Consider the following 59,016-nt stretch of genomic DNA (forward strand, 5'->3'; position numbering starts at 1 on the left):
GCCTCGTCAGCACCTTTCCCGCAGCGCAGCCCCACGGTGGGTCACGAGGCGGGCGCGGCCCGGTCAGCCCCGGCTAGACCAGGCATCGGCGCCACCCATCTCGCCCCTCCCCGTCCCGCTGGTTTCCCCTCCCCCTCCTTCCCTTCCTCCTCTCCGTTCTCTTTCCCCTCCCGATCCCCGGGAGGGCCGCACCGCGCCACGTACCTGGCCCCGCCCCTGCGAGCCACGCGGGGAACCCCGGTGACGTCACCACCCTTCAGCGCTCGCATTCCCGCGCTCTCCAGAAAAGACGCGAAGGTGGTGACGTGTCCGGTGCACCAGGGCGGCTGCGCAAGAGGCATTGGCAACTGAGCGTCCTGCGGCGCCGCCTGGTGGAAGCAAAGCAGCCGAGCCCCCCGGAAGCGGCGGCGCGGGCGAGAGGAGAACGTCACTTACGTCATCTGGCGGAGGCGTGGGGGCGGCTGCCGCGTGAGCAGCCCCAGCCAGGCGCGGTCGGCGCGTTTCTCTTTCTCTTCTACTCTCAGTGGAGAGGGTGGGAGCTCGATTTCATGCCGTTTATTTTACTTTGTTTTCAAACCTGTCAAGTTAATATTGTTAATTATAGAAAACTTGAGGGGAAAAGGGAAAAGATAGGTAGAAAATGATTCTTAGCACCCCCAAGCATCTTTAACCTTTCATTATGTTTACTTCCAGCCTTTTTCATGAAACAATATTGTGGTCTGACTGTATACAGTGGTATTAACTACAAAGATTCCTAAGGAGGGACAAAAAGCACCTTTCAGTTTCAAGGCTAATTTATTTATTTTTATTTTTTTTGAGACGGAGTCTCGCTCTCACCCAGGCTGGAGTGCAGTGGCGCAGTCTCGGCTCACTGCAAGCCCTGCCTCCCAGGTTCACGCCATTCTCCTGCCTCAGCCTCTCCAAGTAGCTGGGACTACAGGCGCCCGCCAACACGCCCGGCTAATTTTTTGTATTTTTAGTAGAGATGGGGTTTCACTGTCGTCTCGATCTCCTGACCTCGTGATCCGCCCGCCTCGGCTTCCCAAAATGCTGGGATTACAAGCGTGAGTCACCGCGCCCGGCCTCAAGGCTAATTTAGAGGAACAGGTAGAAGAGGAAAAGTTCAAACAATAGACAAAATGAGCGATTTGTCCACGGTAGCTAATCACTACTCACATCATCCGGAGGAAATGGGCTCAGAGTCATGCCCAAGGCCGCGCATAAGAGAGTGGGGAACTAGTTCTAAGGAACAAGGTTAGTGCCCCACCAGCTGGAGCAATTTGGTGAGAGAGTGGCACAAAGCTCACACTGGTACACGGCCCTGGCCACTAGTTGTTAAGTGCCACCCATCTCCAGCACTGCCCTCCCTATGAGTGACAGTGAAAGGTGGGAGGGACGTTACAGGACTGTATCAGGCATTAGACCTGCTACTCCAAGTGCAGTGTGCAGGCCAGCAGCATCCCTGCTGTCCAGCACTTTCCGCATCACTTGGAAGCTTGATGGAAATGCAGCATCTTGGACCACACTCTAAAGCTTCTGAATCGGGCTGCATGCGATGCCTCAGGCCTGTAATCCCAGCACTTCGGGAGGCCAAGGTGGGTGGATCACCTGAGGTCAGGAGTTCGAGACCACCCTGGCCAACATGTTGGCCCCGTCTCTACTAAACCCCGTCTCTACTAAAAATACAAAAATTAGCCTGGCATGGTGGTGGGCGCCTATAATCCCAGCTACTTGGGAGGCTGAGACAGGAGAATCGCTTGAACCTGGGAGACAGAGGGTTGCATTGAGCCGAAACTGTTCCATTGCACTCCAGCCTGGGCAACAAGAATGAAACTGTGTCTCAAAAAATTTAAAAAATAAAGCTTCTACATCAGAATATGCATTTTAACTAGGTCCCTGGGTGATTCCTGTGCACATTGAAGTTTAAGAAGTGCTGTTGTAAATAAAATAAGTCGTCCTGTTCACTTGGTACAGCAGGTGGGATGGTAGATGCGAAGGGCACTTGCAGAACTGGATGATGGGAAGAGAGGCAGCCAGGGAGCAAGGTCGGTAAGCAGGATTAAAAAAAAAAAAACCAAGGCTGGGCGTGGTGGCTTACGCCTGCAATCCCCGCACTTTGGGAGGCCGAAGTGGGCGGATCACCTGAGGTCGGGAGTGGGAGACCAGGCTGACCAACAGGGAGAAACTCCATCTCTACTAAACATACACAATTAGCCGGGCATGGGTGGCGCATGCCTGTAATCCCAGCTACTGGCGAGGCTGAGGCAGGAGAATTGCTTGAACCCGGCAGGTGGAGGTTGTGGTGAGCCGACATCATGCCATTGCACTCCAGCCTGGGCAACAAGAGCGAAACTGCGTCTCAAAAAAAAAAAAAAAAAATCCTACGAGTGTCAGAAAATATGATCTGTCACAGAGGAAAACCAGGAAATCAGACTCTGGGAGATAAAGGAAGAAGAAATAGGTGAAGCAGGTTAAGCAGATCTCTTGAGAAAATTCACTAATAGACTCAAGGGCTGCCCCCCGTGGCTGACTTTTTTGTGTTGTCTATGACTTAGAGGGTCTAGTTATTATAATTCACAGAGCTTGAGGAGAGCAGCCAGCCCCTGCCCATCCCCTCCAGCAGGGTATAGTGAGATTTCTCTGGGTTCTTCTAGCTGAAGGCATATTCTGGGCGTTTTCGGACAGGGGAGAACCAGGGATAGGAGGAGCTGGCTGAGGTTCTGACAGAACGGTGTCTGTTGGATGAGGACTGAAGTATTTATGGTGTGTGCTTGTGTATGCACATGTGGGCTGGAGGGAAGGGCAGGGCATTGGCACCAACCCAGGACAGCAGTCACTGAAAGATGGGGTGAATTTAGGTGATTGGGAATTAGTGGGCCCACAAAGCCACAGGGCTGATGACATCTGGTACCTTGAAAGTCAGGTAGCAGGCCTACAGATCTCTTGGGTGGATAGTTCTTGGAGTTAGAGTTTGGAGGTCCCCCAAGTAGCTTCTAAATATTAGCAATCTGGCTGGGCGCCGTGACTCACGCCTGTAATCCCAGCACAGTTTGGGAGGTCGAGGCAGGTGGATCACCTGAGGTCAGGAGTTCGAGACCAGCCTGGCCAACATGGAGAAACCCCATCTCTACTAAAAATACAAAAAAATTAGTCAGGCATGGTGGTGCGCGCCTGTAATCTCAGCTACTCAGGAGGCTGAGGCAAGAGAATAGCTTGAACCTGGGAGGCGGAGGTTGTAGTGAGGCGAGATTGTGCCACTGCACTCCAGCCTAGGTGACAGAGCGGGACTCTCAAAAAAAAATTTATATATATATATATATATATGCAATCTGTTTTTTATATATATATATATAAGCAATCTGTTGAGACAATAGTAGTACTGGTAGAGGCAGGGCCATAGTAGGTTAGAATCAAAGTGTTCTGGGTGGAGGAGTAGCAAGTTGTTGTTCTCATGATGACCATGATGTCAGGGGCCCCAGCCATGTTGCCTGGAGGAGGAAGAGTTAAGAAGGCATCCCTCTCAGACCTACTGATACACTCAGTCTGAGAATGATCAGTCTGTGCAGTAGACAGGAGGCCGTGTGGGTATGGAGGGTTTTAAGCTGTTCTCTCCAGAATACAAATGGTGGCTTAGCTTGGAGAAGCAGCAGCTGGGCAGTCCTTAAAGATCCTGTTGACTGATGGAGGAGGGGTGCAATGGACAGTACATGTGGGAATGTGTATGGGTGGGGAGGAGGTAGGTGGATGCGGGGTTTGAGGAGTGCTGTTGTGGGAGTATCTAGGACCAAAATGAGATCAATACTGATGTTGTCTCAGAGGTGTCTGGAGGCTGGGAGTGGGTGCAGCAGTTCTACTGGTCCTCCTAGGCCCGTGCTTGACTTGGTAGAGGGGGTGTCAAGTTAGGAAAAAAGGGGTGACTCTGAACTCCATTCCAGATTGTGATGGGCTGTGATAGTGTCCTGGAGTGGTGCTGGGGGGAAGATCTGACTGCTTGAGTAGGGTCCTCTTTGGGTGGATGATTTGCTCCACCCATGTGTTTTGTGGCGCCTGTGGTTCTTCTGAGTCAGTCAGGTATTACTAGACCAGGCATGTGCCTGTCACCCACAGGTGTGTTTTGTCAAAAAGCTGTGACCGATGTCCTCCAAGTTCTCAGGTTGAAGGATTTCTCAGAATGGCCAACCACGGTCTTTCCTTGGGTGTTCCTGCTCTTCAGGCAAGCCTCTGCCTTATCTAGTTTTTGTTTGTTTTTTTTTTTTGAGACGAGTCTCGCCTCTGTGGCCAGGGTGGAGTGCAGTGGCGCGATCTTGGCTCACTGCAACCTCTGCCTCCCAGGTTCAAGTGATTATCCTGCCTCAGTCTCCCGAGTAGCTGGGACTACAGGCGCATGCCAACACGCCTAGCTAATTTTTGGGTTTTTTTTTTTTTTTTTTTTTTGAGATGGAGTCTCGCTCTGTCACCCAGGCTGGAGTGCAGTGGCGCGATCTCGGCTCACTGCAAGCTCTGCCTCCCGGGTTCACGCCATTCTCCTGCCTCAGCCTCTCCGAGTAGCTGGGACTACAGGCGCCTGCCACCTCGCCCGGCTAATTTTTTGTATTTTTAGTAGAGACGGGGTTTCACTGTGGTCTCGATCTCCTGACCTCATGATCCGCCCGCCTCAGCCTCCCAAAGTGCTGGGATTACAAGCGTGAGCCACCGCGCCCGGCCAATTTTTGTATTTTTAGTAGAGACGGAGTTTCACCATGTTGGCCAGGATGGTCTCAATCTCTTGACCTTGTGATCTGCCCACCTCAGCCTCCCAAAGTGCTGGGATTACAGGCGTGAGCCACCGTGCCGGGCATGCCTCATCTAGTTTTATCTTCTCCACACCTATCCAAACCCTTCCTCTCCTTTGAAGCCCAATTCAAGTTTTAGGTCTCTGTGCACCTCCCTGGATGCTCAACAATTTCCCCCATTGTCTGACGCCCTTAGGAGCTGACACAAACCAGCCCCTCAATCGCAGAGGGTAGACAACACAATGTGGTTATTCCTTCTCTTTTAGGGGCATAGCACCTCTCTTACCAAAAATGTCTCTCCCTCTGTTAGGCCAATGAGTGCCTTTTTGGGGGGTGGGAGGGAGGGGTTCTGCCTTTTGGATCAGAGAGTGGAGCAGTCAGTCCTGCTCCAGTGAGGAAGCCATACATTCAGGCACTTCAGGAGCCAGAATTCCTACTAGGAGGAGCTGCTCTGTGCTGAGATCAAATGAAGCCCCAGAGAGAGGCAGAAATGGGTCAGATGGCCCCTAGCTCCACAGGTCCCAAGGCCCAGCCACATCAGCTCCAGCGCAGTGTGGTTGTCTAGCTCTACTTTAGTGTCCACGAACCAGTCATTCATGCCTATTTTGCCCAAGCTGGTTAACTGGCTTTCTGTCACTTGCAATTCAAAGTACCAGGTACGGCCGAGCGTGGTGGCTCACACCTGTAATCCCAGCACTTTGGGAGGTTGAGGCGGGCAGATCACGAGGTCAGGAGTTCAAGACCAGCCTGGCCAACAAAGTGAAACGCCGACTGTACTAAAAATACAAAAAAAAAAAACTAGCTGGGCATAGTGGCGGGTGCCTGTAGTCTCAGCTACTTGGGAGGCTGAGGCAGGAGAATCACTTGAACACAGGAGACGGAGGTTGCAGTGAGCCGAGATCGCGCCACTACACTCCAGCCTGGCGACACGGTGAGACTCCATCTCAAAAAACAAACAAAAACAAAGAAATTACCTGGCACATAGTAGGCATGCAAGGAATGTTCATTCCCTTCTTTCCTCCTTAAAGATAGGCTTATACTTCTGGGTCTTTCAGTATCTCTATTCTGTGATCATTCAGTCAGAAACAGCAATTGAATTTTACTAACTGGAGAATATATAAAGATACAAGTATGAAGTGAACAAGCTATCACAAGCATTAGTTTTAAACAGCAATATTCCCTTGACACCTGGATCTCTTTCCTGTATCACTATTGAAATATCAATATTCCTTTGATACCTGGATCTGTTTTTCCCGTATCACTATCAGTTAAATCCCGCCTCCCCCCGCCAAAATTTATAATTTTATAAACAGGCGACCATGAGATATAATTTGGAAAAAGTAGTGACACTGTGCTTTATTTGAGAACAGAATAAAGAGCATGGCTGGAACTCTGCCAAGATGGTCTTTAACATTCTGCCCTAACCAGGGTGTTAACTTTCCAACACTGTTGGTATATGGCTGAGTGCTGCAAATTTCTCAGAGAATTAGCAAAAGGTTGAAATAAACGCTAAAGATGAGTCCGTAAGAAGGAAAATAAGCTGGTTTTCTTTCTGTTCCTTTTAAACTCTAGCCAGAAATACTGCCCAATGCATAATGAAGACTGTACACAGCAGCACCAAAAAGGCTATTTACAAGAGATTTTCTTCAACAGAATCCACTTGAAAGCACTGAGAATTTGCATCTTAGCTAAGAGCAGTTCACAAAGGAACAGGGCCATCTAAGTGCCTAACTAGCATTTAAAGTTGTCAAGGGGTGGGGATGTGCAAATTAAGCAGCAAAAGATTATTCTCTTGTTTTGCCTTAAGGGAAAGTGATAGTGGTCAGAGGGGCCAGTTCCAAGGGCTGGTCCAAGGAGGGCCGCTGGTCTTGGTACTCCGCCACATGCCCATTCCGGTGGTGGCCATACTCAAACTTGATCCGCAGCTCGCCAATCTTAGACTGGGGAAGGATATCTGGAATCCACTCGATGATGAAAGGTGTTGGCTCCTTTTGATCTGGGGAAGTGTTGCCTAAAGAGAAAAAAGGAGTATTAGTACAATTCCACCTGACTCTAATGGGTGTTCCTAATTGCAAAAAAAGTGTCTGGAATTGGAGCAGTCTGTTCAGCTTTGATAATCAGAAGGCCAAATGAGGTTTATAAATTCAGTGGTGATTGGGATATCAGATTTATTGATCATCATGAAGTTGTTGGGTTTTTTTGAGACGGAGTCTTGCTCTGTCACCCAGGCTGGAGTACAGTGGTGCAATCTCGGTTCACTGCAACCTTTGCCTCCCGGGTTCAAGCGATTCTCCTTCCTCAGCCTCCTGAGTAGCTGGGATTACAGGCGCATGCCACCACGCCTGGCTAATTTTTTGTATTTTTAGTAGAGATGGGGTTTCACCATGTTAGCCAGGATGGTCTCAATCTCCTAACGTCATGATCCGCCTGCCTCAGACTCCCAAGTGCTGGGATTACAGGCGTGAGTCACCACGCCCAGCCATCATGAAGTTAAAACATACATATTTAGGCCAGGCATGGTAGTTCACGCCTGTAATCCCAACAGTGTTGGCGGGCAAGGTGAGAGGATAGCTTGAGGCCAGGAGTTTACGACCAGCCTATGTAACAAAGTGAGACCCTGTCTCTACAAAAAATTAAATAAGCCAGATGTGGTGAAATGTGCCTATGGCCAACTACTTAGGAGACTGAGGTGGGAGGATTGCTTGAGCCCAGTAGTTCAGTGCCAGCCTGGGCAATACAGTGAGACTCTGTCTCAAAAAAACAAAGTAATACAAGAAAACAAGAAGGGTAGATCAGGGACAGTGGCTCACGCCTGTAATTCCAGCACTGTGGGAGGCTGAGGTGGGTGGATCACTTGAGGTCAGGAGTTTGAGACCAGCCTGACCAACATGGCAAAACCATCTCTACTAAAAATACAAAAATTAGCCAGGTGTGGTGGCATGCTCCTGTAATCCCAGTTACTTGGGAGGCTAAGGCGGAAGAATCGCCTGAACCCAGGAAGCGGAGGCTTCAGTGAGCTGAGATCATGCCACTGCACTCCAGCCTGGGCAACAGAGTGAGACTCCGCCTCAAAAAACACCCCCAAAAAACAAAAAAAACAAGAAGGATGGATTAATGTATATACATTTTTATATTATAAAAATTAATAATGTATATACATTTTTCTCTCAGCACTACTTAACTTTCGACTTCATAAGCTAGTATTTTACTTTTTTGTTTGTTTGTTTTTTGAGATGGAGTCTTGCTCTGTTGCCTAGGCTGGAGTGCAGTGTTGCAATCTCGGTTCACTGCAACCTCTGCCTCCTGGGTTCAGGTGATTCTCCAGCCTCAGCCTCCCAAGTAGCTGGGACTACAGGCACGTACCACCATGTCCAGCTAATTTTTGTATTTTTAGTAGAGACAGGGTTTCACCATGTTGGCCAGTCTGGTCTCTAACTCCTGACCTCTGGTGATCCTCCCACCTCAGCCTCCCAAAGTGTGGGGATTACAGGCGTGAGCCACTGCGCCTGGCTTATATTTTACTTTTCACTTCACTATGTTATTCTCCTTCCACTTTAGCCTAAATAGTCACCCCTTTTAAACTCCTTCCCTCTACTTCTTTTGGTCCTTTCTCACAAAGACTAAGACATCACTGATATGATGAGAAACAAAGCATCCATCCACTCACCCCAGACTAACAGCCTTATTGGCAGGGTATTTTGGTCTGTTTGGTTTCTTTTAGTCATAGAATATAAATGTTAGGTATTATCTAGCTCATGTTTGTCACAGACATTCTAGCTTCCATTTCAAATGATATCTGGAGCTGCTGCCAACTTTTCACTTAAATATCAATGAAGACATAGAAAAAGATGAAAACTCACAACTGATGAACACTAAGACCACTGGCAGCTTCTGGGAGGAAATATAAAACAGGTGGAGATGGATGAAAAGAAATCTACCCAGACTTTGGCCATAGCATATCCCATCTTTCCTTCATAAAGGGAGGCTACATGGAAAAAGGCAGGAAAATACTTTGTCTCTCTCACTGTTTGTGCCCTGGCTAGTACTTATACAGAGCAGCAAATGAGCAGCGCCACTTCCTTTCCTTTAGAACATCTCACACACACCCCTCCCCACTCATGTACCTGAATTCTTGATGACTGCAAAGGGGACTTGGAGGAGGGTAGGTGCATTTAAGGTGAATAGCAGGGCCAGGTGCAGTCATTCACGTCTGTAAACCCAGCACTTTGGGAGGTCAAGCCAGGCAGATCACGAGGTCAGGAGTTCGAGACCAGCCTGATCAACATGGTGAAACTCCGTCTCTACTAAAAATACAAAAATTAGCCAGGCATGGTGGTACACCCTGTAATCCCAGCTACTCAGAAGGCTGAGACAAAAGAATTGCTTGAACCTGGGAGGCAGAGGTTGCAGTGAGCCGAGATCGTACCACTGCACTCCAGCCTAGGCAACAGAGCAAGACTTCATCTCAAAAAAAAAAAAAAAAAGTGAATAGCAGTGGCAGAGTGTGTTCCGGAAGGTATAGTCTGCACTAGTAAAGCAATTTGGGTGTGAGAAAGAGGAGAAACCCTTGAAAACTATATATGCGGGGAATCTTAGTTTTGTGTGTTTTTTTCCTATATTCCATTATTAGCAATGAAGGAGGCAGAGATGATCAGGAGATGCCACTGTGGTAGGAAAGAGAAACATTAGATCTGAGAACTCTGCATCAGCACTCCACATACAGATCTGAGAGGGAGCCAGCCATCACGCAGGAGTGGTCCCAAGCAATCTGCCTGTTACCAAAATTTGAGTCTGGACAGATCTTTTTTTTTTTTTGAGACAGAGTCTCGCTCTGTCAGCCAGGCTGGAGTGGCGCGATCTCAGCTCACTGCAAGCTCTGCCTCCCAGGTTCACGCCATTCTCCTGCCTCAGCCTCCCGAGTAGCTGGGACTACAGGCGCCCGCCACCGTGCCCGGCTAATTTTTTGTATTTTAGTAGAGATGGGCTTTCACCGTGTTAGCCAGGACGGTCTCAATCTCCTGACCTCGTGATCTGCCTGCCTTGGCCTCCCAAAGTCTGGACAGATCTTATCTGTTCAGTAATAAGTAAAGAAAAGAACAGGAAGTTAAAAAAAAAACTACATAAGGAAAAGGGAGTAAATAGCTAGAAGAATCAAAGGAAGGGAAAGCAATGACTGATACATCTATCCAAAAGAAAATTTAAACGGCCGGGCGCGGTGGCTCACGCCGGTAATCCCAGCGCTTTGGGAGGCCAAGGTGGGTGGATCATGAGGTCAGGAGTTCGAGACCAGCCTGGCCAAGGTGGTGAAACCCTGTCTTTACTAAAAATACAAAACTTAGCTGGGCGTGGTGGCGGGCACCTGTAATCCCAGCTACTTGGGAGGCTGAGGCAGGAGGATCGCTTGAACCCGGGAGGCAGAGGTTGCAGTGAGCTGAGATTGCACCACTGCACTCCAGGCTGGGTGACAGAGCAAGACTCCGTCTCAAAAAAACAAACAAACAAACAAACAGAAATTTCAGGGAACTGTTTAGCAACCACAAAAGAAAAAAAATAAGATCCAGCCTTTATGAAAATAAGGCCAGAATCATTAAGGAGAGCCCAGACTGGGAGGAAAAGGCAGCTGGATGAGAGTAAAAGGAAGACGAACAAGAAAAGGCCAAATTTCAAGAATCACAAAGAGTAGAATTAAAATCTACATGGTCAGCTGGGCACAGTGGCTCATGCCTGTAATCCCAGCACTTTGGGATGATCAGGGTGGAGGATCGCTTGAGGTCAGGAGTTCAAGACCAGCCTGGGCAACACAGTAAGACCCCCATCTCTATAAGAAATTTTTACTAAAAAAAAATCTGACATGGTTCTAAAATATATTACAAACCCATAATAACCCAAAGAGTGTGGTACTGGCACACTCTAGACAGATTAAAGGAACAAAACAGAAAGATTAGAAATAGACACAAATAGAACAGGAATTTAGCCTAAGATAAAGATGGCATTTGTAACTACTAAAAGAAAAACAAATAAATGTTTCTTACAGTAAATGGTTTGTATCAACCAGATATCCATCTGGAAGAAAATAAAAGGTGGTGGAATCTTATCTATAACTTACCTAACTTACATCATGATAAATTCCAGAGAATCGAGTTGTTTTGTTTTGTTTTGTTTTGTTTGAGACATGGTCTTGCTCTGTCACCCAGGCTGGAGCGTAGTGACACAATCATGGCTCACTGCAGCCTCAACCTCCAGTGCCCAAGTGATCCTCCCACCTCAGCCTCCGAAGCAGCTGGGACCACAGGCATGTACCACCATTCCTGGCTAATTTTTTTTTTTTTTTTTGAAAGTAAGTTTATTAAGAAAGTAAAGGAGGCCGGGCATGGTGGCTCACCTCTGTAATCCAGCACTTTGGGAGGCCAAGGTGGGCTGATCACAAGGTCAAGAGATCAAGACCATCCTGGCCAACATGGTGAAACCCCGTCTCTACTAAAAATACAAAAATTAGCTGGGCGTGGTGGCACAGGCCTGTAGTCCCAGCTACTCAGGAGGCTGAGGCAGGAGAATTGCTTGAACCTGGGAGGTGGAAGTTGCAGTGAGCCAAGATCGCGCCACTGCACTCCAGCCTGGTGACAGAGCAAGACTTCATCTAAAAAAAAAAAAAAAAAAAAAAAAAAAAAAGAAGGTTAAAAGAAGGTAAAGGAATAAAGAATGGCTACTTCATAGGCAGAGGAGCCCCCAGCTAATTTTAAAAATTCTTTTATAGAGATGGGGTCTCCCTGTGTTGCCCAGGCTGGTCTCAAACTCCTGGGCTCGACTATCCTCCAACCCCAGCCTCCCAAAGTGCTGGCATTATAAGTGTGAGCCACTGTGCTCTGTCAGATCAAAGATTTAAACATAGAAAAACTCAGGTTAAAGAATACTTTTGAAAAATACAAAATTAGGCCGGCTCTGGTGGCTCATGCCTGTAATCCCAGCACTTTGGGAGGCTGAGGCGGGTGGATCACCTGAGGTCAGGAGTTTGAGACCAGCCTGACCAATATGGTGAAACCCCGTCTCTACTAAAAATATAAAAATTAGCCGGGCGTGGTGGTGTGTGCCTGTAGTCCCAGCTACTGGGGAGGCTGAGACAAGAGAACTGCTTGAACCTGCGAGGCAGAGGGTGCAGTGAGCCAAGATCGTGCCACTGCACTCCAGCCTGGGCGATAAAGCAAGCCTCCATCTCAAAAAAAAAAAAAAAAAAAAAAGGCCGGGCGCAGTGGCTCATGCGTGTAATCCCAGCACTTTGGGAGGCCGAGGCGGGCGGATCACACGGTCAAGAGATCGAGACCATCCTGGCTAAAATGGTGAAACCCCGTCTCTACTAAAAATACAAAAAATTAGCTGGGTGTGGTGGCGGGTACCTGTAGTCCCAGCTAGTAGTGCCCAGCTACAGGCGGGCACCTGTAGTCCCAGGAGAATGGTGTGAACCTGGGAGGTGGAGGTTGCAGTGAGCCGAGATTGCGCCACTGCATGCCAGCCTGGGTGACAGAGTGAGACTCCATCTCAAAAAAAAAAAAAGAAAAATACAAAATTAAACACCAGCAGAACTAAACTAAGAATATGGTATCACTGGCCGGGTGCAGTGGCTCAAGCCTATAATCCCAGCACTTTGGGAGGCTGAGGCGGGCAGATCTCCTGAGGTCGGGAGTTCGAGACCAGTCTGACCAATGTGGAGAAACCCCGTCTCTACTAAAAATACAAAATTAGCTGGGCATGGTGGCACATGCCTATAATCCCAGCTATTCGGGAGGCTGAGGCAGAAGAATCTCTTGAACCCGGGAGGCGGAGGTTGCGGTGAGCCGAGATTGCCTCATTGCACTCCAGCCTGGGCAATAAGAGTGAAACTCCGTCTCAAAAAAAAAAAAAAAAAAAAAAGAATATGGTATCACCTTCAAAAACTATGAAGACAAGACAAGAATGTAGTCCATTTAGCAAAAAATAAGACAAAAGACCAACTATATCAATTATAATAAATATAAAGAGGACAGACTACTAAAATTAGAAAAACTCAAAACCAAGTATATAATGTTGATAAGAGATTCATCTAAGTTGGGCATGGTGGTGTGTGCCTGTAGTCCCAGCTCCTTGGGAGGCAGAGTGGAAGGATCACTTGAACCCAGGAGTTCAAGGCTGTAGTGCACCATGATCACACCTGGAAATAGCCACTGCACTCCAGCCTGAGCAACATGGCAAGACTCTGTCTCTAAAAAAAGATTCAGTTAAAACAGTGTCGCAAAAAAGTTAAAACTAAATGGATGGCGAACATATTAAAAAAATAAAAAACAGGCCAGGCATGGTGGCTTATGCCTGTAATCTCAGCACTTTGGGAGGCTGAGGCAGGAGGACTGCTTGAACCCAGGAGTTCAAGACCAGCGTGGGCAACAGAGTGAGACCTCATCCCTACTAAAAATAAAAAGAAATTAGCTGGGAATGGTGGCACGTGCCTGTAGTCCCAGCTACTCAGGAGGCTGAGGTGGGAGGATCACTTGAGCCCAGGAGTTCGAGGCTGCAGTGAGCCGTGATTGTGCCACTGCACTCCAGCCTGGGTAACAGGGCAAGACCCTATCTCAAAAAAAAAAAAAAAAAAGTAAAATGTAAAAAATTAAAAGAATAAAAAACAAAAGAAAGCTGGTGTCACTGTTGTAATACTGGACAAAGAATTTAGGGCAAAAGTTCGTTCTACATTGATAACATACAATTTACATTAACAACATCTGGCAGTAACTCTGATGTACCAACAACACTGCATTTAAAATAATTAAAGGCTTTTAGAAATATAAGAAGTCATTCAGGGAAACATAATTTTAGTAGCAAATGGTAAAATGACTCTTCTAGTCTTTGACAGGTCAAAGAGATAACAGAGAGGAGTTAAACATCAAAATAAAATGACTGATTTAAAAGCTATATATAGCTGGGCGTGGTGGCTCACGCCTGTAATCCCAGAACTTTGGGAGGCCAAGGTGGGCGGATCACCAGAGGTCTGGAGTTCGAGATCAGCCTGGTTAACATGGTAAACCCTGTCTCTACTAAATATACAAAATTAGCTGGGCATGGTGGCATGCACCTCTAATCCCAGCTACTCAGGAGGCTGAGGCAGGAGAATCGCTTGAACCCAGAAGATGGAGGGTGCAGTAAGCCGGGATCACACCACTTGCTGCACTCCAGCCTGAGCAACACAGTGAGACTCGGTCTCAAAAAAAAAAAAAAAAAAAAGGAAGAAATTAAAGATACATCTTCTGACCTCAAAATAATAAAACTAGAACTTGGAAACTAAGAATATGAAGATGAAAAGCCTCAACTAATTTGAAATTTTAAATACAAGGTATTGAGGACACAGAGAAACTAAATTATAGATGATTCAGATAATAACTTTAAATGTTATCAAACATTAATTTAAAAACTTGAGTATTCCTTTTATTATTTATTTATTTATTTATTTTTGAGACAGAGTCTGGCCCTCTCACCCAGGCTGGAGTGCTATGGCAGGATCTCCGCTCACTGTAACCTCCTCCTCCTGGGTTCAAGCAGTTCCCCTACCTCAGCCTCCCAAGTAGCTGGGACTACAGGCACGCACCACCACACCCGGCTAATTTTTTGCATTTTAGTAGAGATGGGGTTTCACCATGTTGGCCAGGATGATCTTGATCTCCTGACCTCATGATCTGCCCGCCTCGGCCTCCCAAAGTGCTGGGATTACAGGCATGAGTCACCACACCTGGCCGCGCCTGGCTAATTTTTGTATTTTTAGTAGAGATGGGGTTTCGCCATGTTGGCCAGGCTGGTCGGAACTCCTGACCTCAAGTAATCCACCCGCCTAGGCCTCCCAAAGTGCTGGGATTACAGGCATGAGCCACTGCACTCGGCTGAGTATCCCTTTTTTTTTTTTTCTTTTTGAGATGGAGTCTTGCTCTGTCGCCCAGGCTGGAGTGCAATGGCGTGATCTCGGCTCACTGCAAGCTTTGCCTCCCGGGTTCACACCATTCTCCTGCCTCAGCCTCCCGAGTAGCTGGGACTACAGGCGCCTGCCACCATGCCTGGCTAATTTTTTGTATTTCAGTAGAGATTGGGTTTCACCATGTTAGCCAGGATGGTCCAGGATGGTCTTGATCTCCTGACCTCGTGATCTGCCCGTCTCAGCCTCCCAAAGTGCTGGGATTACAGGCGTAAGCCACCGCGCCCGGCCCTCGGCGGAGTATTCCTTTTAAAATCTACAAAAATAAAACAGTTCCAAGAAAATATTAGGAAAAATTTTAAAAGAGAAATTATTATAGACAAAAGAAGGAAATAATTTAAAACAAATTTAGGGCCGGGCCCGGTGGCTCACGCTTGTAATCCTAGCACTTTGGGAGGCCGAGGTGGGCAGATTGCCTGAGCTCAGGAGTTCGAGACCAGCCTGAGCGACATGGTGAAACCCTGTCTCTACTAAAATACAAAAAATTAGCTGAGTGTGACGGTGGGCGCCTGTAATCCCAGCTACTCGGGAGGCTGAGGCAGGGGAATTGCTTGAACCCGGGAGGCAGAGGTTGTGGTGAGCCAAGATCATGCCACTGCATCCAGCCTGGTGACAGAGCGAGACTCCCTCTCCAAAAAAAAAAAAAAAAATTTAGAACTGATAAAAGCCAGTTATCTGATTTGGAAAACACCATAAAGCAGATGAAATTCAAGTGCAGTCTAAAACAGACTTAGAACAGATTTTAATTTTTGTTCTTTTAGTAAAGTGGGGGTCTTGCTATATTGTCCAGGCTGGTCTTGAATTCCTGGCCTCAAGCGATCCTGCTGCCTCAGCCCCGAAAGCTCTGGGATTACAGGCATGAGCCACTGTGCCCAGCCTTCATTTACTATTATCACTACTGGGACTTCATCAAGAGTACCAATTTAATATTAACTATACTAAAACTAAGAGATTTCCATAACTGGCAATAACAAGTTAGAATCAGGATAGATATTTCATTCACAAGAGCAGCAAAAAATATAATATTCACAAGAATTTGACAGAATAATTACAAATTCTAAATTTCTTCTGGAAGAATAAATGCAAAACTGAAGAAACAAAGGGGGGCCACCAGATAGATCCCAAAGCTAAATTAGTTAAAATTATGGCGAAGGCCGGGCGCGGTGGCTCACGCTTGTTTAATCCCAGCACTTTGGGAGGCCGAGGCAGGCGGATCACGAGATCAGCAGATCGAGACCACGGTGAAACCCCGTCTCTACTAAAAATACAAAAAAATTAGCCGGGCGTGGTGGCGGGCGCCTGTAGTCCCAGCTACTCGGAGAGGCTGAGGCAGGAGAATGGCATGAACCCGGGAGGCGGAGCTTGCAGTGAGCCGAGATCGCGCCACTGCACTCCAGCCTGGGTGACAGAGCGAGACTCCGTCTCAAAAAAAAAAACTATGGCGGGCATGCATTTATTCATTCAGCAAGTTTTTTGTTTGTTTGTTTGTTTGTTTGTTTGAGGCTGAGTCTCACTCTGTCGCCCAGGCTGGAGTGCAGTGGTGAGATCTCGGCTCACTGCAACCTCTGCCTACTGGGTTCAAGCGATTCTTGTGCCTCAGCTTCTTGAGTAGCTGGGACTACAGACACGTGCCACTATGCCTGGCTAAGTTTTGTATTTTTGTAGTAGAGACGGGGTTTCACCATGTTGGACAGGCTGGTCTCAAAACTCCTAACATCAAGCAATCCACCTGTCTCGGCCTCCCAAAGTGCTGGGATTATAGGCGTGAGCCACAGCACCTGGCCTGTAATTTTATTTTTGAAAACATTGGTTCAAATGAAACAAAATACCTTATCCCACGATTGCCTTTACAAGGTGAATGAATGTGTCTTCTTTGTTTAAGGTCAAGATCCAAAGCTTTGGACAGTGTACTGTACTGTTCACCAGCTGACACTCAAAGGAAGATGCACTTTTGAAGTTCACTTACCAACTTTGAGAAAAGTTTTTAGTTCCAAGGGTCGCAGCACTGGTTGTTTTTCTATACGACTGTAGGTTTCTGCTATGCTTTCTACTTCCACTTTAGGGCACTTAAATAGCTCATAAGTCCCATCTCGGTTCTGGATAAAGCTACGGGTGATTTCCAAGGGCATCTGGACACCAAGACAATACCAAAAAAAAGGTGAGAGAGAAAACTTTCAAAATAGACCAATACCTGGATGACAACAAATCTTTTATTATTCCTTCTTTCTTGTTAAGTATATTCAAATGAATTACAACTTCCCTGTTTTTCAAGAAAATCCTGTCAACAAATCTGCCTTTTCTCCCTTACATCATTCATGGCTTTCCTTTTTTCTCTAAAATCTTAAATTTCCACCCCAGCCAAACTATATACCAACTGAACCTCTAACATCTTCATGGGTACATGACTGCTGCTGGCACAGACCTGCTCTAAAATCAGTTTTATTCCTTCCCCTACTGCTCTGCTAGCAGCATTCTTCTCTTAAATTCCTCTGTTCATAGCACCTACAGCTCACCTCACCTCCTGTATGCTTCATACTGTCCTTGGGACTGAGCCAAGCAGAACTGGAACTGGATGCTGTGGTGACCCAGAGCAAATTACAAACTTCTCAGAGCGTGTTTTCTCATGGGCAAAATGCAGTTAATGCCAGGGCATGGCTGGGAGGTCAAATGAGGTGACGGAGGTAAGTAATGCCTGACAGTGAGAAGCTCCATGATTGTTAGCTCTCTTCTCCCACATGCCTGCACCCTGGGTTGCTTCAGTGTCTCCCTAAATGTCATCCATTCCAGGCTAAAAGCTGACTCTGTGACATCTGCATTTAAAGGAGTTCCTCAAGTGTCTTTAATGCCAATACAGCCCTTTTCTAGGGTTCACATGTATTTTTTTTTTTTTTAAGAGGCAAGGTCGCTAGGAGCGGTGGCTCATGCCTGTAATCCCAGAACTTTGGGAGGCTGAGGTAGGTGGATCACCTGAGGTCAGGAGTTTGAGACCAGCCTGACCAACATGGAGAAACCTCATCTCTACTAAAAATACAAAATTAGCCAGGCCTGGTGGCAGATGCCTGTAATCCCAGCTACTCGGGAGGCTGAGGCAGGAGAATCGCTTGAACCTGGGAGGCGGAGGTTGAGGTGAGCCAAGATCACATGATTGCACTCCAGCCTGGGTTACAAGAGTGAAAGTCAGTGTCAAAAAAAAAAAAAGAGTCAAGGTCTCACTTGGTTGCCCTTGCTGGAGTACAGTGGCAAAATCATGGCTTACTGCAGCCTCCCACTCCCAGGCTCAAGTGATCCTCTTGCTTCAGCTTCCTTAGTGGTTGGGACTACAGGCACACACCACCAGGCCTCACTTTTTCTTTTTTTCTTTTTTTTTGGAGATGGAGTCTAGCTCTGTCACCCAGGCTGGAATGTAGTGGCACGATCTCAGTTCACTGCAACCTCTGCCTCCCAGGTTCAAGTGATTCTCCTGCCTCAGTCTCCTGAGTAGCTGGGATTACAGGAGCAAGCCACTATGCCCGGCTAATTTTCGTATCTTTAGTAGAGACGGGTTTTCACCATGTTGGCCAAGCTGGTCTCAAACTCCTGAACTCAGGTGATCCGCCCACCTCGGCCTCCCAAAGTGCTGGGATTACAGGCATGAGCCACCTCGCCAGGCTCTTTTGCTTTCTTTCGTTTTTTTTGTTTTTTTAAGAGTAGGGGCCTTGCTGGCTGGGCGCAGTGGCTCACGCGTGTAATCCCAGCACTTTGGGAGGCCGAGGAGGGTGGATCACCTGAGGTCAGGAGCTTGGGACCACCCTGGCCAACATGGTGAAACCCTGTCTCTACTAAAAATACAAAAATTAGCCGGGCGGGGTGGTGTACCTGTAATCATAGCTACTTGGGAGGCTGAGGTGGGAGAATTGCTTGAACCTGGGAGGTAGAGGCTGCAGTGAGCCAAGATTGCGCCACTGCACTCCAGCCTAGACAACAGAGTGAGACTCTGTCCCAAAAAAAAAAAAAAAAAGGTAGAGGCCTCACTGTGTTGCCTAGGCTGGTCTTGAACTCCTGGCCTCAAGCAATCCTTCATCTCAGCCTCCTAAATTGCTGGTATTATAGCCACCATGCCTGGCTCACATGTAAATTCTGTAGCTACCAAACAACTTATTTTTTCTTTCCTCAACAGAAGAATGCCTTGCAATTAAGCTACTCTTAATGTATCAAATCACATTATGCTGAATTTTCTATTTTTTTTGAGATGAAGTCTCGATCTTGTCCTCCAGGCTGGAGTGCAATGGCGCGACCTCAGCTCACTGCAACCTCCGCCTCCTGGGTTCAAGCGATTCTCCTGCCTGTAGCTGGGATTACAGGTGCCTGCCACCATGCCCGGCTAATTTTTGTATTTTTAGTTGTGACGGGGTTTCACCATGTTGGCCAGGCTGGTCTCGAACTCCTGACCTCAGGTGATCTGCCCACCTTAGCCTCCTGAAGTGCTGGGATTACAGGTGTGAGCCACCGTGCCCAGCCTATGCTGAATTTTCTACACAATTCTATTACTGTAGGAAGAAAAACTCCATCTCAAATTTTCAGGATCTACTTGGAAAACATTTTTTTTTTTTTTTGAGATGGAGTCTTGCTGTGTCGCCCAGGCTGGAATGCAGTGGTGCAATCTTGGCTCACTGCAAGCTCCGCCTCCCGGGTTCAAACCATTCTCCTGACTCAGCCTCCCAAGTAGATGGGACTACAGGTGCCTGCCACCACACTCGGCTAATTTTTTTGTATTTTTAGTGGAGACGGGGTTTCACTGTGTTAGCCAGGATGGTCTCGATCTCCTGACCTTGTGATCCACCCGCCTCGGCCTCCCAAAGTGCTGGGATTACAGGTGTGAGCCACTGTGCCTGGCCCCAAAAACATATTTTAAAATGTGTAAGACAGGCACAGGGGCTCATGCCTGTAATCCATGCACTTTGGGAAGCCAAGTCGGGTGGATCACTTGAGGTCAGGAGTTTGAGACCAGCCTGGCCAATATGGCAAAACCCTATCTCTACTAAAAATACAAAAATTAGCCAGACATGGTGGTGCACACCTGTAGTCCCAGCTACTCAGGAGGTTGAGGCATGAGAACTGCTTGAACCTGGGAGGTGGAGGTTACAGTGAGCTGAGATCATGCCACTGCACTGCAGCCTGAGCAACAGAGCAAGAGACTCTGTCTCCAAAAAAAAAATAAAAACATAAAATGTCTAGTGTGGCTGGATGTGGCAGATTACACTTGTAATCACAGTACTTTGGGAGGCCAAGATGGGAGGACTGCTTGAACCCAGGAATTTGAGACCAGCCTGGGCAACACAGCAAGACCCCATCTTAATTTTTTTTTTTTTTTTTTAATTAATAGGATGGGCCTGGTGGCTCATGCCTGTAATCCCAGCACTTTGGGAGGCTGCGGCAGACAGATTGCTCGAGTCTAGGAATTTGAGACCAGCCATGGCAACATGGGGAAACCCCATCTCTACAAAAATTAGCTGGGCATGGTGGCATGTGCCTGTAGTCCAAGCTACTCAGGAGGCTAAGGTGGGAGGATCACTTGATCCCAAGAGGTAGAGGTAGAGTGAAACGTGACTGTACTCCAGACTAGGCAACAGAGTAAGACCCTGTCCCCAAAAAACCAAAATACAAACAAAAAAGACCAAAAAAAAATTTTTTTTAAAGGGTCATTTCTCAGGCGGGCACAGTGGCTCATGCCTGTAATCGCAGCAGTTTGGGAGGATCATGAGGTCAGGAATTCAAGACTAGCCTGGCCTACATGGTCAAACCCTGTCTCTACTAAAAGTACAAAAATTAGCCAGGTATGGTGGCACATGCCTGTAATCCCAGCTAGCCGGGGGGCTGAGGCAAGGGAATTGCTTGAACCTGGGAGGCAGAGGTTGCAGTGAGCCAAGATTGCGCCACTGCACTCCAGCCTGGGTGACAGAGCAAGACTCCATCTCAAAAATAAAATAAAATAAAAAGGGTCATTTCTCTAATGAGAACAAAGCTGTAGTTTGGGGAGGAGGTTTTAATTGTGCTGGTGCCACTGACTTCACAAATATTATATCATCTCAAATTATTTATATACTTTCTAGCTGCCTGCCAGTCAAATCTAGGACTCATCATAAGTATTAGGGGGTCATTATTTAATTCATACGAAAAATTCTCTGTTTTTTTATCCCAAAGGCAAAGAAAAAGTATATTCCAATTTAAGATACTTTTTTCAAGCCATAGGGAACACACATAAAAATTGGAGTCAGAACTATAAAGCCAGGGATATTTCTGAATAATCTCTTAGCATGAAAAAGAGAAACTCTGGTATCTGTAACTCAAGAAACCATGCAAATATACTCCCTGTACTTGCCTCCCTCTCTTCCCTTCACAACCCTCCCACTGTTATAGAAATAAACTCTCACCTCTGGGGTATCTAAGATTTGTTTAACTTGCAGGATATTAGTGATATGCCAAGTATACTTGGAAAAGGTTCCCAGTGGCAAGGCATCTTTCCGAACAAAAGCTTCAACGTGAAAAAAGGACAAAATTAGATTACCAAAAAATAACATTTTCTTTTATTGTATTTGTTACCTAGTTTCTAATACAGTACTATTATTTCCTTATAGATTCTTAGCACTTTTAAAAAGAAATTCTAGCGGCAAATATATAAAAGGTTTTGGCAGAAATGTGACAAATCAGTTGATGTAGATAATTGATATGCTGATCACTGAAGGCTTTGTGCCCCAGACGTGTGAGTAGAAGTCCTAACTCTGAATCTCACGGTGAGTATTCCACACAGATTTTTTCCAAACATAATTCTCTATGTTCAAGACATCCATCACTATACCAAAGGGAAATCCTGTACCTGTGGTGGAGTTGGGGAGCCGTTTTTTTGCACTTCCTATAGATATTCTCTGTTGCAGGGCATCAAAAAAGGACTGAGGAATGTGGAACACCAGTGGTTCTGGTTTGCCTATGGGAAACAAGAAGAAACAACCCATTTAAAGAAACTCAGTGGACTTTCTGAGGTACAGGGAGAGGTGGAAGAAAAGGAATCAAGGGACGTTAATAACTAAAAATACCACTGAGATTTTTTTTTTTTTTTTTTGAGACGGAGTCTCGCTCTGTCACCCAGGCTGGAGTGCAGTGGCGCGATCTCGGCTCACTGCAAGCTCCGCCTCCCGGGTTCACGCCATTCTCCTGCCTCAGCCTGTCTGAGTAGCTGGGACTACAGGCACCCGCCACCACGCCCGGCTAATTTTTTGTATTTTTAGTAGAGACGGGGTTTCACCGTGGTCTCGATCTCTTGACCTCGTGATCTGCCCGCCTCGGCCTCCCAAAGTGCTGGGATTACAAGCGTGAGCCACCGCGCCCGGCCTGAGATTTCTTTATATAGAGGCAAAAAGAAGGTTTTGATTGACCTTTCTGGGCCAAGAACTGTCACTAGCCCTACTGTTGATCCCTTGCAAACATAAAAAACACAGTGTAGCCTGGGCAACAACAAAAGGAAGACCCAGTGTCTACAAAAAAAATTTTTTTTTTGAGATGGAGTCTCACTCTGTTGTTGCCCAGGCTGGAGTGCAATGGCATGATCTTGGCTCACTGCAACCTCTGCCTCCCGGGTTCAAGCAATCCTCCTGCCTCAGCCTCCTGAGTAGCTGGGACTACAGGTGTGCACCACCATGCCTGGCTAATTTTTATATTTTTAGTAGAGATGGGGTTTCACCATGTTGGCCAGGCTGGTCTTGAACTCCTGACCTCGTGATCCGCCCACCTCGGCCTCCCAAAGTGCTGGGATTACAGGCATGAGCCACTGTGCCTGGCCAAAATTTTTCTTAAATTAGCCAGGCGTGGTGGCATGCACCTGCTGTCCCAGCTACTTGGGAGGCTGAGGTGGGAGGATCAACTGAGTCAAGGAGGTTGAGGCTGCAGTAAGCCATGATCATGCCACTGCACTCCAGCCTGGGCAACAGAGTGAGACCCTCCCTCAAAAAGGAAAAGAAAAGAAAGGCCAGGCGTGGTGACTCACGCCTGTAATCCCAGCACTTTGGGAGGCCGAGGTGGGTGGATTACCTGAGGTCAGGAGTTCGAGACCAGCTTGGCCAACATGGTGAAACCCCATCTCTACTAAAAAAAAAAAAAAAATTAGCTGGGCATGGTGTTGCGTGCCTGTAATTCCAGCTACTCAGGAAGCTGAGGCAGGAGAATTGCTTGAACCCAGGAGGTTGCAGTGAGCTGAGATCATGCCACTGCACTCTAGCTTGGGCAACAGAGCGAGACTCCATTGAAAAAACAGAAAAAAGAAAATGAAAAAACAGTCTTTCCAACTTGGACCCGGCAGAATGGCTCCCGCAAAGAAGGGTGGCGAGAAGACCCGAGAATACACCATCAGCATTCACAAGCGCATCCATGGAGTGGGCTTCAAGAAGCGTGCCCCTCAGGCACTCAAAAGAGATTCGGAAATTTGCCATGAAGGAGATGGGAACTCCAGATGTGCTCATTGACACCAGGCTCAACAAAGCTGTCTGGGCCAAAGGAATAAGGAATGTCCCATACCGAATCCATGTGCGGCTGTCCAGAAAATGTAATGAGGATGAAGATTCACAAAATAAGCTATATACTTTGGTTACCTCTGTACCTGTCACCACTTTCAAAAATCTACAGACAGTCAATGTGGATGAGAACTAATTGCTGATCGTCAGATACAACAAATAAAGTTATAAAATTGCAAAAAAAAAAAAAAAAAAAGAAAAAACAAACTAACACAGTAGACCCTTGTCATCCACCAAGTATAATATTTCAAATTCGCAATTTTAAAATGACTAACACAGCACAGACTTCCCCCTTAAAGGGTATGCGAAGTAAGATGGGATGAGAACAATAAGGCCGAGGTAGCTGCCTCCATTTGATTCCCTTTTGCTTGCTATCCCCAGGTTCTTGCTATTTGCATTCATGTCTAAGCAAACTAACCACATGCTCTCTCACCCAATGGTCAGCACCATGAATGCTGAGGGACTACAAGTTAGGACACTACTTACCCAGCAAGCATCTGTCTTTCTCTCTGAATATGTCCTCAAGGCAGGTAAAATACTTGAAAGTACTTAACAAACCTCTTAAAGAAACTTGCCCAGGCGCGGTGGCTCACACTTGTAATCCCAGCCCTTTGGAAGGATGAGGCGGGTGGATCACCAGGTCAGGAAATTGAGACCATCCTGGCTAACATGGTGAAACCCCATCTCTACTAAAAATACAAAAAATTACCCGGGCGTGGTGGCGGGCACCTGTAGTCCCAGCTACTTGGGAGGCTGAGGCAGGAGAATCACCTGAACCTGGGAGGCGGAGGTTGCAGTGAGCCAAGATCATGCCACTGCACTCCAGCCTGGGTGACACAGTGAGACTCTGTCTCAGAAAAAAAAAGAAACTTGTCAGACATTAGGTCAACAAAAAGAGAGTTAAGGGGAGGGGGTCAAGTGAGTTCAGAGTCTTTCTTAAAAATTCTGTCCAGACCATTACAGCGGTGGCTCACACCTGTAATTCCAACACTTTGGGAGGCCTAGGTGGGTGCATCACTTGAAGTCAGAAGTTCAAGACCAGCCTGGCCAACATGGTGAAACCCTGTCTCTACTAAAAATACAAAAATTAGCCAGGAGTGGTGACACATGCCTATAATCCCAGCTACTCAGGAGGCTGAAACACGAGAATCTCTTTTTTTTTTTTTTCTTGAGACGGAGTCTCGCTCTGTCACCCAGGTTGGAGCGCAGTGGCGCAATCTCGGCTCACTGCAAGCTCCGCCTCCCGGGTTCATGCCATTCTCCTGCCTCAGCCTCTCCGAGTAGCTGGGACTACAGGCACCCGCCACCACGCCCGTCTAATTTTTTGTATTTTTAGTAGAGACGGGGTTTCACCGTGGTCTCGATCTCCTGACCTCGTGATCTGCCTGCCTCAGCCTCCCAAAGTGCTGGGATTACAGGTGTGAGCCACTGCGCCCGGCCGACGAGAATCTCTTGAGCCTGGAAGGTGGAGGTTGCAGTGAGCTGAGATTGTGCCACTGCACTCCAGCCTGTGTGACAGAGCAAGACTGTCTCAAAAAATAAAAAAGAATTAACTTCAAGAAGCCTTCATAAAACACACACACTCATAGTCCAGGAGCGAGCTGACAGAAACTTGGACAGAGGTGGTAGTAATGGAGATGGTGAGACGGAGTAGAGGGTGGTACAGGAATGGGAGGGAAGAGGGAATGGGATGGGATGGAAGAGGACTACAAGTGTTTAGCTTATAGTATTATCAATATTCTGTTTTCTGGGCTGGGCATGGTGGCTCACGCCTGTAATCCCAGCACTTTGGGAGGCCGAGGCAGGTGGATCACCCGAGGTCAGGAGTTCAAGACCAGCCTGGTTAACATGGCGAAACCCCATCTCTACTAAAAATACAAAAAATTGGCCAGGCATGGTGGTGCGTGCCTGTAATCCCAGCTACTTGGGAGGCTGAGGCAGGAGAATCGCTTGAACCCGGGAGGTGGAGATTACAGTGAGCCAAGATCATGCCACTGCACTCCAGCCTGGGCGACAAGTGATTCACCTGCCTCAGCCTCCTGAATAGTTGGGACTACAGGCCTGTGCCACCACGCCCAGCTAATAGGATACTTTTTTTTTTTTTTTCTGAGATGGAGTCTCACTTTGTTGCCCAGGCTGGAGTGCAGTGGCGCAATCTCAGCTCACTGCAAGCTCCACCTCCTGGGTTCACACCATTCTCCTGACTCAGCCTCCAGAGTAGCTGGGACTACAGGCGGCTGCCATCAGGCCTGGCTAATTTTGTTGTATTTTTAGTAGAGACAGGGTTTTACTGTGTTAGCCAGGATGGTCTCGATCTCCTGACCTCGTGATCCACCCGCCTTGGCCTCCCAAAGTGCTAGGATTACAGGTGTGAGCCACCGTGCCCAGCCACTAATAGGATACTTTTAAGGCAACAAGCAGAGACTGGCTAGCTCTGAAACCGCTGACGTTTCATGAGACTGTAACAAATAACACCCAAATCCAGCCTGTGTTCTCCAATGTTCCTCAGCATGTTTATGTCCTTTTTTTTTTTTTAGATGGAGTCTTGCCCTGTTGCCCAGGCTGGAGTGCAATGGTGTGATCCTGGCTCACTGCAACCTCCGCCTCCCGGGTTCAAGCAATTCTCCCACCTCAGCCTCCCACGTAGTTGGGACTACAGGCACCCACTATAATGCCTGGCTAATTGTTTTGTATTTTTAGTAGAGATGGGGTTTCACCATGTTGGCCAGGCTGGTCTTGAACTCCTGACCTCAAGGGATTAGCCCACCTCGGCCTCCCAAAGTGTGGGATTATAGGTGTGAGGCACTGTGCCTGGCCAGCATGTTTAGTAATTCTATATAACTATTTTAGTCTCATGTGTTTAGATTTTCAATTTTTCTTTTTTCCATACAGGGTCTCACTTTGTCACCCAGGCTGGAGTGCAGTAGCACTATTTTTTGTAGAGATGGGGTTCGCTATGTTGTGCAGGCTTAGATTTTCTCTCATCTTTTTTTCCCCTTGCTTTAAGTTTGAGAGTTAGAATAGTCTTATAAAGCTTTGGTATCTCCCTCACCAAACACACACACACACACACACACACACACACACACACACACACGCACACGAACTTATGCAAGCAATCAGACTATGCCTTTACTGATTATTTGCTATGTTTTTTCTCTTCTGTCTCTAAATTTTAATAATTTTGCTGTTCTTGAATTTTAATTATGTGATTGTTCTTTTCTTTCAATTAGATTTCTACTTTCTTGTAGCCCAGTGCTCTCTGGACTGAAGTCCAATTACTTTTCCTATCAGAGGAGAATTATAGCACAATTACCTTAATTTCTCCTACTTTCATCCAGAGCCCAGTTAGATGAACAATACTTACCATCAAACTGATAGTGCATGGTTTGATGGATGCGTTCTGTGACACTGGCCAGCCAGTCTTGGAAGGATAAAGTCACTTGTGCCTCATCTAACAGCTGACCACAGGCTAGGGAAAAAAAAAAAACACACATACACACTTCTTTAGCAACTTTTCTTACAAAATAAACAGCTAATTGAAGTTTGAAAAAGTTAAGAAGTTTTTTATTTTTATTTTAGTTTTTTTGAGATGGAGTTTCACCCTTGTTGCCCAGGCTGGAGTGCAGTGGCATAATCTCGGCTCACTGCAATCTCCGCCTCCCGCGTTCAAGCAGTTCTCCTGCCTCAGCCTCCTGAGTAGCTGGGATTACAGGCACCCGCCACCACACCCGGCTAATTGTTGTATTTTTAGTAGAGATGGGGTTTCATCATGTTGGCCAGGCTGGTCTCCAACTCCTGACCTCAGGTGATCCACCTGCCTCGGCCTCCCAAAGTGTAGGGATTACAGGCGTGAGCCACCGCGCCCAGCCTGTTTTGTATTTATTGACAAGGCTTTGTCATGTTGCCCAGCTGGCTTCAAACTCCTGGGCTCAAGCAATCCACCCACCTCAGCCTCCTGAAGTCCTGGGAGAAGTGTTAATAAGTTTGTCCAGAAAAAAAAAGAAACTTGAAGCTGAACTTCAAAGAAAGCAAATAAACTAAATGAAATAAGATATTCTGGGATTTTTCTTTTTTTTTTCCGACAGAGTCTCACTCTGTTGCCCTGGCTGGGGTGAAGTGGCATGATCTCGGCTCACTGCAACCTCCGCCTCCCAGGTTTAACCGACTCTCATGCCTCAGCCTCCTGAGTAGCTGGGCCTACAGGTGCATCACCATGCCCAGCCAATTTTGTTTTCTTTTTAATAGAGACAGGGTTTTTGCCATGTTGCCCAGGCTGGTCTCAAGCTCCTGGCCTCAAGTGATCTGCCCGCCTTGGCCTCCAGAAGTGGTGGATTACAGGCGTGAGCCACCTGAGGTCAGGAATTCAAGACCAGCCTGGCCAACATGGTGAAACCCCCGTCTCTACTAAAAATACAAAAATTAGCTGGGCGTGGTGGCATGCGCCTGTAATCACAGCTACTCTGGAGGCTGAGGTGGGAGAATTGCTTGAACCCGGGAGGCAGAGGTTGCAGTGAACTGAGATCGTGCCACAGCACTCCAGCCTGAGCAAGAGTGAGACTCTGTCTCAAAAAAAAAAAGAAAAAGAAAATAGGAAATGAGAAGCAACACTGAACTGCATGTTAAAGAATGGTCCTATATAATGACTGTTTAAGGCTGGGCTTGGTGGCTCACGCCTGTAATCCCAGCACTTTGGGAGGCTGAGGCAGGAGAATCACTTGAGCTCAGAAGTTTGAGACCAGCATGGGTAACATGGCGAAACCCTGTCTCCACCAAAAATACAAAAAATTACCAGGCGAAGTCGGGCGTGGTGGCTCACGCCTGTAATTCCAGCTCTTTGGGAGGCCGAGGCGGGCGGATCACAAGGTCAGGAGATCCAGACCATCCTGGCTAATACGGTGAAACCCTGTCTCTACGAAAAATACAAAAAATTAGCCAGGCGAGGTGGCAGGTGCCTGTAGTCCCAGCTACTTGAGAGGCTGAGGCAGGAGAATGGCGTGAACCTGGGAGGCGGAGCTTGCAGTGAGCCGAGATTGTGCCACTGCACTCCAGCCTGGGCGACAGAGCGAGACTCCATCTCAAAAAAAAAAATTAACCAGGCGCGGTGGTGCATAACTGTGGTCCCAACTACTCAGGAGGTTGAGGTGAGAGGATTGCTTGAGCCCAGGAGGCAGAGGCTACAATGAGCCAAGATCACACCTCTGCACTCCAGGCTGGGTGATAGAGTGAGACCCCATCTCAAGTAAAAAAACAAACAAACAAACAAACAAACAAAAAAAAAATATATATATATATATAAATAAAAAAAATGGCTGTTTTAGAGGTTTATAAATTAGTTCTATTCCTGATGAATATGTATCCATATGCCCCAGACCCTCTCAATAATGAACATATTGTTTCATGCCAAGGTTGAGCACAAATAGATGACTGAGTGATGCACGCACTGTGGGTTGCAATGATTAATACCTTTAGACTTAAAACCTAAAACCTTGTATTCAGAAATGTAAAATGAATGAATTCACTTTTTTTGTGAGACCGAGTCTTGCTCTGTTGCCCAGGCTAGAGTGCAGTGGCACGATCTCGGCTCACTGCAACCCCTGCCTCCCGGGTTCAAGCGATTCTCCTGCCTCAGCCTCCTGAGTAGCTGGGATTACAGGTGCCTGCTACCGTGCCTGGCTAATTTTTGTATTTTTAGTAGAGATGGGGTTTTAACATCTTGGTCAGGCTGGTCTTGAACTCCTGACCTCGTGATCCAACCACCTCGGCCTCTCAAAGTGCTGGCATTACAGGCATGAGCCACCGCACCCGGCCGAATTCACTTTTAAATATAAGTGAAAGAGTGAAATCTTGCAGCCCTGGAGTAAATAACTGGAAAAAACAGTAACGAGTGATAGAATTTAATGGAGCCAGAGTTTACAGTTAGGAGTCAAAAGGCTATGGGAGGCTGGGTGCAGTGGCTCACACCTGTAATCCCAGCACTTTGGGAGGCCAAGGCAGGTGGATCACCTGAGGTCAGGAGTTCGAGACCAGCCTGGCCAACATGGTGAAACCCTGTCTCTACTAAAAATACAAAAAATTAGCCAGGCGTAGTGGTGTGCGCCTGTAACCTCAGCTACTCGGGAGGCTAAGGCAGGAGAATTGCTTGAGCCCAGTAGGTAGAGGTTGCAGTGAGCTGAGATTGTGCCACTGTACTCCAGCCTGGGCGACAGAATGAGACTCTGTCTCAAAAAAAAAAAAAAAAAAAAAGGCTATGGGACCTAGGATCCCCACCCACTGAGTGACCAGGGTCCATATCTCAAGTTCCTCTCTTCTAAGATGAAGATATGCATCTGGATGATCTCCAAATTCAAGAGCCTTCCACAGATCCATCATTCTATTTCTTCTCTTAAAATATCTTTATTTCGGGCACGGTGACTCATGCCTGTAATCCTAGCACTTTGGGAGGCCAAGGCGGGTGGATCTTTTGAGCCCAGGAGTTTGAGACCAGATTGGGCAACATGACGAAACTCCATCTTTACTAAAAATACAAATAAATAACCAAGTGTGGTGGCATGTGCCTGTAGTCCCAGCTACTTGGGAGGCTAAGGTGGGAGCATAACTTGAGCCCAGGAGGCTGCAGTGAGCTGTATCCCCGCCACTGCACTCCAGCCTGAGTGACAGAGCAAGACCTTGCGTCAAAGAAAAACACAACAAAAAAATACCGCCAACAACAAAATATCTTCACATGTCTGAAGCACAGTATCACCTAGAGATAATGCCTCAATGACTATTCATTTAAAACTAAGATTATCAGAGGTAAAGGCATACAGTGATAATTTAGATTGAAGCTATCTTCCTTTTTCTTTGCACCAAAGGAAGTGACAAAAAATTATTAAAAATCAGCCATGCGCAGTGGCTAATGGCTATAATCCCAGCACTTTGGGAGGCCAAGGCAGGCAGATCACTTGAGGCCAGGAGTTCGAGAGCAGCCTGGCCAACATAGCAAAACCCCATCTCTACCAAAAATACAAAAATTAGAAGGGCATAGTGGCAAATGCTTGTGATCCCAGCTACTCGGGAGGCTGAGGCACGAGATGAACCTGGGAGGCGAAGGTTGCAGTGAGCTGAGATCGTGCCATTGCACTCCAGCCTGGGTGACAAAGCAAGACTCTGTCTTGAAAAAATATATGTATATAAATAATAAAAAAAACCTATTTGATACTGTTGATCTGCTTACTTTGTGACTTTCCTTAAACACTTATGCCTAGAATGCATAAGTTCTTTTTTTTTTTTTTTTTTTTTTGAGATGGAGTCTCACTCTGTTGCCAGGCTGGAAGTCTAGTAGCATGATCTTGGCTCACTGCAACCTTCACCTCCCAGCCTCCCAGGTTTAAGTGATTCTCCTGCCTCAGCCTCCCAAGTAGCTGGGATTATAGGCACACGCCACCACACTCGGCTATGTTTTTTGTACTTTTTAGTAGAGACAGGGTTTCACCATGCTGGCCAGGCTGGTCTCGAACTCCTGACCTCAAGTGATCCGCCTGCCTCAGCTTCCCAAAGTGCTGGGATCACAGGTGTGAACCACTGCGCCTGGTCATAAGTTCTTAATGAATTAGTTAATTAGTATTGTTTTATATTATTCTTTTTTTTCTTTATTTTAGACAAGATCTCATCCTTTTACCTGTGCAGTGGTGTAATCATGACTCACTACAGCCTCAACATCCCAGGTCAAGCAGTCTTCCCACCTCAGCCTCCTAAGTAGCTGGGTCTACAGGCATGTGACACCACACCCAGCTAATTTTTTTTTTTTTTTTTTTTGGTAGAGATGGAGTCTCACTACTCCCACCTCGGCCTCCCAAAGTGCTGGGATTATAGGTGTGAGCCAGCACACCCAGTCACATAAAGCGCCTTTTTCCTTCAACTTTGAATCTCTATACCAATTGCACATGAGTAATAAGCAATAAGATGAACACATCCTGCAAGACACCTGCTGCTAAACATGTCAGAATTTTTTTGTTTAAAGACATAATTTAGGCCAGGCGTGGTGGCTCACACCTGTAATCTCAGTACTTTGTGAGGCTGAGGTGAGCAGATCACTTGGGGTCAGGAGTTTGAGACCAGCCTGGACAACATGGTGAAACCCCATCTCTACTAAAAATACAAAAATTAGCTGGGCATGGTGGCATGCACCTGCAATTCCAGCTACTTGGGAGGCTGAAACAGGAGAATCGCTTCAACCCAGAGGCAGAGGTTGCAGCGACCGAGATCACGTCATTGTACTCCAGCCTGGGCAACGGAGTGAGACTCCATCTCCAAAAAATAAATAAATAAAAATAAACACATAAATTACTTTTTGAGATAATTGTACATTCACATGCAGTTGTAAGAAATATAAGGCTTCTATACCCTTCATCCGGATTGACCCAAGAGTAACATTTTGTAAAACTATAGTACATCACAGTCAGGAAAATGACATGGTTACAATCTAGTGACCTTATTCACATCTCACCAGCTTTATGTACTTGTGTGTGGTATGCATGCATATAGTTTCACGCATTTTAGGACATGTGTAGACTTGTGTGACCAACACCACAGTCAAGACGTAAAACAGTCCGTCTCAAGACGTAAAACAGTCCATCACAAGACTCCCTGTGCTACTCTTTAATTGCTGCTGTTACAACCTTCCCAACCCCCTTTCTTTTTTTTTTGAGACTACGTCTTGCTCTTATTGCCCAGGATGGAGGACAATGGTGCGATCTTGGCTCACTGCAACCTCCGCCTCCCGGGTTCAAGTGATTCTCCTGCCTCAGCCTCTTGAGTAGCTGGGATTACAGACATCTGCCACCATGTCTGGCTAATTTTTTCTATTTTTAGTAGAGACAGGGTTTCACCATGTTGGCCAGACTGGTCTCAAACTCCTGACCTCAGGTGATCTGCCTGCCTCAGTCTCCCAAAGTGCTGGGATTAGAGGCGTGAGTGCTGTGCCCAGCCCCAACCCCTCTTTAAATCCTGGCAACTACTAATCTGTTCTCCATCTTTATGGTTTTAGACATAATTTAGCTTTTTTAAAAAATTATTTTTTTAAATTAAAAAAGATTATTTCATCACCCAGGTATTTTTTAAATTTAATTACACATATGTTTTGTATGTTTGTTTAAGTAGAGATGGGGTTTTGCCACGTTGGCCGGGCTGGCCTCCAACTGCTGGCCTCAAGTAATCCACCTGGCTTGGCCTCCCAAAGTGCTGGGATTACAGGCATGTGCCATCACACCCAGCCTCATCACCTAGGTTATTAAGCCTAATATCCATTAGTTATTTTTCCTGATCCTCTCACCCCCTTCCACCTTCCCTCCCTCCTCCCACGTTTCACCCTCCAATAAGCTGCAGTGTGTGTTGCTCCCCTCTATGTGTCCATGTGTTCTCATCATTTAGCTCCCACTTATAAGTGAGAACATGCTGTATTTGGTTTTCTGTTCCTGCATTAGTTTGCTAAGGATAATGGCCTCCAGCATAATTTAGCTTTGAGCATGATTTGAAACTGGTGGGACAGGAAAGACCTCAGCCTCATTGCTTCTGTTAGTGTTTATGCTGGGACTCTTTGGGTGACAATGTGCAACAATTTCTTTTGATTATACTGCTTCTGGCTTCTTTAGGATGACTTTCCACCACTGTAGCCTATTCCAGGGAAGGGAAACTTACCCTGCCTTTTTAACGAGGAAGCAACCACAGGCTTTTTCAGGCCACTTTTCCTTAGATTACTGCTCACTGCATCTTGAGGCAGTAGTGAACTGTTCATCTGTGCACCTAAACCACAAATCATTACAGGTTTAACAATGTATCTGCTAAATATAAATTGATGTTAATTTTTAGAGTCTAAAACATATAAACAGTCTTTGCTAATTTCTAGGTTAGCTTCACAATTTCTAGAAGGAGTTAGCATTAGCCTTTACACATAAAATTTTAGATTTCTTATGCTCTTTATAGGAAATTGGGTGAATAAACAGAAATGAAAGGAAGAAAAAAATTCACTTATTGCTCCCACCTGTCAGACAGTTACGATGAATTTTCTAGTGAACTGTCTCCCATTTTCTTCTCTGTGAATATGTTGCTGCTGGTTTTGTGATTTTTAAGTAGTTGTGATTTTACCAGAGTTGCCAAATTTAGCAAAAAGAAAATGTTCTTTTAAATTTCAGATAAACAACAAATAATGTCTTAGTATCAAAGTATGTCACAAATATTGCGTGGAGATACTTATACCAAAAATTATTCGATCTGTAATCCCAGCACTTTGGGAGGCCCAGGTGGGCTGATCATGAAGTCAGGAGATCGAGACCATCCGGGCTAACATGGTGAAACCCCATCTCTACTAAAAATATAAAAAATTAGCCGGGCGTGGTGGCGGGTGCCTGTAGTCCCAGCTACTCAAGAGGCTGAGGCAGGAGAATCACCTGAACCCGGGAGGCGGAGCTTGCAGTGACCCGAGACTGCGCCACTGTACTCCAGCCTGGGCGACAGAGCGAGACTCCATCTCAAAAAAAAAAAAAAAAAAAATTATTTGTTAACTGAAATTCAAGTTTAACTGAGTATTCTATACTTTATCTGGCTACCCAAGTGATCTGAGCATTTTCCCAAATTCTTTATTATCACTTATTTTTTATTTTTATTTTGTAGAGATGAGGTCTTGCTATGTTGCCCAGACTGGAATACAGTGGCTATTCACAGGTCCAATCACAGCTAGAGCCTTGAGCTCCCGGGCTCAAGGGACCCTCCTGCCTCAGCTTCCTGAGTAGCTGGGACTACAGGCATGCACCACTGCACCCAGACTATCATCATTTTTATGCCTGCCTGATATTCCATGGTAAAGTGACTTTACCATGGTTCATTTAACTATCTCCAGTGGTTAACCCTTAGTTGTTTCTAACTTTTTAATATTCTAAATAATCATAAAATCAACACTCCAGACAAAACGTTTTTCCTATACCAATAATTATTTCCTTAGAAAAGATTATTTAGAAGTGGGGCCGGGCATGGTGGCTCACACCTGTAATCCCATCACTTTGGGAGGCCGAGACGGGTGGATCACCTGAAGTCAGGAGTTTGAGACCAGTCTGGCCAACATGGTGAAACCTCATCTCTACTAAAAATACAAAAATTAGCTGGGTGTGGTGGCGAGCCCCTGTAATCCCAGCTACTTAGGAGACCGAGGCAGGAGAATCACTTGAACCCGGGAGGTGGAGGCTGCAGTGAGCTGAGATCGCCCATCACACTCCAGCCTGGGCGACAAGAGCCAAACTCCATCTCAAAAAAGAAAAAAAAAAAAAAATAGCCAAGCGTGGTGGCAGGAGCCTGTAATTCCAGCTACTTGGGAGGCTAAGGCAGGAGAATTGCTTGAACCCAGGAGGCGGAGGTTGCAGTGAGCCGAGATCACACCACTGCACAATCCAGAGCAAGATTCCATTTCCAAAAAAAAGGGAAAGACTAATAAGTAAACATTTAACAACATTTTCTGCTCTATATTCCTGCCAGAATTGCCTCTCTAAAATGCACAAATGACCATGTCACTTTGTTTCTCCATCTTTCTTCAACTTCCCAGCACCAAAACTCTTGTGCATGACCACCTGATCCATCCCTAGCAATATTTCCTATAGGTAGGACCATTTTAAGGATCTTAACAGATACTATAAGCTATATACCAATGATTATAGCAATGTATACTACACTAGCCATGCCAGAGAGCCTGGATTTTACCTTTGCCTGTGGTCTCATCATTTTAAAAAACTTTGCCAGCTGGGCATGGTGGCTTACACCTGTAATTCCAACACTTTGGGAGGCTGAGGCAGGAGGATCACTTGAGGTCAGGAGTTTGAGACCAGCCTGGTCAACACAGTGAAACCCTGTCTCTACAAAAAACAAACCAAAAAATTAGCCAGGCATGATGGCTTGTGCCTGTAGTCCCAGCTACTTGGGAGGCTGAGGCAGGAGGATCTCCTGAGCCTGGGAGGTCCAGGCTGCAGTGAGCCATGATTGTGCCCCTGCACTCTGGCTTGGGCAACAGAGTGAGAACTCATCTCTTAAAAAACAAACAAACAAACAAAAAAACACACAAAACTTTGCTAATCTGGTAGCAAAAGGTATCCTGTTTTAATTTTGCATTTCTAAAATGTTTGCATTTCTCTGTTTACTAGTAAGTTTGGAGTTTGGTCCACAGGTGTGGACCAAGTAATATTTTCATTTTGTTTAGACTCTAGGTCTCTTGATGCTTACCTACTAGGATACTTCACCATTTTTATATTGATTTATCAAAGTCCTTAACTGACACTAGTATTAAGCATTTGAATTTAAAAATGTGGCCTGGCTGGGCATAGTGGCTCAGGCTTGTAATCCCAGCACTTTGGGAGGCCGAGGTGGGTGGATCACCTGAGGTCAGGAGTTCAAGACCAGCCTGGCCAACATGGCGAAACCCCATCTCTACTAAAAATACAAAAATTAGCCGGGCATGGTGGTGGGCGCCTGTAATCCCAGCTACTCAAGAGGCTGAGGCAGAAGAATTTCTTGAACCTGGGCAGTGGAGGTTGCAGTGAGCCGAGATCGCATCAGTGCACTCCAGCCTGGGCAACAGAGCAAGACTCCATCTCTAAATAAATAAATAAATAAATAAATAAATAAGGCTGGGTGTAGCAGCTCACACCTTATTTATTACAGGCTCAGGCCTGTAATCACAGCACTTTGGGAAGCCAAAGCGGGTGGATCACCTGAGGTCAGGAGTTCGAGACCAGCCTGACCAATATGGTGAAACTCCATCTCTACTAAAAATATAAAAATTAACTGGGCGTGCACCCTTAGTCCCAGCTACTCAGGAGGCTGATATGAGAACTGCTTGAACCTGGGAGGCAGAGGTTGCAGTGAGCTGAGATCGCACCACTGCACTCCAGCCTGGGCGACAGAGCAAGACTCCATCTCAAAAAAAAAAGAAAAAGAAAAAAATGTGTGTGTGTGTGTCTCCATATACTGAAAATGAAGACAATAACCTATATTTCTAAATTAGTGTGAGGAATATAACCATTGTCACAAAATTTTTTTAAACACTCTATGGATGAAAACTTCATAATACTATCCTAAGGCAGATTAAGGTATAAGATTAATCTGTTTAAGGGAAGTACAAACATATACAGTAAAAGTAGAATTTGGTTGGATCTTATTTTTGGCTAAGGGATCAAACTTTTAGCTTAACTTGAAAAAGAATCATCAATGGAGAGTAAAACTTTTCTCAGGAAAAAAACCCATAAGAACAAAAACATAATATTTCTTGGCCAGGTGTGATAGCTCACACCTATAATTCCAACACTCTGGGAGGCCAAGATGGGAGAATCACTTAAGGCCTGGAGTTCGAGGCCAGCCTGGGCAAGATGGTAAGACCCCTGTCTCTTTATTTAAATAAAAATAAAATAAAATATAGTATTTTCTTGTAATTGCTGAGGTTCAGTCAAAGACATAAAACGCAGTAAAACAATCTCTAAAGACAATACCACCAAACCAGCCAACCAGACTCTTACCAGATACTTCATCCTTTCTCCTCTTCTTTGACTTAGAGGCAGTAGACTCACAAGCAGATACTGTTGATTCTGAATGGCAACCTAACTGGGGTACAATAATCTCTTTAAGACCTAAAAAACAGAAGATTTCTGAATTATTAATCCTATCCAAGGGTAAGTATGAGTATGGGCATCTATGTAGCAAAAAGCTAATTTCTTTTTTTTTTTTGAGACAGAGTCTCGCTGTCGCCCAGGCTGGAGTGCAGTGGCGTGATCTCGGCTCACTGCAGGCTCCGCCTCCCAGGGTTCACGCCATTCTCCTGCCTCAGCCTCCCGAGTAGCTGGGACTACAGGCACCCGCCACCTCACCCGGCTAATTTTTTTTGTATTTTTAGTAGAGACGGGGTTTCACTGTGTTAGCCAGGATGGTCTCGACTTCCTGACCTCGTGATCCGCCCGCCTTGGCCTCCCAAAGTGCTGGGATTACAGACGTGAGCCACCGCGCCCGGCCCAAAAAGTTAATTTCTTTTTAAAAATCCCCCAAACGAATTATCCCAGTCTGGGCAACATAGGCAGACTCCATCTCTACAAAAAATAAAAAATTAGCACGCCTGTGGTCCCAGCTACTCGAGAGGCTGAAGTGGGAGGATCACTTTAGCCCAGGAGGGTCAAGGCTGTAATGACCCGTGATTATGTCACTGCATGCCAGCCTGGGCGACAGAGGCAGACCCTGTCTCAAAAACACAAACCAAAAACAAAAACAAAAAAAAAATTATGGAGTGATTGCTTGCTTTAAAATAAGTTCCTTGGGCCTGGTGTGGTGGCTCATGTCTGTAATCCCAGCACTTTGGGAGGCCAAGGCGGGCGGATCACGAGGTCAGGAGGTCGAGACCATCCTGGCTAACACAGTGAAACCCCGTCTCTACTAAAAATACAGAAATTAGCCAGGCATGGTGGCACACGCCTGTAGTCCCAGCTACTCAGGAGGCTGAGGCAGGAAAAGCGCTTGAACCTAGGAGGTGGAGACTGCAGTGAGCCGAGATTGAGCCATTGCATTCCAGCCTGGGTGACAGAGTGAGACTCCATCTCAATAAATATATAAATAAATAAATAAGTTCCTTTAGACTGGGCGCGGTGGCTCACACCTGTAATCCCAGCACTTTGGGAGGCTGAGGCAGGCAGATCACCTGAGGCCAGGAGTTTGAGACCAGCCTGGCCAACATGGAGAAACCCTGTCTCTATTAAAAATACAAAAATCAGTGAGGCATGGTGGCAGGCGCCTGTAATCCCAGCTACTTGGGAGACTGAGGCATGAGGATTCCTTGAACCCGGGAGGCAGAGGTTGCAGTGAGCCAAGGTTGTGCTACTGCACTCCAGCGTGGGTGATGGAGTGAGATTCTGTCTCAAAAAAAAAAAAAAAAAAAAATCAAGAGATTCTGTCTCTTGATCATTAATTTCAACCAACCAACCACCTTTATGCAAGTGTGCTGACTGGGACTGAAAGAAGGAATGCAACCAGGTGTGGCGGCTCACACCTGTAATCCCAGCACTTTGGGAGGTGGAGGCAGGAGGACTGCTTCAGCCCAGGAGTTCAAGACCAGCCTGGGCAACAAAGTAAGACCCCTATCTCTGCAAAAAATTTTAAAAATTAGCCAGGCATGGTGGCACGTGCCTGTGGTCCTAGCTATCTGCGGGGACTGAGGTGGGAGGATCTGAGCCTGGGAGGTCAAGCCTGCTGTGAGCTGTGATCAGGCCACTGCACTCTAGCCTGGGCAACAAAGTGAGACCTTGTCTCAAAAAAAAAAAAAAAAAAAGAAGGAACACTTTTCATTTGAATTATCTAGCAACTGTTTCTGAAGGCTGAAGGTTGCTAAGACAATCTCGAAATGCATCAGTGGAACTCTTTCACTGCAATTTTAGAAAAACATAATAACCATATTAACCACACCACCTACCGCTGGAATCAAAATTTAGGAAGTCTGAGAATTCCTGAGCCAGTGTCTCGTCACTGGCAAAGGCACAGATGCAAGCAAAGAAATGAATGCATCTCTGGGCTGTCTCATCCTTGGAGGCATTTGACTTGTGCGATTTCAGAGTCTGACAGGAGCAGAAGAAGCGGCGCTCAGGCAAGCTTTTGGCACTGATTTTCTGCACAAAAGATGTATGCAAATATCCCAAACTGTGCTTCTGGCTTGCCTTGCATTTCACCACCAAGATGTTTTTAGTAATTCTCTGCACCAGAGGACCTGTGGGTTCTGTGGCCAACTGCCAGATGGTCTGTTTGGTTTCCGGGGAGGCCTGCATTGCATTCAGGACCGAGCTCTTCAGGGTCAGAGGGGTGGCCTCTGCCTGGCAGTTCACCGCCAGCTTGATGTGCTGGCACTGGTTTTCCACAACGCCTTGAGTGGCAGCTTTCAGGCATGAGGGGACATAACACCGTCCAGAGCTCAGCTGAGTGATGATCGTCCCATCCACTGTCTGGATTGTCGTCTCTGAAACCCCGAGCTCCACAAAGCATCGGTAATCAGGGCCCCGGTCTCTTTGCCGCACTGAGTAGACCTGAAGATCAGAGCCTGTAATGATTTTGACAGCTTCAACACTAGGCTGCTTGCGTGCACCATAGCGGAATATGGTTCCACATGTCTTGTTCTTACAACTTAGTCCCCGGGTTCCATTGTATGTGCCACATCGGGGACACTTTCTGATTCCCCTCAATGTGGCCTTCCCCAAATCAGATAAGAAAGCTGGGACTTTAGTCCTCAGAGAATTTGGTTCCATTTTTCAGAGGCTCTACAAAAGATAATACACCCAACAGTATGAGTATACCTTCACACACAAAAAGTTAAAATCACTTATGATATTTAGTACAGAAAGCAAAATACAAAAAAGCTATCTACTATTTTTTTTTTTTTTTAGACGGAGTCTCGCTCTGTCGCCCAGGCTGGAGTGCAGCGACGCGATCTCGGCTCACTGCAACCTCCGCCTCCTGGGTTCAAGCGATTCTCCTGCCTCAGCCTCCCGAATAACTGAGATTATAGGCACCCGCCACCATGCCCAGCTAATTTTTGTATTTTTAGTAGAAACGGGGTTTGACCATGTGGGCCAGGCTGGCCTTGAACTCCTGACCTTGTGATCCACCTGCCTCGGCTTCCCAAAGTGCTGGGATTACTGGTGTGAACCACTGTGCCTGGCTGCTATCCACTATTTTTAAACTGTACCACAAAACAACATAAATTTAAACCCACAAACAAAATGAAAGTGGAGGAAACTGCCTTTCATACCTATTTTTTTAAATCCTAATAATCAAAGCATTTCTCCAGATTTAACACTGTTCTATATAACAACGGAAGTTAGTTAACCTAATCTTTACATGCCCAGATGTTTAACTTCAGCAAGAATTAGAGAACATAAGGCCGGGCACGGTGGCTCACACTTGTAATCCCAGCACTTTGGGAGGCCGAGGCAGGCGGATCACGAGGTCAGGAGATCGAGACCACGGTGAAACCCCGTCTCTACTGAAAAATACAAAAAATTAGCCGGGCGCGGTGGCGGGCGCCTGTAGTTCCAGCTACTCGGAGAGGCTGAGGCAGAAGAATGGCGTGAACCCGGGAGGCGGAGCTTGCAGTGAGCCGAGATTGCACCACTGCACTCCAGCCTGGGCGACAGAGCAAGACTCCGTCTCAAAAAAAAAAAAAAAAAAAGAATTAGAGAACATGAAAGATGAGTTTTTTCCCTTCCATCATTCCCCACAAAACCCAGCCCAATCCTACCTGTACCAGCTGCCAAGGCATCTGGAAAACAGTGTAACCTGAATTCATAAGACCTAAAAGGTGTTTCATTAGTTTCTAATGATCAGGTGAAAACACGATCATTTGCAGACTAATGATAACTGCTTAACCCAAAGTCTTCTGAAGTTTGAGCTGTATGGTGTAACAATGCAGACATTCTGCCTCCTGCTTCACCAGCCAATGGCAAAGCTTCTGCCCAATGTTCCACAAATAAGATTCCCACTTCCCTAAGTGGAGATCTTGATAGTCTGCAAGTAAAACAAGAAAAAATATCAAAGTTATACAAAGACAGGATGATTCTTTCCTTAGAAATCAAACAGAATAGGAATCAAAGTCTTTCACATTACTTGAGAAATATTTGACAGAAATGATTATGGAAATGGTTAAGTGTTTTGTACTTCCAACTCCAAGAAGGTAAAAAGGTGCTAATGTCATTACAAAGGGGGTTATCAAGAACACTTTAGAGGTCTGGCATGGTGGCTCACTCCTGTAATCCCAGAGATTTGGGAGGCTGAGGTGGAGGATCACTTGAGCCCAGGAGTTCAAGACCAGCCTGGACAATATAGTGAGACCTCATTTCCATAAAAAAATTTAAAAATTAGCTGGGCATGGTGGTGTGAACCTGTAGTACTAGCTACGTTGGAGGGAGAGGTGGGAGGATCACCTGAGTCCAGGAGAGCAAGGCTGCAAATTGTGCCATTATACCCCAGCCTTGGTGACAGAGCAGGACCCCATCTCCTTTTTTTTTTTTTTTTTTTTTTTTTTTTTTTGAGACAGAGTCTCACCCTGCTCACCCAGGCTGGAGTGCAGTGGCGCAATCTCAGCTCACTGAAACCTCCACCTCCCAGATTCAAGCTATTCTCCTGCCTCAGCCTCCCCAGTAGCTCGGACTACAGGCACATGCCACCACGCCCGGCTAATTTTTTGTATTTTTAGTAGAGATGGGGCTTCACTGTGTTTCGATCTCCTGACCTCGTGATCTGCCCGCCTCAGACTCCCAAAGTGCTGGGATTACAGGCGTGAGCCAATGTACCCGGCCGACCCCATCTCTTTAAAAAAAAAAAGAAAAAAAGAACACACCTAGAGCTATGTTATATAATTAGTCAATAACTCATCCGTCCTAACAGTAATACATTACATTTTGAGTGCTTTATGCATTTTGAGTGCTTTATGCATTTTTCTGCTCTGTTACCCAGGCTGGAGTGCAGTGGTGTGATCACGGCTTACTGCAGACTCAACCTCCTGGGCTCAAGTGATCTTCCTGCCTCAGCCTCCCAAGTAGCTGGAACTATAGGTACATGCTGCCATGCCTGGCTAATTTTTAAAAAAATTTTTGGTAGAGACAGGGGTCTCACTTTGTTGCTCAGGCTGGTCTCGAACTCCTGGCCTCAAGTGCTCCTCCTGCCTTATCCTCTTAAAGTGCTGGGATTACAGGTGTGAGCCACAAAGCTTCATTTACTCGGTAAAAATTACAGTCGGGGACTAGTTCATAGCACCAAGGAAAAGGTGGACATTTTAAAACTATTCTTATTTGTACTTTCCAATTTGTTAATCAGTGGACTACAGAAGATGTAGACAGAAAAAAAATTGTTTTGAGACAGTCTTGCTCTGTCATCCAGGATGGAGTGCAATGACGTGATCTCGACTCACTGCAGCCTCCGCCTCCCGGGCTCAAGCAATTCTCTGGCTAATTTTTGTATTTTTAGTAGAGATGTGGTTTCACCATGTTGGCCAGGCTGGTTTTGAACTCCTGACCTCCAGTGATCTGCCCGCCTTGGCCTCCCAAAGTGCTGGGATTACAGGCATGAACCACTGTGCCTGGCCTTATTCTTTTTTGTTTTTTTTTTTGAGACAGAGTCTCACTCTGTTGTCAAAGATGGAGTGCAGATCATGGCTCACTGCAGCCTTGACCTCCCAAGGTTAAGCAGTCCTTCTGCCTCAGACTCTCAAATAGCTGAGACCACAGGTATGTGCCACTACACTCAGCTAATTATAATTTTTTTTTTTTTTTTTTGAGACGGAGTCTTGCTCTGTCGCCCAGGCTGGAGTGCAGTGGCACGATCTCAGCTCACTGCAACCTCTGCCTCCCAAGTTCATGCCATTCTCCTGCCTCAGCCTCCCGAGCAGCTGGGACTACAGGCACCCACCACCACGCTCGGCTAATTTTTTTTGTATTTTTAGTAGAGACGGGGTTTCACCATGTTAGCCAGGATGGTCTCGATCTCCTGACCTCGTGACCCACCCGCCTCGGCCTCCCAAAGTGCTGGGATTACAGGCGTGAGCCACCGCACCCGGCCATAAATTTTTTATAGAGATGGGGTCTCACTATGTTGCCCAGGCTGGCTTTGAACTCCTGGGCTCAAGCAATCCTCCTGCCTCAGCCTCCCAAAGTTCTGGGATTACAGGTGTGAGCCACCATGCCCAGTGCTCTCTATTCTTCTTAAAAAAAGTTTCAGGCTGGGCACAGTGGCTCAGACCTGTAATCCCAGCACTTTGGGAGGCTGTGGTGGGTGGATCACAAGGTCAGGAGATCGACACCATCCTGGCTAACACGGTGAAACCCTGTCTCTACTAAAAATACAAAAAATTAGCCAGGCGTGGTGGCAGGCACCTGTAGTCCCAGCTACTTGGGAGGCTGAGGCAGGAGAATGGCATGAACCCGGGAGACAGAGCTTGCAGTGAACTGAGATCACGCCACTGCACTCCAGCCTGGGCGACAGAGTGAGACTCCATCTCAAAAAAAAAAATTGTTTTAGGCTGGGCGCAGTGGCTTGTGCCTGTAATCCCACCACTTTAGGAGGCCGAGGCGGGTGGAACACCTGAGGGCAGGAGTTCAAGACTAGCCTGGCCAACATGGTAAAACCCTGTCTCTACTAATAATAAAAAAAAAAAAATTATCTGGGCGTGGTGGTGCACGTCTGTAATCCCAGCTACTCCAGAGGCTGAGGCAGGGGAATCGCTTGAACCTGGGAGGCAGAGGTTGCAGTGAGCTGAGATCACGCCATTGCACTCCAGTGTGGGCGACAAGAGTGAAATTCCGTGTAAAAAAAAAGTTTTAAAAAGAAGACTAGGCACAGTGGCTCACACCTATAATTGCCAGCACTTTGAGAGGCTGAGGTGGAAGGGTCACTTGAAGCCAGGAGTTCAAGACCAGCCTAGCCAACATGATGAAAACCTGTGTCTACTAAAAATACAAAAATTAGGCAAGCATGGTGGCACATGTCTATAACCCCAGCTACTCAGGAGGCTGAGGCATGAGAATTGCTTGAACACAGGAGGCAGAGGTTGCAGTGAGCCAAGATCGCACCACTGCACTCCAGCCTGGGCAACAGAGTGAGACTTTGTCACACACACACACACACACACACACAAAATATACACACACACACACACATATACACACACACATATATATATTTTAAGGAAAACAAGTGCTTTGTGAAATAAGATGCATAGCAGGGTTTCTCCACCTTGGCACTGCTGACATTTAGGGCTGGATAATTCTTTGTTGTGGGGGCTATCCTATGCATCCTATGCATTGCGGAATGTTTAACAGTATCCCTGGTTTCTACCCACTAAATCCCGGTAGCAAGCCACATCCCTATTGTAAAAATTGTAAAAAAAAAAAAAAAGTCTCCAGATAATGCCAAATGTCCTCTGGAGGCAAAACTTCCCCAGTTAAAAGCCACTGATGTAGCGTCATTAGCCTGTTCACACAGCATTCCTTCCCAGCTCAATGAACTTCTTTAGTAGGTATTCTCATTCAGTCCCACATGGATTCTTAGAATATTGTTCCAAAGTCAAAACATGAAGGATCAGTTTGTTCTTTACCATGAATGATCTCTGTGACCAAGTCCTTTAACTTCTGAGCTTCAGGATTTTTTCATCTGCAAAATTACGATATGACATACATATATGTATATGTATATATATACACACACACATATATATACAATTTATATATATGAAAGAGCTTAGAAAAAATTAATTTAAAAATTATTTTGCTAATGATGATTTAACATATCATCAAAGTAGAAAAAAACCTTTCTGTCATTAAGGGAGGAGGTGGTTTGCCAGCTGTTGGTGCTGTAGCTTTAGCATAGGAATAGCTGTAGCATCAACAATGGAGTTGCACTCTTTTATCTTTTCTTTTACTTTTGTTGTTGTTGTTGACACGGAGTTTCACTCTTGTTGCCCAGGCTGGAGTGCAATGACGCGATCTCAGCTCACTGCAACCTCTGCCTCCCGGCTTCAAGCGATTCTCCTGCCTCAGCCTCCCGAGTAGTGGGGATTAAAGGCACCTGCTACCACGCCCAGCTAACTTTTTTGTATTTTTAGTAGAGACAGGGTTTCACTATGTTGGCCAGGCTGGTCTCAAACTCCTGACCTGAAGTGATCCACTTGCCTCAGCCTCTCAAGTGCTGGGATTACAGGTGTGAGCCACCGCGCCCAGTCTTTTCTTTTACTTTTTGATTATGCCCTCCAGTGGGCGATTTGTGAGCATCTTTAACATTATAAATACATATTTCTTTATTAAAAATGCTTTCAATTTTGGAATAATTTTAGAAAATTTATTTCAACAAATTTATTAATTTTAGTTTTTTTTTAAATTGAGACGGAGTCTCACTTTGTCACCCAGGCTGGAGTGCAGTGGCGTGATCTCAGCTCACTGCAACTTCCACCTCCCAGGTTCACGCAAATCTCCTGCCTCAGCCTCCCAATTAACTGAGACTACAGGCGCGTGCCACCAGGCCCGGCTAATTTTTGTATTTTTAGTAGAGACAGGGTTTCACCATGTTGGCCAGGCTGATCTCGAACTCCTGACCTCAGATGATCCACTCACCTCGGCCTCCCAAAGCTCTGGGATTACAGGCATAAGCCACCATGCCCAACTACATTTTGGCTTTTATAGGAAAGCTAAAGACAGTACAGAGACATCCTACCTACCTTTCACACAGATTCCCCAAATGTTAACGTCTCACATGACTATGGGGCATTTGTCAAAAATAAGGTCTTTTTTTTTTTTTGAGACGGAATCTGGCTCCGTTGCCCAGGCTGGAGTGCAGTGGCACGATCTTGGCTCACTGCAAGCTCCGCCTCCTGGGTTCACGCCATTCTCCTGCCTCAGCCTCCCGAGTAGCTGGGACTACAGGCACCTGCCACCATGCCCGGCTGATTTTTTTTGTATTTTTAGTAGAGACGGGGTTTCACCATGTTAGCCAGGATGGTCTCGATCTCCTGACCTTGTGATCCGCCTGCCTCGGCCTCCCAAAGTGCTGGGATTACAGGCATGAGCCATCGCGCCTGGCTAAAAATCAGGTCTTAACATTGGTACAACACTATTAACTCTACTACAGGCTTTATTCAGATTTTACCAGTTGTCCACTAATGCCCTTTTTTATTTTATTTATTTATTTTTTTGAGACGGAGTCTTGCTCAGTCGCTCAGGCTGGAGTGCAGTGGCGTGATCTTGGCTCACTGCAACCTCCACCTCCCGGGTTCAAGCAATTCTCCTGCCTCAGTCTCCTGAGTAGCTGGGATTACAGGCATCCACCACCAAGCCTGGCTAATTTTTTTGTATTTATAGTTGAGACAGGGGTTCTCCATGTCGGCCAGGCTGGTCTCGAACTCCTGACTTCAGGTGATCTGCCTGTCTTGGCCTCCCAAAGTGCTGGGATTACAGGCGTAAGCCACCACGCCTGGCCTCAATCTCCCTTTTAAAGGCCGGGCTTAGTGGCTCACGCCTGTAATCCCAGCACTTTGGGAGGCTGCGGCGGGCAGATCACCAGGTCAGGAGATCGAGACCATCCTGGATAACACGGTGAAACCCTGTCTCTACTAAAAATACAAAAAAATAGCCGGGCGTGGTGGCAGGTGCCTGTAGTCCCAGCTACTCAGGAGGCTGAGGCAGGAGAATGGCGTGAACCCGGGAGGCGGAGTTTGCAGTGAGCCGAGATCGCGCCACTGCACTCCAGCCTGGGTGACAGAGCGAGACTCCGTCTCAAAAAAAAAAAAAAAAATCCCTTTTAAAAAAGAATAAATCTTTTAGACTAGTTTTAGATTTTCAGAAAAGTGGAAGACAGAACACAGTTCCCAAACACCCCTCACCCAGTTTCCCAATGTTAACAACATATATTAACATGGGACATTTGTCAAAACCAAGGGACCAACGTTGCCACTTTATTATTAACTAAACTCTAGACTTTGCCCCTTTTTTCTGTTTCTGGATCCAATCCAAGATACCACATTGCATTTAGTCATCATGTCTCCTTAGTCTCCTTGAGTCCGTGAGTTTGTCTTTCTTTTTCCTAATCTTGACAGTTTTGAAGAGTCAAATATTGTACAAAATGTCCCTCAATTTGAGCTTGTCTGATATCTTCCTTGCATATTTGGAATCAGTATATTTTGATCTGATATTCTGACCCAGCAATTACACTACTAAGAATTTATTTTACAGACTGACTCCCACATGTGTGAAATGAGGGAAATTATAAGGCAACTCAATGAAGCATCTTTGTAGCAGCAAAATATAAGAAACAACCTGATGTCCCTCAAGAAGACACTGGTGTAATTAATTATGGTATATCTATAAAATGGAATACTTTCCAGAAAATAAAATATTTTTACAGCTGTTTAAAAAAAAAAATGGCACGGCCAGGCACGGTGGCTCACACCTGTAATCCCAGCACTTTGGGAGGCTGAGGCAGGCAGATCACCTGAGGTCGGGAGTTCCTGAGCAGCCTGACCAACTTGGAAAAACCCTGTCTCTACTAAAAATACAAAATTAGCCGGGCGTGGTGGCGTATGCCTGTAATCCCAGCTACTCCAGAGGCTGAGGCAGGAGGATCGCTTGAACCTGGGGGCCAGAGGTTGCGATGAGCCAAGTTCATGCCATTGCACTCCAGCCTGGGCAACAAGACGGAAACTCCATCTCAAAACAAAACAAAACAAAAAAGGGCCGGGCGCGGTGGCTCACGCCTGTAATCCCAGCACTTTGGGAGGCCGAGGCGGGCGGATCACGAGGTCAGGAGATCGAGACCATCCTGGCTAACACAGTGGAAACCTGTCTCTACTAAAAATACAAAAAATTAGCCGGGCGAGGTGGCGGCGCCTGTAGTCCCAGCTACTCGGGAGGCTGAGGCAGGAGAATGGCGTGAACCCCGGGGGACGGAGCCTGCAGTGAGCCGAGATCGTGCCACTGCACTCCAGCCTGGGCGACAGTGAGACTCCATCTCAAAAAGAAAAAAAAATGGCCTGAGTAGCTGGACGTGGTGGCTCACGCCTGTAATCCCAGCACTTTGGGAGGCTGAGGCGGGAGGATCACTGAGCCCAGGAGTTCAAGACCAGCCTGGGCAACACAGTGAGACCCTGTCTCTTAAAAAAAAAAAAAGATACACTGTGGAGTGAAAAAAGTGCAGTACTTTGTAATATGCTATTCTTGGTTTTACTCTTTTAAAAGAAAAAAAAAAAGACCAGAGATACACATATGTATCTATCTATACACACACACATACAATGTCTATTGCCTCAGAAGAAACGACATGGGAGTTCGGAAATAGAAGTTAGGAGGGAGACTTACATTTCACTGTTTGGCAGTATTTGAATTTTAAAACATGTACTAGTATTACTTCCTAGAGGCTCTATATCGAAAGCATATACAAACAATTAACACGACTTGTAAAGAACTTGGATTTGAAACCTGAAAGATCTGCTGGGTAGTCTCTTCTCAGCAAGTTTACAAATCAGCCTCCTCGGCGGGAGAGTGTCAAGGGACTGGTGTTGGAAGCGTTAACCCGCGGTGGGTTTCCATCCAACCACTACCCAGACCTAAATGTTTGGTGGATGCTGTTTCATGCTTGTGAGGCACAGTTAGGGGAAGAGAACAAATGATCATCACGGATAAATAATAAAACTAGCTGAGTACACTGCGTGTTAAATCCTTTCTATGCATTTACTCGTGTACTGCCCACACGATCCTGTGAGGTAGATACTATGTTACCCATCTTAGAGATGAGGAAACTGTTACTCAGATTTGACGGAAATGTCACAGCCAGCAGGTAACTCACAAACGTGGGTTTGCAGTCGGCTGGATGGCTTGCCAAACCACAAGTGGGAGGCTGGGGCACATCAGCCCTGAACGACTTCGGAACAGCGAAGGAAGGCCGCCGGGGCCCTGCAGTCAACGGAGCGGCCGCCCGACTCTGGGACGCTCACCTCCCGGCCAGCTTCCGGGATGGGTCTGCAGCGACACACACATATCCCCTGGGACCTGCTTCCCGGCATCCTCCCCGCGCGAGCGCTCACTTCCGGTCCCAAGTAGGCCCAGGCAGAAGCATCACCTCGCCAGCAGCCGCTCCTTGGACATGCTCTCCGCTGGGAACCCCAGCTCTACACCCCTGCCCCACCGCCGCCCAGGTCCTCGCTCAACACGACCCCCTTACCTGCCCTGCGCCCCCCCCGCGAGCCCCGGAGCCCTTCGCTGATGACCGCCCTCACCTCTTCTCTCTTCGCCTGCAGCGGCCTTTTACAAACGGGGCCAAACTGTTCGCTGTAACGACAATCGTTATTGGTCAGAGCCGCCTACGCGCGGCAAGTGGCCGCCCACCTGAGCTCGCGTTGTCGTATGGGAGTTTTAGTTTTCTCCTTCAGAGACCGCTGAGACTCTGGGGGGATGCGGTGGTAGAACCTACGCCGACCTAGCGGCTGTAAAACTCAGGCTCTGCCTTGGAGCTGGAGTGCTTCTGGCCGATCTTACTGCTGGCACAGCTCCAAGGCTCGTCTTGACTCCCTTCTGGCCTGAGAGAGTGCTATTTCTGAATAGACTTTTGCTGGTAATTGATGCAAAAATGGCCTGAGTTGCTGGACGTGGTGGCTCACGCTTGTAATCCCAGCATTTTGGTAGGCCGAGGCGGAGGATCGCTTGAGGCTAGGAGTTCGAGACTAGCCTGAGCGACATAGCGAGACCGTGTCCTTACAAAAAATGATAATTAAAAAAAAAAATCGCCCGAGATTTTCTACATTATTAGCAGATGTCAGCTGCGAATTTGGCGTTTGTTTGGAGGTTCTTGCCCACCTGAGTATTCACCTCTTACTATCACATGTATGTTTATGACACGTTAACTTTTTCTCGCTTAGCTACACTTTGAACTATACTTGAACGTTTTCTCTTAAAATGAGATTAAAAAAAAAAAAGCTTCATGTACATCTTAGTTCTGGTCCTTGGAATCACAGAATAAATCTAAATGCTCATCGTTCATGATTGAAGATAGCTCCCGAGTGCGATGTGTTCATGGTGAGGCCTGTGTGTTGGAAAACCCTGGAATGAGGTTTTCTGCTCTCCTGACCCTAGTCTGGCTACTTACTAGTGGTAGCAGGTTAATTTACTATTGGGAAACCTTAGTCAACTATTTATAAGAGACGTGGAACGTTCCGGCCGGCATGGTGGCTCACGGCTGTAATCCCAGCACTTTGGGAGGCCGAGGCGGGCAGATCACAAGGTCAAGAGATTGAGACCATCCTGGCCAACATGGTGAAACCTCGTCTCTACTAATACAAAAAAAAAAAAAAAAGTTAGCTGGGCATGGTAGCGCATGCCTGTAGTCCCAGCTACTTGGGGCACTGAGGCAGGAGAATCGCTTGAACCTGGGAGGCTGAGGTTGCAGTGAGCCGAGATCGCGCCACTGCACTCCAGCCTGGCGACAGAGCGACTCCGTCTAAAAAATAAATAAATAAAACAAAATAAAAAAAGAGAAATGGAACATTCCAGGACTAATGTTTGTAGTATTAGTTCTTAAACTGGAAAGAGAGGGAGAGGGGCACAATTTTTCCAGAACACTTTTTAGTTTTCTTTCCATTTATCATGTAAACTAAAAATAAAATCCCATGCCCCACAGCCAACTGAATGAACTCTCACCCCTTGGCCAAGGGGATGTTAAACTGAATTCTCCTGGGTGGAAAGGGAGGTCGGACATGCCTCCTTATACTCCCTCTTTTGGAGTTTAGGCACAACTGACCACCATTAATGTTAAAAGAGAGATTATAAGAATGGCAGAACAGACTGTCTGTAGCAATAGAATACCAAATAATAAACAAGAGCAAAGGCCATGCAAAGCAAGAGTAAAGCCACACCCTACAAACCATAACATCTCTTTAAATGAGTTTTTAAATTAACCGTGTATCATGTGGCTTACTTTCCAGCCTGGCTCAGGTACAGCATCACATGATAAACAGCAGATGCCCCACCCTAATAATGTAAGTATTCCTTTGTACTGACTTCTAGTCCTTAGAAAAAGCTTAACTCTATTTTTTTTTTTTGTTTTGTTTTTAAGAAGGAGTCTCCCTCTGTTGCCCAGCCTGGAGTGCAGTGGCATGATCTCAGCTCACTACAACCTCCGCCTCTGGGATTCAAGTGATTCTCCCACCTGAGCCTCCCACGTAGCTGAGATTACAGGTGCATGCCACAACACCCGGCTAATTTTTGTATGTTTCATAGAGATGGGGTTTCACCATTTTGGTCAGGCTGGTCTCGAACTCCTGACCTTAAATGATCTGCCCGCCTCGGCCTCCCAAAGTGCTAGGATTACGGCAGTGAGCCATTGCACCCTACCAAAACTGAACTGTTTCAACCAACTGCCAACTAAAGAATCCCTAGGCGGGACGCGGTGGCTCACCGCATCTGGCCTTTTTCCTTTTTTTTTTTTTTTTTTGAGACAGAGTCTCGCTCTGTTGCCCAGGCTGGAGTGCAGTGGCACAATCTCAGCTCACTGCAAGCTCCGCCTCCCGGGTTCACGCCATTCTCCTGCCTCAGCCTCCCGAGTAGCTGGGATTACAGGCACACGCCACCGTGCCTGGCTAATTTTTGTATTTTTATTTTGTATTTTTAGTACAGACAGGGTTTCACCATGTTGGCCAGGCTGGTCTCGAGCTCCTGACCTCATGATCCACCCCCTCTGGCCTCCCAAAGTGCTGGGATTACAGGTGTGAGCCACCGCACCTGGCACCCCCCCTTTTTTTTTTTTAATTTTTGAGACAGGATCTTACTCTGCTGCCCAGGCTGGAGTGCAGTGGCGTGATCTGCAGTCTCAATCTCTCAAGCTCAATTGATCCTCCCTCCTAAGCCTCCTGTGTAGCTGAGACTACAGGAGCTCGCCACCATGCCCAGCTAATTTTTGTATTTTTTGTAGAGATTGGGGGTGGTGGCGGGTCTATGTTGCTCAGGCAGTGGTCTTGAAGTGGCCCCAGGCAATCTTCCCACCTCAGCCTCCCAAAGTGCTGGGATTACAGGCATGAGCCACCATGCTCGGCTAAAGCCATTTTCAGTAAAAAGAATTTGGCCAGGTATACAGTGGCTCACACCTGTAATCCCAGCACTTTGGGAGGCCGAGGTGGGCGGATCACCTAGGTCAGGAGTTTGAGACCAGCCTGGTCAACATGGCAAAACTCCCTCTCTACTAAAAATACAAAAATTAGCGGGGTGTGGTGGCGGGCACCTGTGATCCCAGCTATCTGGGAAGCTGAGGCGGGAGGATCGCTTGAATCTGGGAGGCAGAGGTTGCAGTGAGCTGAGATGGCACCACTGCACTCCTGCCTGGACAACAGAGTAAGACTCCATCTCAAAAAAAAAAAAAAAGGGTGGGCACAGTGGCTCACGCCTGTAATCCCAGCACTTTTGGAGGCCAAGGCGGGTGGATCACGAGGTCAGGAGATCGAGACCATCCTGGCTAACACGGTGAAACCCCGTTTCTACTAAAAATATAAAAAAATTAGCCGGGCGTGGTGGCAGGCGCCTGTAGTCCCAGCTACTGGGGAGGCTGAGGCAGAAGAATCACCTGAACCCGGGAGGTGGAGGTTGCAGTGAGCCAAGATCGCGCCACTGCACTCTAGCCTGGGTGACAGAGCAAGACTTCGTCTCAAAAAAAAAGAAAAAAAAAGAATTTGTGTGCTATTTGCACATTAGAGCAGATATTCGTAGTTCTTTGATTTTTGCCAACTGACAATAATTATTTTTTAACTTCTCTCATCCTTCTAGCCCCTGCTATCATTTATTTTTCGTCTTTTTTTTTTTTGAGATGGAGTTTCGCTCCTTGTTGTCCAGGCTGGAGTGCAATGGTGCGATCTCAGCTCACCTTAAACTCTGCCTCCCAGGTTCAAGTGATTCTCCTACCTCAGCCTCCTAGCTGGGATTACAGGCATGCGCCACCATGCCCGGCTAATTTTGTATTTTTAGTAAAGATGGGGTTTCTCCACGTTGGTCAGGCTGTCCTCAAACTCCCGACCTCTGGGATCCACCCGAATCGACCTCCCAAAGAGCTGGGATCACAGGCATGAGCCGCCGCGCATGGTGCCCTGTTGTCATTTTAATCCAATATTTTTTTGTTTTAAAACTTTTTTTGGAGTATTGGTACATGCCTATAATCCCAATTATTTGGGAAGCTGATGCAGGAGTATTGCTTGAGCTCAGAAGTTTAAGAGTTTGAGGCCAGCCTGGGCAACATAGCAAGACCCCTTCTCTTAAAAATAAAGTATTGATACATAATAGATGTACATATTTTGGGGGTACATGTAATAATTTAATAAATTCATATAATCTGTAAAGATCAAATCAGTGTAACTGGGATATCCATCACCCGAAAGATTTGTCTTTATGTTAGAAACATTCAATTATTCTCTTCTAGCTATTTTGAAATGTACAACAGATTATTATTGTAAGCTATAGTCACCCTATGATCTATCAAACATGATGTCTTATTTCTTCTACTAAACTGTATACTTGTACCCATTAATCAACCTTTCTTCATCCCTTCCTGACCCCCTTAAGTCACTATTTTTTTTTTTTAGATGGAGTTTTGCTCTTTTGCCCAGGCTGGAGTGAAGTGGTGCAATCTCAGCTCACTGCAACCTCTGCCCCCAGGTTCAAGCAATTCTTCTGCCTCAGCCTCCCAAGTAGCTGGGATTATAGGCGCCCACCACCACACCTGGCTAATTTTTTTTTTTTTTTTTGAGAGGGAGTCTTGCTCTGTCACCCAGGCTGGGGTGCAGTGGCACGATCTTGGCTCACTACAACCTCCGCCTCCCAGGTTCAACTGATTTTCCTGTCTCAGACTCCTGAGTAGCTGGGACTCTAGTTGCCTGCCACCACGCCCGGCCAATTTTTGTATTTTTAGTAGAGACAGGTTTCACCATATTGGCCAGGCTGGTCTCAAACTCCTGACCTTGTGATCCACCCACCTTGGCCTCCCAAAGTGCTGGGATTACAGGTGTGAGCCACTGTGTCCGGCTATACCCTTCATATTTTGTACCCTGTTCTTGTACTGTTCCAAATTACAGATTCTCTTCTTCAGCTGTATCTAATTTTAGTCAGCCTATTGAATTTGTAATTTAAGCTATTGTATTTTTAATTTCTAGAGGTTCTATTAGTTTTTCAAAAATCTGCCTAATCATCTAACAGTCATTTCTTCCTTGTTCCTATTTGTATTACATCTTTTATTTTGAAAGACATGAAATGTAGTTATTACAAATTTAATATGTGATTTTCTAAAGTTCTTGTAGGTCCAATTCTGCTGTTCTTTCTTTCTGTTGAATCTCTTGTAGAGTCTTGTTTCCTCATGTGTTTGATAGGTTTTTTGTTTGCTTGTTTTTTGAGATGGAGTTTCACTCTCACCCAGGCTGGAGTGCAGTGGTGCAATCTTGTCTCACTGCAACCTCTGCCTCCCAGGTTCAAGAGATTCTCCTGCCTCAGCCTCCCGAGTAGCTGGGATTACAGGCATGCACCACCACATCTGGGTAATTTTGGTATTTTTAGTAGAGATGGAGTTTCACCATGTTGGCCAGGCTGGTCTCGATCTCCTGACCTCAAGTGACCTGCCCACCTCCCAGAGTGCTGGGAATACTGGAGTGAGCCACCGCGCTTGGCCGTGTTTGATAGTTTTTTATTGTGAACTCACACCTGATTATTTTGTTTTATTTTATTATTATTTTTTTTGAGACAGTCTTGCTGTGTCACCAGGCTGGAGTGCAGTGGTGTGATCTCAGCTCACTGCAACCTCTGCCTCCTGGGTTCAAGTGATTCTCCTGCTTCCGCCTCCCAAGTAGCTGGGACTACAGGCACGCACCACCACGTGCAGCTAATTTTTGTATTTTTAGTAAGACAAGGTTTCACCATGTTGGCCAGAGGGTCTTGATCTCTTGACCTCGTGATTCACCCACCTAGGCCTCCCAAAGTGCTGGGATTACAGGCGTGAGCCACCGCACCTGGCTTCAAATGATTATTTTAATCTGAGGTAATCCTGAGTGACCTCCGTGGAGGACACATTTTCTCAGAGAGGACTTTTGCATATCAAACTATATAAGGGATTCCTACTAATTGATAAAAAAAAAAGTGAAACAATCTAATGAAGAAATAGACAAAGGATATGAACATATATGTCACAGAAATAAATACAAATGGCCAATTATCATGAAAAATGACTAACTTTACTTGTAATCAGGGGAATACAACTAAAGAGATTATTTTACATTCATTGGATTGGCAAAAGATAAAAGCTTGATAACAACCAGCATTGGTGAAGGAAAGTAAGGGAAATAAGAGCTTTCTGACATAAGTGGTTGGAGCGTAAAACGGTATACAACCTTTTTTTTTTTTTCTGAGACGAAGTCTCGCTCTGTCAGCCAGGCTGGAGTGCAATGACCTAATCTTGCCTCACTACAACCACCTCCCGGGTTCAAGCAATTCTCCTGCCTTAGCCTCCCGAGTAGTTGGGACTACAGGTGTGTGCCACCATGCCTGGCTGATTTTTGTATTTTTAGTAGAGATGGGGTTTTACCACGTTGGCCAGGCTGGTCTCGAACTCCTGACCTCGGGTGATCCACCCACCTTGGCCTCCCAAAGTGCTGGGATTATAGATGTGAGCCACCGCTCCCAGCTGGTATACAGCCTTTTTTTTTTTTTTTTGGTATACCGCCTTTTAATAGGGTAATTTGGCACTATACAATACAATTTTTACAATTCACATTTCCTTAACCCATTCAATTTCTAAGTATCCTAGAAAAACAGTATAGACATGCACAAAAACACATGAATTCTCTTTTTTTTTTTTTTTTCTTGAGACAGGGTCTTGTTTTGTTGCCCAGGCTGCAGTGCAGAGGCATGATCACAGCTCACTGCAGTCTCAACCTCCTGGACTCAAGTGATCCTCCTACATCAGCCTCCTGAGTAGCTGGAACCCCAGGCACATGCCACCATGCCTGGCTAATTTTTTTTATTTTTTGTAGAGCTGAGGTCTTGCTGTGTTGCCCAGGCTGGTCTTGAACTCCTGGGCTCAAGTGATCTGCCCACCTCAGCCTTCCAAATTGCTGGGATTACAGGCATGAGCCACTGCACCCGGCCTGCCTCTGCCTCCTTGAACACTAATGATCCTGAGTTTTATCCTCAGTCCTCATCTCACTTGGTGATCTCTACTCCAAGGGTTGAACTAACACGTAAACACAGACGATTCCCATTTCTATATCCAGCCCAGATCACCCTCCAAAATTCCATGTCATTACCTACTGGATATTTCTACCTGTGTCACCCACATCCAATCTCACATATCGAAAGATAAGGCCAGGCGAGGTGGCTCACGCTTGTAATCCCAGCACTTTGGGAGGCCAAGGCAGGCGGATCACCTGAGGCCAGGAGTTCAAGACTAGCCTAGCCAACATGGTGAAACCCCGTCTCTACCCAAAATACAAAAATTAACTGGGTGTGGTGGCACATACCTGTAATCCCAGCCACTCGGGAGGCTGAGGCACGAAAATCGCTTGAACCCCGGAGGCGGGCGGAGGCTGCAGTGAGCCGAGATCACACACTGCACTCCAGCCTGGGCAACAGAGTGAGACTCTGTCCCCCCAAAAAAAGGTAAGACTAATTTGCTCTCTCATCTCCTGCTCTCTCACCATGATAGCTCCTGTCCTTACTCACTCTCACGAACATGCTTCTCTCCCTTCTCACATCCCAGTAACTAAGGATCCACCATGCATCTAACTGCTCATCAAGTCTGCAACCTGGAACACGTCTTGACTAAATACAAATTGGATCAGTGGCTCTTTGGGGTCTTCAGGATAGAAAAAAGTTTAAATTATATCACATGGCTTAAAGAACTTGGCCCTGATTTGGTCCTTCAATGCCAGCTTTTTTATTACCTTACTCCCAGTACTCCAGCTGGTAGTACTGTCCACAGGAGGTGGAAAGCCATTTGGTCAAAACTAGATTGTTTGAAATAACAATTTAACTAACTCAGGCCGGGCGCGGTGGCTCACGCTTGTAATCCCAGCACTTTGGGAGGCCAAGGCGGGCGGATCACGAGGTCAGGAGATCGAGACCACGGTGAAACCCCATCTCTACTAAAAAAAATACAAAAAATTAGCTGGGCGTGGTGGCGGGCGCCTGTAGTCCCAGCTACTCGGAGAGGCTGAGGCAGAAGAATGGCGTGAGCCCAGGAGGCGGAGCTTGCAGTGAGCCGAGATTGCGCCACTGCACTCCAGCCTGGGCGACAGAGTGAGACTCCGTCTCAAAACAAAACAAAACAAAACAAAAAACAATTTAACCAACTCATTCATTAATCAATTAATTCAACATTTATTAAGCTTTATTATTTACCATGTACTGGATATTATGGCATTGAAGAAATAGCCACCAGGCCAGGAGCAGTGGCTCATGCCTGTAAGACCAGCACTTTGGGAGGCTGAGGCCAGCATATCACTTGAGGGCAGGAGTTCGAGACCAGCGTGGCCAACATGGTGAAACACCGTTTCTACTAAAAATACAAAAATTAGCCAGGCATGGTGGCATGCACCTGTAATCCCAGCTACTTGAGAGGCTGAGGCAGGAGAATCACTTGAACCCTGGAGGTAGAGGTTTCAGTGAGCTGAGATTGTGCCACTGCACTTCAGCCTGGGAGACAGAGCAAGATTCTGTCTCAAAGAAAAAAAAAAAGGGAAATAGTCATCAATACTTTAGTTTAGTGGGGAGGACAGGTTTTAAATAAATAACTACATGAATAATTAAATAGAATTAAAAATTATGACAAATGCTATAAAGGAAAAGTATAAGATGGATTGAGACGCTAGTGATTTAGATTGTGGGGTGAAGAAAGGAAGGCCTCTTAGAGGAAGTGACTTAAGTGGAGACTTGAAAGCACAAAATAGGGAAAATCTGTTCATGTGCAAGGCCCTGAGAAGGGAGTCTCTCAGCCCCCAATTCACTTTTTTTTTTAAACATTTTTCCTTTGTTGGCTCAATGTTACACTTTGTCAATAGAGGGCACTTGGGGAACAATGCAGTGATAGTGGAAGGAAGGCACTTCCTTCATGGGTTCTTGTTCTCTTCTCATACTCAGTGTGGGAGCCAATGGATCAGTGTACAGAAGCCCTAGCAGCGCTCACCTCAACGGTCCTCAGGACCTGCCCCAGCTGCCCCTCATGTGTCCCACCTGCAGCTGTCTCTAGAATCAACAGAAAAAATATACAGGACACTCCATTAAATTTGAATTTCAGCTAAACAATAATTTTTTTATTTTTTATTTTTATTTTTATTTTTAGTGTGTCCCATGCAACATTTGGCACTGTATTTTTTTTTTTTTTGAGACAGGGTCTCGCTCTGTTGCCCAGGCTGGAGTGCAGTGGTATGATCATGGCTCACTGCAGCCTCAACTCCCTGGGGTCAAATCACCCTCCTACCTCAGCCTCCCAAGTAGCTGGGACTACAGGTGCATGCCACCATGCCTGGCTAATTTGTTTATTTTAATTTTTTATGTTGTAGAGATGGAGTCTCACTATGTTGCCCAGGTTGGTCTCTCGAACTCCCTGGTTCAAGCGATCCTACCACCTTGGCCTCCCAGAGTGCTGAGATTATAGGTGTGAGCCACTACACCCAGCCAAACCAAATTCTAAAAGACCCTAATTAACTGATGAGTGATAGCCAGGAAGAGTCCAAAACATTACCTCCTAAGTATTTAATTTATGTTTGCAATGTAACTAAAGACTTTGCCTTAAATGGTAGTTAACCTACCCGTATTTGAAAACCACTTCAAAGACCACTTACTTACTCTGGAATTCAGAAAGGTGCAAAATCCCTACTTTTTAACCCTTATATTATTTGTATTGCAACAAATCAGGTGAAAAAGCACTGAAGCCACAGAAATCAGATCTTCTTTGGGTAATTTTCAAAGGCATCTTGAGATTAATGGAAATACTTACTTAAGGGCACTTGACTACTTTTTGAGAAACCTATCTAAAAATGTTTCATCTTTTTCAAGTGGCAGTTTCCTGCAAGTATAGGAAGGAAAGTTGTGGACTACTCTGTTCCTTCCAAAGCAAAGTCCATTTCTTGAGCTGCCAGCATCAGTACTAGAAGCTTCATTTGTTATGCAAAATTTATATGCCATTT

At 46.3% G+C, this 59,016-nt stretch overlaps 1 protein-coding gene and 1 pseudogene across 5 annotated transcripts; one reads left to right on the forward strand and one right to left on the reverse strand.

Annotated features, from left to right (window-relative positions):
- Nucleotides 1-6,099: 6,099 nt before the first annotated feature.
- On the reverse strand, nt 6,100-49,143 carry C14H2orf42 (chromosome 14 C2orf42 homolog). 5 transcript variants are annotated; one of them, XM_030827877.1, is made up of 10 exons: nt 49,035-49,143; nt 40,576-40,841; nt 38,761-39,595; nt 36,827-36,937; nt 32,973-33,077; nt 26,662-26,766; nt 21,608-21,715; nt 21,165-21,265; nt 16,721-16,883; nt 6,100-6,783 (listed from the first exon to the last, which is right to left on the reverse strand). In XM_030827877.1, exons 3-10 carry the CDS (start codon nt 39,581-39,583, stop codon nt 6,575-6,577), a joined length of 1,725 nt encoding a protein of 574 aa, XP_030683737.1. In that variant the 5' UTR covers nt 39,584-39,595; nt 40,576-40,841; nt 49,035-49,143; the 3' UTR covers nt 6,100-6,574. The 5 variants fall into 5 exon arrangements, with proteins under 5 accessions (XP_030683737.1, XP_030683738.1, XP_030683741.1 ...); XM_030827878.1 differs by lacking the exon at nt 40,576-40,841 and having other exon boundaries at nt 48,808-49,136; XM_030827881.1 differs by lacking the exon at nt 40,576-40,841 and having other exon boundaries at nt 49,035-49,121.
- On the forward strand, nt 23,049-23,490 carry LOC105738557 (annotated as a pseudogene).
- Nucleotides 49,144-59,016: the final 9,873 nt, after the last annotated feature.

Source organism: Nomascus leucogenys, chromosome 14, assembly GCF_006542625.1.
Source record: "Nomascus leucogenys isolate Asia chromosome 14, Asia_NLE_v1, whole genome shotgun sequence".
In the NCBI taxonomy this organism is placed as follows: domain Eukaryota; kingdom Metazoa; phylum Chordata; class Mammalia; order Primates; family Hylobatidae; genus Nomascus; species Nomascus leucogenys.

Bases quoted from the DNA above. Each gene is read 5' to 3' on its own strand.
- C14H2orf42 (XM_030827877.1), bottom strand. From the start codon at position 39,583: ATGGAACCAAATTCTCTGAGGACTAAAGTCCCAGCTTTCTTATCTGAT. The intron at 21,716-26,661 runs GTAAGTATTGTT...TGTTTCCCATAG, and splicing joins CATGCACTATCAGTTTGATG to GCAAACCAGAACCACTGGTG. The intron at 21,266-21,607 runs GTACAGGATTTC...TTCACGTTGAAG, and splicing joins GCTCCCCAACTCCACCACAG to CTTTTGTTCGGAAAGATGCC.